Here is a 52909-nt window from a genome sequence, read left to right on the forward strand (position 1 = left end):
CCGCACCCCCTCCGCGCCCCCTCCCCGCCCCCTCCGCCCCCTCTCCGCGCCCCCTCGCGCCCCCTCCGCACCCCCCCTCCCCGCCCCCTCGCGCCCCCTCCGCCCCCTCTGCACCCCCTTCGCCCCCACTGCACCCCCCCTCCGCGCCCCTTCCGCGCCCCCCTCGCGGTCACTCCGGCCCCCTCCGCGCCCTGACGTCACCACCCCCCGTCGCGCCCCGCCCCGCAGTCCTCAAATGAGTCGGGCTCAGATTGGTCCCGGGCCTCCGGAAGTTCCCGCCCCTCCGGGATTCCAGCCAATGGGAGGCGGGGGCGGGGCCGCGGACGGCGCCGGAAGCTGCCTAGCGAAGAGGCGACGTCGCGCCGCTGGGTCTCAAGCAGCTGCCGCCGAGCCGCCGTCAGGACCGGAGCCGCCGCCATGGCCGAGAGCGACTGGGACACGGTGACGGTGCTGCGCAAGAAGGGCCCCACGGCCGCGCAAGGCCAAGTCCAAGCAGGTGCGGCTCCGGCCCGGGCGGCCGACGCGGGGCTGACGGGGGTCGGGGGCCGCGGTCAGGCGCTCGGGGGGCGGCGGGGGCCGGGCCGGGGAGATGGCCGGTCGGGGCCGGGCCGGGCGGACCTGGTTCGCCGGGTGAGGACGGAGGCAGCGGCAGGACTGGAGGACGGTCCGCGACAGCGGGTGGGGCAGGGGCGGGGGGGGACAAGGAGGTGGGGGGGTGGGGGCAGGAACGGGGGGTGGGGGCGGAACGGGGGGTGGGGGTGGAGGAGCGGGATGAGGCGGACGGCGGGTCGGGACGGGCGCGTGAGGCTGGGGTGTCGGGGCCAGCGGTCCGGGCCTGGGGTGGACGCCGGGCAAGGTCCTTGGACGCTGGGTGTGGACGGGACGGCGAGGATGCGGCGGAGGGAGGACCGAGGGCCGGGCCGGGCCGTGGGGGGGGGAGCGGGGGGCGAGGCGAGGGGGCGGGATTGGAGCCTCCCCAGTCCGCTCGGTCCGATGCTGCCCGTGTCCCCCGCCGGCACCCGGGATGGGAGGGGTGTGCGCGGCCCGGCGCCGGGGGGCTCGGCGCCAGTGACCGGCCTCCCGCCCCCCAACCCCCGCCCCCCGGGCCGCCGCGCACAGGAGCCCTGAGGCCGCTGGAGGCAGCCTGTCCCCGCCCCGCCTGGCCAGCTGTCCCCGGGCCGGGCCGGGGCCGGACTCACTGGCCGCCCCGCTGGCTGCCAGTCACCAAATGCGGCTTTTTTCCCCCAAAGGAAACTATGGCCTCGCAGCGGAGGGGAACAGCGCCAAGGCGCCCGCAGCCCCTGCCCCGAGGGTCAGCCCCGGTTCCTCCGTTGGGGGCTCAGGCCCAGGGCTGCCCCCGCGGGTGGTGCTGGGGGTGGGCGCCCGAGGCCGGCGGACGGACAGCCTCTGGGGGGGAGCCTCGGCCCGGACTGGGGTGCAGGGCAGGCTGGTCCCCGGGGCGTGTGGGCGACAGGAGGTCTCACGCGCTCTCACAGCCATGCTGCTGCCCGCCTCTCCCTCTCTCTGAAGGTCAATAAAAAACCTAAACCGGCAAAAAGGCCAGCACCGACTGCAGCCCTTGAGAGCCTGGCAGGTGCCTGGCTGGTGCTGCCAGAGCCGGGGTTCGGTGTTTGGGGTTTGGCGGTCGCCCCGCAGGCGTTTCTCCCGTTGACCGTTAGAGGGGACGGGAGGGAAGAGACAGACATCGACTGGCCGCCTCCCTCGCTGGGGCCAGGGACCGAGCCCGCCACCAAATCGTGCTCTTGACTAGAATCGAACCCACAACCCGTCAGCTCATGGGCCGACGCCGTAACTGAGCGAACCAGCCGGGGTGAAAGCTAATGTTTTAAAAATTGATTTTAGAGGGAGAGAGAGAGAGACATCGATTGGTTCCACCCACCTACGTCTTCATTGGTTGGCCCCTGTATGTGCTCTGACGGGGGATCGAACCCACAACCTTCGAGTGTCAGGACAACCCTGTAACCAACTGACCTGCCCGGCCAGGCCTCCAAAGTTAAATTTTGACCCAAAAACATTCCCTGATTTTCTAGGCCATCTTGGCAGCCCAGAGACGAGGAGAAGATGTGGAGACTTCCAAGAAATGTAGGTGCCGATGTGTCCGCTCTCGGTGAGGGTGTGGTGGCGGGCCATCTCTGCAGATGGGCACAGTGCCCCGGGGGTCAGGATGCCCGCTGGCAGCCGAAGCCTCACCCCAGCAGCTGTGGGGGGCAGAGGTCAGGAGGCTGTGCTGTCCACTCCCACCGCGGGGAGGAGGTTCTGGAATCTGCTCTGACGCCTGTGCAGTTGCCATGATGGGACGGCCTGGCTTCCCATGTCACCTGGGCGCCCGCCGTCCTGCCTGGTTCGTGTCCTGAAACGCCTTTCCCTCGTGTTGGTGCAACACACACACACACCTCTCTCTCTCTCTCTCTCTCTCTCTCTCTCTCTCTCTCTCTCTCTCTCCTCCCGCCACTCAGGGGCTGCTGGCCAGAACAAGCAGCACTCGATCACCAAGAACACGGCCAAGCTGGACCGGGAGACGGAGGAGCTGCACCACGACCGGGTGACCCTGGAGGTGGGCAAGGTCATCCAGCAGGGCCGGCAGAGCAAGGGGCTGACGCAGAAGGACCTGGCGACCGTGAGTGGCGGCCCCTCCGGGCTGTGGTCGGGCGGGGCTCTGCCCGTCTGGGGACGTAGGAGGCTGCACTGGCCCCCTGAGGAGCTAGCTGGCCCTGCCCCGCAGGCCTCTGGGGGAGCCACGTGAGGCCCCGGGGAACTCTCTCGGGTGACCCCGGGCATCGGGGAGCTGCTCCGCCAAGGCTCTCGGCCCCTTGCTGTCGCAGGTGGTGCCCCGGCCCATCCACGCGTGTCCCGGTTCTGCAGCGTTTCCTTATCAAGCTGACGTGTACAAAACACATTTTCTCTTTAGAAAATCAACGAAAAGCCACAGGTCATCGCGGACTACGAGAGCGGACGGGCCATTCCTAACAACCAGGTTCTGGGCAAAATCGAGAGAGCCATCGGTGAGCGTCCTCGGCTCTTGACCAGGCGTCAGGGCTGCCCCGGGGGGGCGGGGGGCTGTCAGGCTGGGGGCAGGAAGCTCCCGAGTGAGCTGTGTGGTTTCCTCCCGGCACATTTCCCCACCGGCCCCACCCCCACCCCCACCCCCCATTCTGGGGTCCTCCTGGCTCCTGCCCTGCCCACGCCCCCTGGGTGTCAGCCTGGAGCCTAGGCACAGAGGGCCCAGGCCGTAGTGGGGCTGCCGTCCGCTCCCTCTCCCTGCTGTGGGGAAGGGGTGAGTGTGCACGGCCAGGGGGTGCCCCCTGTCCTCTGAAGTGCGGGGGGCGGGGGGACGGCGGGTCAGCGTGTCCGATGCCCCTTCAGGCCTCAAGCTCCGGGGGAAGGACATTGGGAAGCCGATCGAGAAGGGACCCAGGGCGAAATGAGCACAAAGCCTCGAGGTCAGTGCGTTCCGGCTGATCGTGTCTGGCGGTTCCCCGGACCCCCAGCGCCAGCGTGGCCTCCTCACGCGCCCCACGGAACACGGGTGTCAGCCTGCCTGGGACCCCACCGCCTGCTGTAAACAAAGCCTTGCAAAGTGTTCGCTTCTCCTGTTGTGTGTCCTCCCTGCCCCGTCCTCGGCGAGGCGCAGACCCACCACCCTCCCCAGGTGTCGGCACATGGGCGTGGCTCCCGGGGGAGCTGAGGGGCCTCACGGAGGTGCGGGGTAGGGGCCAGTCCAGCCGCAGAGGGAAGACGCCCGTCTGGCTGCTAGAGACGCTAATAAACTAATAAACGTTCGCTGCCCTTCCTGCTGGTGTGAGCATCTGTCCCACGGGGCCCCGCCCACTGCACCTCTGCTCCCTCAGGCCCAGGGCGTGGGGGTGCCTGAGGGACTGAATGCTAGTGGGTGTTGGCTGGGACAGTTAGTGGGTGTTGGCTGGCCTGTTGGCACCAGGCTCCGCCCTCCCCTGGCCCGAGTCCCCGGCCACAGCCTTGCCCATCGTCCTGTGGGCCCAGAGGCCAAGGGAGCAGGCCAGAGGGCAGCACCTGGCCGTCACCCTTCCAGGCCCAGGCGGGACAGACGGGGATGGTGTGTGGGCAGTGCCATGGTGTTCCCTTCCTCACGTCCTTGGGGGGCAGCTGTGTTGCCTGGGGACCGCTCAGGAGTGGCATGGGGCGGGGGGCACAGGGACCTCAGAGCAGCATGCACAGGCTGGCCGGCGAGAGGGGCTCCCCTCCGGGCCGAGTGTTTATTGTTGGGGTGAGGACTGCAACCAGACGTGGGTGGCGGGCGGGATGCAGGGTGAGGGATGGGGACTCGGCACGTCTGGGGCCAGGGCCGACACGGTGGGGAGCTCCTGGGAGCAGCGGGTCCTCTGGGCCTAGGGGCCGTTGGTGATGGATGCTGGCAGGGTCACTTGATCCTAGAAAGGGGGAGGAGCCTGGTGAGGGTTGGGTGGCAGGTGGGTGGGTCGAGGGGTTCCTGCCCCACTGCTCTGTTCTGCAGGGCACAGCCCTCCCCCACCCGGCGGCTCCCCACCCGCCTGCCCGCCCCACCCGGGGCCCTACCGCGTTGAAGAGGATGTTGTCAAATCCTCCGGGGGCCGCGGCCACTGTCCTGTCCCTGGAGGGGCAGCCCCCCTTCCACAGCCATTGCCACCCCGTGAGTCCAAGCAGCACCAGGAGCACGAGCAGGAGGGCCCCGCCGACCGCAGCCGGCACTGTGGCCGGCACCGAGTCCCCTGTGGGCCGTGGGGCACAGGATCCCTGGGACTTGCGTCCTCCCTGACACCCCACTCCCAAGCCGAGGACGGTGCCTGGGGACCCCGGCCCTGCTCCCCCTGCGGGTTCCAGGGGTCACTGCTCGAGATGAGGACAGGCAGGCATCGTGGCCCCAGGCTGGACCCACTTGGGGGTGAAGCACCAGCGCCCAGCGAGGAGGCTGCAGTCCCTGGTCTGCCTGGCACCTCCCGGGCCCAGCCTCAGCCTGGGAGCAGGGCACGGTCAGGGGCCCGGGGAGGGGAGGGGACAGAGGCAGATGGGGGACAGGGAAGCGCCAGCCCTGGGGGCTCTCCCGGCCTCTCGGGCAGCCACAGGGGCTGGGAGCTGCTGAGCAGCTGAGCCCAGACCCAGACCAGGGCTGGCCGACCTGGGCAGGGCTTACCCTGGTTGGGCACAGGCCGCTGGCAGCGCTGCCCAGCCAGGTACTCGACGTCGTCCAGGGCAATGGGCCCCAGGGCTGGCTGGCCGCCCAGAGTGGCCTCAAACACGATCTGACCGGGAGGAGGAGAGGCCGTGTGGGCTCCCGGAGGCAGAGCCCCCGCCTGAGCTCCCCAAGCCCCCGCTCGGGGCGCCAGGCCTCACCTGGAACTCCTCTGCACTGGCCACCTCCACCTGGCCTTCCAGCCACTGGTGCCGCAGGCGCCCGCCCGCGCCCCACACAGCCAGCTGGCCCCGGGCACTGCTCAGGAGCACCCTCAGCTCGCCCTTGTCTGAGAGCGGGGCCAGGGTGGTTTAGCCAGCCCCAGGCCCCGCGGCCCCGCCCCCCCGCCCGCTGGCCAGCGACTCACAGAAGTGCTCAGGGAAGCCCATGAGATACCAGAAGCGGAGGCAGGAGGCCGGGGTGGGGGGCAGGGGCTGGCTGCGCAGCCAGGCTGCCCGGCCCCCCGGCCCCAGCACTCCTGTTTCGAAGACGGCAAAGTGGCCTGGGAACGAGAGAGGAAGGGGGGCCCGGTGATAGGATGGGAACTGACCCCTGGCCAGAGGCCTCTGACCCTGAGGGAGCCTGGCTGAGCTGGGCTGCTGGCCCTGGCCGGGGTGTGGCGGGCGCCCTCGTGTGTGTGTAGCTCTGGGGCCCCTCCCCGACCCAGACCCACCTGCGTCAGTTCCCAGAGTGTGGTCCACGGGGGGCTGGGGGTACCGGGAGGGTGTGGATCCACTGCTCCAGTCCCAGCTGTACCCTCCCAGGCTGGGCCAGGACAGGTGGCTCCAGCCACACAGGCCCGTCTCAAAGTCACAGGAAGCTGCAAGGGACCCGGCAGTGAGTGGTGCTGCCCCTCCGCCATCCCTGGGGCTCCACCGCTGCTGGGATGCATCATGGCAGGTCCCAGGGCCAGGCTGCAGGGCGCCCACCTGGCCGAGGGCACCCACCTGGTGGAGGGCACCCACCTGGCCGAGGGCACCCACCTGGCCGAGGGCACCCACCTGGCGGAGGGCACCCACCTGGCGGAGGGCAGGGCCCATCCCGGAGCAGCAGGTCGTCCAGCGCCATGTAGGAGCGCTCCACACCAGCGGCCACGGCCTCAAACACCACCTGGGCAGGCACGGAGTGAGGCAGCTCCACGCCTGGCCTGGACAGCCCTCAGGGTGGGAAGGCCCCGCCCTGGGCACTCACCCTCCAGGCCTGCTGGGCCTGCACGGCCACTCTGCCCAGGCGCCAGGCCAGCCCTCCGCGCTCGCTGATGCTCAGCACCTGGTGCCGCGCTGCCTCCTCCACGCGCACCTGCAACGTTCCTGCCCCCAAGCGCCGGCCCGGTCAGCAGGGGGCAATGCCCTCAGCCCGAAGCAGTGGCTGCCAGGTGGCTTGACACGGGGCTGGTGTGGGCGGACCACCCGCCTCCTGGCAGCCCTCACCTGGGTTTCGGAGGCTCAGGTGGTACCAAAAGGTCAGGCAGGCGGGTTGGGCCAGGGGCTGGTGCTCCTCCGAGGTCAGGGAGGCCGCGTGGCCACGGGGCAGGGCCTGTGGGCTTGTGTCCACGATCATGTAGTGCCCTGGGCGAGGGTGCCAGCTCCAGCCTGCGGCCCGGCCCTCCCTGACCCCACCCGCCCTCGGCCCCGCCCTCAGCCCCTCGCCCAGGCCGCACCATGAGCTGTCTCCGTGGTGTGGTCAGCCCGGGGGCCCCAGGCGGCGTGGCCCGTGGCGTGGGCCTGGCGCACCCAGAGGTCCCCAGTGGAGAAGCCGCAGGCCGAGTCCTCGAAGGAGCAGTGCTTGGGGGCCCAGCAGGGCCCGGGCCGCAGGGCCAGGTCGTCCAGCGCCATGGAGCCACGGAACCCGTCCCGCAGGCCCTCGAACAGCAGCTGGGGGCGGAGGGTGTCAGCGCCGGGCCTTGCCCTGTCCCTCGCCCCAGGAGCAGACCTCACCTGGTACTGGGCGCCTGCGTCTGGCAGGTGGTGGAGGGTGGCCCAGGCCTGGTGCCAGCGGTTGCCCTGGGTGCCGGACCTTGACCACAGGTGCACGTCCTTCCCATCCTGCCTCATCACCAGGCGCAGGGTCCCTGTGGGGCGAGTGGCGCTGAGAGGGGACCAGGCCCTCCCTGCCAGCGCCCCAGCTCCTCCAGAACCTGGGCCACCTGAGCCTCAAGCCCTGCCCGGCGCCGGGCCCTCACCAATCTGGGGCCCGTGGAGGTGGTACCAGAAGGACAGACACTGCTGAGGGGCTGCCGGCGTCTGGGGCTGGGTGAGCAGGTGGGCACCAGGACCCCTAGCCGGCGGGTCCACAGGGTCCAGGAGCATGAAGTAGCCTGCAGGCGGGGGAGTGGACACGGCTGAGCTGCACGGACTCCAAGAGGCTGCCCTCCAGCCCAGGCCTCAAAACGACTCCCAGGCCTGGGCACTGCCCCTAAGTCTGGGTGCTCCCACCTACCTTTGCCTGTGGTGTGGTCGTACCCAGGCCCACGGCTCTCCACCCGGTGCCAGTGGGCGTCAGTGAGGTGGCCCGTGTGCCAGCCACACGTGTGCCGCTCAAAGTTACAGGAGACCTCTGGGGGGGAGGGGGGTCAGCACCCCCCCCCCGGACCCCCCTCCATCCCTCCTGAGACCTGGGAAGCTGGGAGGCGAGCTCTCGGGTGGGTCTCTGGGGTCCCTAAGGTGGTCTGGGTGGAGGAGTGGGGATGGGGTGGGACCTGTGTCTCTCTTGGTGGCCACAGCGGGGCTGCAGTCCTTCAGGGTCACGCTGTCCACCCCGGCGCCCTGCTGGCCAGGGCCCTCCCAGTCCACGAGGCCGACAAACTCCAGCTTCATGGGGGCGCGGGGGAGGGCTGTTAGGTCCAGGCAGCTCCATGGCCCCCCCCACGTGGCTGCCCCCTCACCTGGAAAGGCCGGCGGCGCTGCCCCAGGAGGACTGTGTCCGCCTTCCAGGCACTGCTGCTGCTCCGGGCCTCCCACACCAGCTCCCTGGCACCGCCCTCCACCACCAGCAGCGCCAGGAAGCCTGCCCCAGGGGGCACCAGGTCAGCTGCCCGCCCCCCTCCTGCAGGGCACCCCCCTGCAGGGCCCACCTCCCAGCGCCACCCCTCAGGGCTGGGCAGAGGCCCCAGGGAAGGCAGGTGAGCAGTACCTTGGGGGTGGCTCTGCAGAAAGTAAGCCATGTGGAGCTCACAGTGGGGGCCCGAGGGGCCCAGGGGGGGTGTGAGGGCCCTGGCCGCTGCTGGCCGCTGTCCCCAGGCCCTCTGCAGGGACAGGAAGTGCCCTGGGAGAGCGGGGCCTTAGAGCGAGTCCTTCCAGGGACCCCCGGCTCTGGACACCCCGCCCCCGCCCCCCGCGGAAGAGGCAGAGCAGAGGCTCCAGGCTGCCCGGGGTGGGGGGGAGTGGGGGGGCTCACCAGCTGCAGCCCCGCTGGCATCCGTGCCGGGGCCCCTGCTCTCCTCGGCCGGGAGGCGCCCCCACTGCAGCCGCCCCACGCTGGCGTCCTCCCAGCCCCCGGTGGGGGGGGCCTCGAAGTCTGTGGTGCCTGCAAGGGCAGGGTGTGAGCAGGCCCGGCGCACATGCACCCCCCCTGGCCCCCCGCGGAGGGAGCCCCGCCCCCACGCTCACCGCACTCCTGCTCGTCCTCGCCCCCCTCGCACTGCGGCCTGAAGTCACACAGCTGCTCCGGGGGGACACACAGGTCCCCACAGCGGAGGTGTCCGGGCTCACAGGGACCCTGGGGCTGCAGACCAACCAGCTGGGGCCTGGGGACCGGGGCCCAGGGCCCCGAGGGGGAGCGGGAGGCCTCTGTGGGGGTGGAACAGGATGGGGTCAGGGGCGTGGGGGGCTGTGCCCGTGGGGGGCGGGCTCAGGAGGCTCACCCGGGACTGGTGTGCAGCCGGCAGAAAGGATGAGGTCGTCCAGGCCCACGACACCCCCAGGACCTGTCTGCCCAGCCAGGAGGATCTGCGGGCACAGCAGGCTCAGGGGGCACCCGGCGGCCGTGTGCTGCCCCGGGCCTGCTCCCGGGGCCCTCTCCCCGCCACCCCACTATGTCCACCGCCCCCACCGCCACCCCACGGCCTTCAGGGGCCTCCGGAGAGCCCGCTGTCTCCCCTCCCTGCAGTCCCACACACCCACCCTGCCTGGAGGGCCCCCCGCCTGCCTCACCCGGAAGCGGTGCTCGCTCTGGATGTCGACTCGGTCTCGGACCCAGGCGGCCCCCAGCTCCCCGTGGCGGCTGCGCAGCAGGACGGGGTCCCGGGGGGCGTGGGGGCCCTGAGCCTGCAGGTACAGCCGGAGGCGGCCGGCCTGGGACCCGTGCAGGTAGTGATAGAGGATGAGCTGGAGGGGACGAGGACGGTCAGGCAGACGCTCCAGCCCCGCCCGGTCAGCAGCCCGTGTCCCCCCCGCCCCCCCTTCACCCACCGAGCAGTTGTGGGGACCTGAGGCTTGGAGCTCGGGGCTGTAGAGCAGGGCAGGGGCGCGGGGCTCGGCCACGGACACCAGGAAATAGCCTGGGGAGAGAGCGGTGTGGGCGGGCGGGGTACCTGTGGCCTGGGCGGCCGGGCTGGGCCGGGGTCCCCAGTGGCCTCACCCTGTGCGCTGTTCCGGCTGTGGTCTCGGCGCGGCCAGGCGGGGCGCTCAGGGACACTGGCGCTGTGGTTCCGGGTCCAGCCCTCGGAGCGTTGCCACAGGCCCAGGCCCATCTCGAAGTCGGTGGGGATGTGGCCGTCTAGGGCGAAGGGCTCAGGCCCCTGAGAAGGGCCTCCCCTGCCCTGGGCCTCCCCAGTGGTGCAGCTGCCTCAGGCCACGCGGCTCCATCCCTGTCCACCCCCCCCCGCCCCCCGCACCCTCTGAATGGGAACCCCGCTCACGGCATCTGGGCGTGTCCTCGTCTGAGCTGTCCCCACAGTTGTCCTCCCCATCGCACACCTGGTGGGTCTCCACGCAGGCCTGGTTCCGGCAGCGGTGATGCCCCAGCCGGCAGCTGGCCTGGGGGGCTGGGGTGGGGGACAGTTAGCCATCACCAGGCCCCAAACCCTGGGGCAGGGCAGCTGGGGGAGAGGCCCCAGAGTTTCTGAGCTGGGAGTGACCAGGTGGGGGCCCCACTACCCCTGCCCCCCCCCCGGCGTGGGCCCAGGCAGGGGGTCTTACTGGGCAGCCCACAGCCCCTGAAGGTCACGTCATCCAAGGCCACAGCCCCCCTGTGGGTGGCATTGCGGGTGGCAGAGAAGGTCACCTGAAGAGAAGAGGGTCCTTAGGGCCTAAGTCAGGGCTCAGACCCACCTGCTGCCCCCACCATTCAAACTGCCCCAGCTCACCCAGAAGTCACCCCGGACGCGGCCAGGGGCCACCACCAGCTCCTGCCAGCCCTCGCCCCAGGGCCCCGAGCTCCGCCACAGGGCCAGCGTCTCCGTGCCATGTGTCAGCTCCAACCGCAGCTCAGCCACGTCTGTCACGGGGTACGGGCAGCTGAGCCCCTGTGCCTCCCAGCCCGCGGGCTGTGCCCCTGGACTCCTGCCCCTTCCCTGGGCGCCCTTCCATTTTCCTCTCTCTCTCTTTTTAAAATATATTTTTTATTGATTTCAGAGAGGAAGGGAGAGGGAGACAGATTCAATGATCAGCTGCCTCCTGCACACCCCGCATGGGGGTTCGAGCCTGCAGCCTGGGCATGTGCCCTGACCGAATCGAACTGCGACCTCCTGGTTCATAGGTCGATGCTGAACCCCTGAGCCATGCCCGAGGGGCCGCCCTTCCATTTTCTGCAGCAGCAGCTGTCTTGTCCTGTCTCCCCTCTCTGGGTACCCCGCCGGCCGCAGGGCGGGCACACACCTGCAGAGGCCGCCTGGTACCAGAGCCTCAGCTCACAGGTGGGGGCCGCCTCACGCAGGACGGGGGAGCGCAGGGCAGCCACGGACGGCTCTTTCCCGCGATGAGTGCCCACAGCCACGTACCAGCCTGGACAGCAGAGAGGTTAGAAGACGGGCAGGGACCGAGGAAGGGGAGGCCTGGGCACCCACCTGGGAGGGCTCACCTAGGTCAGTGCCCAGAGTGTGGTCTGTGCGCAGCCCAGGGCCCCCCAGCGCGGCCCCTGCCCGGTCCCGGAGCCAGCGGTAGCCTGAGGTGCTGATGTCTCGCCAGCCACAGGAGTCCTGCTCGAAGCTGCAGGCGAAGGGGGCGCTCCGGGCGGGTGAGGCCCCGTTGTAACCTGGGACAGCAGGGCCGGGGGTCAGGGGAGTGGCCCTCGGGGCCGGCCAGCCCTGCCCCGCCGCCCGCCGCCCTGCTCACCACACTGTGTCTCGTCGGAGCAGTCCCCGCAGTCGCACACGAAGTTGCACACGGTGTCTGGGGGGGCCCGGCAGTGGTTGGGGACCCAGGCCCCGCCTGGGGACCCTGCTGCCAGCAGAGACAGGCAGGAGTCTAGCAGGGTGACCCCATCCTGTCTGCCTGGGGCGGTCCAGGCTGTGGGTTGTCCTGCTCTGGGTTCCGGGCCAGGAGGTCAGAGGGGGGGCTGGGTCTGTGGCTGGGGGCTCCCCGCCAAGGCCGAGCCGAACACAGCTGGCCTGAGAGGCTGGCTGCACGGGACCGAGGGCCCCCCACGTGGAGCAGCCCCTGGGGAGGGAGGACACCCCCAAGGGGGGGTGTCAGTGGTGACCCAGACCCTCCGGTTCCAGGCGTCCAGGGGCACGGGTTTGCCGCCAGGGCCTCTCACCTGGGGCCTGGGCCTGGGAGTGCACAAGTCTCTCGCCCCCTTGCCCAGCGGGGCAATCCCAGGACCCCAGGGCTCCCTCTGGGTCCCACCCAGCTCTGCTACGGAGCCGAGCCCGACAACTCACCCAGGAGCAGGACCAAGGCAGGTAGGAGGCGGCTGGGCAGAGGCATGGCCAGGCCGAGGAGGCGGACCGGGGGCCCTGTGCTCAGTTATCCCCTTGGCCCCGCTGCTGACTCGGCTCTAACTGGAGGGGCCCCTGGGCCAGCCCCGCCCTGGCTGATGGGGGCAAACTTCCAGTCATAAAAGGGTCCAGGAGAGGGGCCCCCGGCCCACGTCAGCTCCCGCTAGTCCAGCAACTCCGGACCCAAGGTCTGGCCCTGCCCGTCACGCCAACCGCCGCTCAGCCCTGCCTGGTGGAGGCCCCACTGGAGGTGGCTCCAGGCAGCACAGGCTGCGACCACTCCTCCTGGGCCTGTCCCCACCCTGGCAGTGAGGTCAGCCGGCCCGGGCGCCAGCAGGCGCCCAGCACCCCTAAACCCTGGGAGGAGGACCAGCAGCCAGGGGCCTTGACCATCTCCATCCCCATCACTCAGCCTATGGTGTCTGTTCCCTTACTCATTCCTAAATAATCACTTATTTTAACGTATTTTTATTGATTTCAGAGAGGAAGGGAGAGGGAGACAGAGGACCATCAATGATGAGAGGGAATCATGGGTGGGCTGCCTCCTGCACGCCCCGCTGGGGGTGGAGCCTGCGACCCGGCACGTGCCCTGACCAGGAATCGAACCCTGACCTCCTGGCTCCTAGGCTGACGCTGACCCACTGAGCCGCGCCAACCGGGCAGTAACCATTTGTTCGTGGACAACTGTCCCGAGCAGTGTGGCTGGGCACCCAGGGGCCCTGATGCTCTTGGCACCGACCGCAGATGCCCTCCGCCCCCCACTTGCCAGCACAGGGTGGGGAGCCGAGCTCTGCCTGCAACGGACGCTGTGACCTGGGAGGCAGCCTGCTCACCCGTGGAAGTGGTGGTACTACACCCACCCGGCGGCTGCCGGGAGCTCACGGACGGCACGCACGACAGGGCCGCAGCCACGGGCACCCCCACACTCAGGGAGCCAAGGGCAGCTGGGCCTCAGTGGGCCTGGCTCTGCCCTCCCTGTGCCTGGTGACCCCCCGCAGCTCTGCACTGGGAAGAGCAGAGGGGTTTGGGGAGAGGGGCTCCCAGCGCCATGTCGGACGCTCTGCCTGTTCAGTTGGCTGGGGGCCGGGGCCGGGCCCTGATCCTGGGAGCAAGGAGTCACACGCCACTTTCACGTGTGACCTGGGTGGGCAGGGCACACAAGGGCTGAAGTCAGCTGCCGGGACGGTGGCCACAGGTGCCCTCCCTGCCCGCATGCTGGCATGGGCACTCCCAAGCCAGGCCCCAACTCCTTTCGCAAGGGCTGGGTGGGCCTCATCCCAGATATCCTTGGGGACAGTCATGAGGAGGAGCAGTTAGGCCATAAAGGGGGGCAGAGCTGGGGGGGGGGGGCTATCAGACTCCAAAGAGCTGAGTGTGCACGGCCACTCCCTGGGGCCCCCATGGGTGGAGCCGGGCGAGGGGCAGCGGGGAGGGGAGCCCCTGCCCCAGGGCTGCCTCTGACTCTCTGCCACCCACCCTCTCTAGTCAGGGCCCAGAGGAGCAGAGAAGTCGAGACACAGCATCTGGGGCCCAGCTGGGTTAGTGCTTTTTATTCCCGTGGGTGAGGTAAGCCCGGAACCGGGGCCAGGCTGGCGTCCATCTCCAAAGCCTGGGCAGGGTGGCACGTGCCAGGGGGGCAGCCCAGCCCCCCAGGAGGGCTTCAAGGGCAGAGTTCTGAGCGGGTGGCCTCAGTAGCCATCGTCTGCCCAGGTCACTTCATAGTCGGGGTACCTGGCTTTGATCTTCTCGGTGGAGATGGAGTGCTGGGCACGGCCGAACCCCTGAAGAAAGAAGGCATCTCTCACAGCCTGTGTCCTGGCTCTGGGGGTCCAGGTAGCAGTGACACCCCGGAGCCAGAGCGGCGCAGGGGCCCCAGGGCGGGGCCAAGTGCCATCATCCCCAACCACCCGGGGAGCCCTGGGTGGGAAGGTGGCCCCACCACGGAGAACAGGTCTCTCGCCTGAAGCCCAGGCTATTCTAGGCGCCAAGAGAATGTCCCCGCGCTTCCACTGGTGGCCTGGTGAGGGGAGAGGGAGGGGCCTCTGGGTGTCACCCCGATACTGAGGCCTCAGTGACAGCCCAACCGGGCCTCTCTTTATATGTATGTATATGTTTTCTTACTGATCTCAGAGAGGAAGGGAGAGGGAGGGACAGAAACATGAATGATGAGAGAGAATCACTGATCGGCTGCTTCCTGCTCACCCCACTCTGGGCACCCGGAATCGAACCGTGACCTCCCGGTTCATAGGTTGATGCCCAACCACTGAACCACACCGGCCGGGCCCAACCAGGTCCCTTGAGGCTGGAACAGGACTCAGCCCGCTGTACTGCGGGGCAGCTGTGGCCTCCCACCGACCCTGGGTCCCGTGTGAGCTCTGCAGCGGGTGCGGTGCGCGCGGGGCCTCACCATGGAGTAGCCGTACACGTGGATCTTCTTGTCCTGGCTCTGGTGCGAGATCCGCCCGCCGCCCAGGCACTCGCAGCCATAGCCTTTCTGCTGCATCTCGCCCGCCACCTTGTCGTAGATGTCAGCTGGGGCGGGAGAGGCGGCACTCAGCCTGCGCCCGTGGGAACCAGGGGTCTGAGCCCCAGTGCTGAGCAGCTGACTCCCCGGGAGAGGGCCCCCCAGGCTGGGCAGGGGCGCGGGGAGGAGGAGCGAGGGGTCGGCCACGGCAGCCTCGGCCCCGGACCCCAGACCCCGCGCAGGATCCCTCCCAGGACGCCCTGGGCCTCGCCCCTCGATGGCCCCGCCCTCCGGCGCCGAGGCCCCGCCCACCTAGCTAGAGGCCCCGCCCCGACGGCCCGCCTACCGAAGCCCCGCCCCTGAGACAGAGGCCCCGCCCCGACGCCCCGCCCGCCCTCACCGTGGTACTCGGCCCACTTGTAGCCGCGTACGATCTCCTTGCTCTCGCCCGCCGGGGCCACGTTGACGCGGATGAGCACGTACTTGAAGACGCCGTCGGGGTCGATGTCCACATCGGGGATCTGGGCGAGGTCCGCCGCCGCCATGTTCCCGGGAACGCGCCCGCCGCTGCGGCCCGCCGCCCTGCCCCTGCGCACGCGGGGCTGCGTCAGTGCGGGAGGCGGGCCCTGGGAGGCCGCGGCCAATCCTGCGGGGCCGCCAGCCCGGCCCTCAGCCTCAGCCAATCGAGCCGCCCGCCCGCAGCGCCGACGGGCCCGTCGCCATCCAGCTCCTTGCAGCCCCGGGACCACGCGGGTCCCGCTTAAAGGGGAACGCGGAGCCCCGGCGGCGGCGGTTAAAACCAGCGGCGGCCCCGCCGGCGGAGCTGAGCGTGGACCCATGAGCCAGAGATCACGGCTCCGTCCCGGTCAGGGCACGTGCCCGGGTTGCGAGCTCCAGCCCCGGTTCCGGGTGTGCAGGAGGCAGCAGATAATGATCCTCGCTGATCGCTGATGCTTCTATCTGTACCTCTCTCTCCCTTCCTCTCTGAAATCAACAAAAATATATTTAAAAATACCAGGGGCGGATAACTGCCTATCTAGCAGGGCCACGGGCTGGGGCCAGGCCCCTCTGGAGGGGGCTAGGCGGCCCTTGCGGCCAGAGGGACGCACGCCAGCTCTGACCGCTTCCCGCCCCGTGTCCAGGGCCTCCCGCCTCCCGCCCACGGAGTCCGAACGCCGCCCGCCCCGCCCGCCCAGGGAGTCCGAGCGCCGCCCGCCCCGGCCCGCCCATCGAGTCCGAACGCCGCCCGCCCCGGCCCGCCCACTCCAACATAACGAGGCAGCAGTGGTGACATTCGAGTGGTTTTACTTCGAAAAGCGCTCGCCCCCTGGAAACAATCCCGGTCCAGGGTTCTTCCTGTCCCGCCGGCCGAAGGCGGAGGCCTGGGAGCGGGTTGCATGGTGGCCCGATTTGGGGGGGCGCGAAGGCGAGTGGGACCAGTAGGGCGCGTGGCCGGTGCAAATGCGCGGGGCGAGGCGGCGCGGGGAGGGGGGAAGGAGGCGGGAGGGGGCGCGAGCAGGGGGCGTTCACATTTCAGTTGATGCCCCCTCGTAGCCCCGGTGCGGCTCTGGGGGCTCCAGGAGGACCCTTGCGGGTGCCCGGCCTCCCCCTCTTCTGGTCACTTGTGGTCCATGGAGCCTGGGTCGCTAGCCTCGCGTTTCCAGCTGCAACGCCAGGAACGGCCACGCGGGAAGGGTGTGTGTATGTGTATGTGTGTGTGTGTGTGTGTGTGTGTATATGTATGTGTGCACGTGTGTGCGCGCGCGCGCGTGTGCGCAGTGACGTCCGCACCCCTCGCGGACCCCTGCCCTGACCTCAGCGGCTCCCACCCAGGCTTTCCCCGCTCTGCTCCCAACTGGAGGCCGGTCCTCCAGGCTCCCTGCGCCCGCAGGTAGGAGCCCTTCTGCGTCCCTCCTGCTCATGCGTCCCCGCACCTGTCTCCGGCCTCCCTGTGCAGTGAGCCTGCTCTCTGCCCTGGCTCCCGCCCCGGGCCCTCCTGTGGGTGTGGGCCGGCAGCCTGACTCGTGCCCAGCCAGGTCTCAGCTCTGGGCCAGCGCCCGCCCCCCCCGCACCCCCGCCCTGCTTCCCCTGCCGGGCCTCCTCCCCTCTAGCCGGCTGCCTGGCACCTGGACGGGAGACCTCCAGCACCCTCCACTGCCGCCTGCCTCGGCCACTCCTGGGGGCCCAGGCCGGGCAGCCTGTGGCGAGGGAGGCAGGCGGGTAGCGCTGAAACACCGTGCGGGCTGGTGGGGGTGGGGTGGGGGTGGGGGGACGGCTGGCTGCGCCCTCTGCACCGGGACTGCGGCCGGTGGAAACGCACCACTAGGGCGGGGCGCACCGCAGACCACAGGAGGCGGGTGGGGGGCGTGTTAAATGGGGCGGGACCAGGCTCTGGTCTACTCGGGCTCCAGGACCCTGGCGAAGGAGATTGGGGAGGTTCCAGGGAGGCCCTGCGGCTGACAGGGACGGTCGGACGGGATCTGCGTGGTGGGGTCTGCAGTAGTGACCCCTCCGCTTGAAGGCAGGGCCGGGCGGTCCTCGAGTCCACCCCGCCTCCCAGCGGGAAGCACCGAGCGGCAAGGACCGGCCTCTGGGGAGGCCCGCTGGGGAGCTGGACCAGGGGGAGCTGGACCAGGGGGAGCTGGACGGGAGGAGGAAAGGCGGGGCTCGTAGAGGACACGTGGGGTAGTCCCTGGGCGGAGCTCAAGGTGAGCAAGGCGGGGACCGGGCGAATCTGCAGCGGGACCTAGAAGCGGGAGCGGGGTCTGAATGGACAGGCTGGTCCTGAGTGGGCTGGGCGGGGCTCGGGGCATCCCTGGAGGGGCGGGGCCTGCGACTGGGCGGGGCTAGAGGGCGGACGGGGCGGGGCCTACGTGGATTGCGTGGGGCCCTGGCGCCCGGCCTCACATGATGTCGTCCAGCAGGTTGGCGCTGGCCACCCAGTCCAGAGCGCGAGGCTCCGAGGCGGCCATGATCATGCACATGAAGGGGCGGCCGGTCCGCCGGTCCGTGGGGTAGATGGTGGTGGGCGTGAAGCGCCGGTTGTCCTCCACGAACTCGCAGAGCTGCTCGTAGACGCGCGGGAACTCGTGGCGCAGGAAGACGCCGCGCAGGCGCAGCTCGCGCTGGATGTGGATGAAGGCCACCTCCCGCGCGCGCCGGCCCGCCTCGCCCTCCTGGTCCAGGCCCGCCGTGCCCGGCGGCGGCGTCAGGATCAGCGTCTCCATGTCGGGCTCCAGCCCCCGCGTCGGGGGTGGCCGAGCAGGGCTGCCGGCCGCCAGCGCCACCTTGGCGAACTTGCGCACCGTGGGCCCCGGGCTCCGTGGCGCGGGCCGGGCAGGGGCGCCGGGGGGAGTGGCGCCGGGGCCCACGGCCACCGACACGCTGAGCAGGAAGCACTCGGCCGGCTCGTAGAGGCGCCCGGCGGCCGCCAGCTCGCGCGCGTAGCTGCCCAGTGGCGCCGCGTGCGTGGCCAGCTCGCGCAGGGACAGGTAGGTGGGCGACAGCAGCAGCCCCTCGAGGCCGAAGCGCAGGAAGTTGTCCGCGGAGCCGGGACTCGGGAAGCCCAGGAAGAGCACGCCGCGGCCGCGCGACAGGAAGCCCACGCGGGCGATGCGCGAGAAGGCGCGGTGCACCGGCCCGCTGTCGCGGCAGAACTGCAGCACGTGGCGGCACACGCTGCCCACGCGGCCGTACACACAGCGCGCCTTGTGCGCGTCCCAGTCCTCGCGGCGGCACAGGCGCGAGCAGTAGTAGGTGTAGCAGCTGTGGCAGGACTTGAAGTAGAGGCAGGCGTGGAACAGGGTCTCGGTGCGCCCGCAGCGCGCGTTGGAGCAGGTCATCAGGTCGTCCTCGTCCGCGCTGGGCTCGGGGGACTCGTCTGCCGCCTGCCCCGCCCCCGAGGGCTCCTCGGCGCTGCCTGCGGACGCGGGGGGCGAGCGCGGCGCCATCGCCGGGGCCCCCGAGCCCGCGGGCCGCAAGTCCAGCAGGCGGCGGAGCTGGCGGCCCAGGCCGTCGGCCGCGGGGTGGGGAGCCTGGCCGGCCAGGGGCCGGGAGTCGATCACCAGGTCCGTGATGAGCTCGTCCAGCTGTTCGAGGCTGCGCTGGCGACCGGAGGTGGGGCCGTCGGGGGCGGCGGGCGGGGGCGGCCGCCGGCGGCCCCCGGGCAGCTCCCAGCCCCTGGTGGTCGGGCGCTCGGCGGCGCGGAGGTCGTTGTCCGTGATGGTGATCTCCGGGGTGACGTACCAGCTCCGGCCGGGGCCATCGCCCGCGCGGCCCCTCTCCGACAGCGACGTCTCCGACAGCGACAGCGCAGCGTAGCGTCGAGGCGAGGTGGACAGGTTGACGACGACCGGCGGGCGCCGGCCTCCCGGGGAGGTGCCCCGCGGCTCCCGGGCCTCCCCTCCCAGCAGGTTCTCGTAGCTGCGCCCGCGGCCCAGGAGGTCCTCGCGGCGCGGCCCGGGCGCCAGGATGTTGTCCCAGGAGCGCGAGTAGTGGCGGCTGTCGGTGGCCAGGCGGGGCGGGCTGGTGCCGGTGCCCCCGTGCCAGGAGGCGAGCAGCGGGCCTGGGGCCGGGGGCGGCGCCACCTGCAGGGTTCGGTAAGGCCGCGGGCCCCAGTCGCCCCAGGCCGGGCTGCCGCGTGGGTATGGGTACGTCCGAGCCAGGGCGTCGCGGTCTCGGTACCGGCCCAAGTCCTCTGTGTAAAAGGGTCGGGCGGCGGGCTGGGCCTGGGTCTCCGTGGGCGGATGGCAGGGACCCCAGGGCTGGATGTGGGCTCGGGGGGCGTCTCCGTAGCAGGAGCCTAAGGGCGGCTCGTGGAACGGGAAGGTGCGCGCTTCCCACGCCAGGTAGCTGCCCCCACGCCGTGGGCTGGGCCTCGCGGGCTCCTCGGGCCGGAAGGGTCTGGGGAAGTAGCTGTCACAGGGGGGGCCCGGGCTGGCCGCAAAGCCGCCGGCGTGGCCGTCGGGCTCCTCGGTGTAGAAGAATTGGGAGGGCCCGGGCGGGGCGGGGAAGGGCAGACTGCGCCGCTCCGCATAGTCCCGCGGCCCGGGCAGGAGCCCATCGCAGTACGGCCCCCGGGGGTCCGCGCAGTAGGAGTCGCTGGGCGTGGGGGTGCGCGACAGCGCCACGTGGTGTGGCCCGGGCACCGTGAGGCCGTGGAGAGGCGGCGCAGCGCGGGCCCAGGGTGCGGTCTGGGCGGGCCCGCAGGGCCGCGACCCCCGGGCGGCGTGCTGCAGCACCGCCTCGTCGGGTTTGATGTCCAGGCGGCAGCGGACGTGGGGGGCAGGCCCGGCTGGAAGCTCCGGCGGCGCATAGCGGTCGGGGACGGCGCACAGGGGCGCGATGCGGCCAGGGCCGCCCCGCTGCGGCTGCAGCTTGATGGGGTGCAGCTCATTGGCGAGCGCGCGCAGCGCGGGGTACGAGGGCTCCCGGCGTGGCGACCCCTCGGCCCGCGCTGCCCGTTGGACCTCTCGGCCTCGGCGCGGCAGCACTGGCGGCGAGGCGGGCGCGGGCGCCAGGCCCGGAGGCTCGCGGGGCGCGCTCTTGGAGCGGGCGCGGCGCCGGGGTTCGCTGTCGCGGGGCCGGGAGCGAGGCGCAGGGAGCTCTGGGGGCGGCGGCTCGGGGCGGCCCTCCATGGCCGGGGCCCCGTCCAGCGCCTCCAGGAAGTCGAAGCTGCGGCAGTGGCGCTTGTTGAAAGGCACGGGCGCAGCGGGCCGGGCCGTGGGGCGCTCACATGGCGGGCGCCTGGGCGAGGGCCCGGGGGCCGCCACCTTGATGTCCTGGTACACCGTCGACACCAGCAGATCCGGCGGGTCCGTGCGGGTCATCTTAAACGAGGTCCCCAGGCTGGCGGCTGCAGCTCATTCGGCCTCGTGGGGCTTTGGCCCTGGGGGGAGACACGGTCAGGGCCGCCCCCCGCAGCCCGGCCCCGGCCCCGCCCCCTACCCCCCGCCCCCCGCGCCGGACGGGCTTACCTGGGGCGCGGGGGGCGGAGCAGCCCTGGTGTGGGGCCTTGGCCGAGGCCGCGGACACTCGCTCCATGCCGCCGCCTGCAGCCCCTGCGGAAGGAGCCCAGCTGTTCAGCCGCTCAGGTTCTAACCCATCGTCCTGGCCACTTTCTAGTGGATGACACGCGTGGGTCGGCTGAAAAGGCGATGCCATTGCTGTGGTTAGATGCAGGCTTGGTCAGACCCCTTCCTGGTCCCCGACCGGCAGGAAGAGCAGGGGTGTTCCCTGGTGCCCATGGCTGGAAGGACGGAGCTCATCTGGGGCCTAATGTACGACCTTATTGCTGCTGGCGCCATAGCCCCTGGTGACCAGTGCTCTCCCCTGGCCCAGCCAGCTCTGCCCAGTCACAGTCCGTCTCCTGCTCCCCTGGAGGAGGCTGCATGGAGCCCCTCCCCCGCGCAGCCAGGGCCGCCTCACTGGGGACAGCTGGATGCTCCAGGCCCCAGTCCCGAGGCGGCCACACCAGGTCCAGGCATGGTCCTTAGGCTGCAACGCTGGCCTGTCCGCCCTTGACACTTGGCATGGCCCCGGCCTGAGTAATGTCCCCCAAGAGCACACCTGGGCCCCCAGCCCGCTCCCCTTTGCAGACACTGCTGACGCAGCCGTCTCAGGGTGGTCGGAACCCCCCAAGCTCCTAGGTTTCAGGACAAGGCGGGGAGAGTGACCCCAGCTTTGCAGCGTGTGCACCGCGACCTGAAAACCAGGCTGGGCCACATGGGGGCGTGTGAGCTGCCCCCCTTCCCCCGCCTGGGGCACCCGGGCAGGAGGCTGCCAGGAGGCAGCGTGGTGGGTGGGTTAGGCTCCACCCCTCCTCCGGCGAGGACGCTCCCCGCCGGCTCAGGAGGCTCCATGGAAACCCGCGGTTCCACCCCCGCAGTGCGGGCAGGGCCGGGGTCCACCCTCCGCACCGGCTCCCGTTCAGACGCGGGCTGCCAGCCCCGCTGTGGCGCCAGGGCCCGGACCGGCTGGGAGGGGCCAGACGGTGCGGAGGGGGCCCCGCCTCCTCACAGCCCGAGGCTGGGCTCCGGGCGAGTGCGGACGGGATGCTGGGCCCTCACCTGTCCGACCCTCTGTCCTGGCTGCAGGGGCCTCGGCCGGCGGGGCTGGTCCTCCGCGTCAGGGTCGGTCCCCAGCCCGGCCGCGCACCCACCGGCTCTGCCCCTGGCTGCAGGGCCCCCCGTCCCCTCCCGACCCTCCCGAGCTCAAAGTCAGGCCGGAACCGGGGCGATGACAGGGCGAGGCTCCGCCCCAGGGAGGTGACAGCCTGGCCTGGCGCTGCGGGGCGAGGACTGCCCCCGCCCCCACCCCACCCCCCGCCTGGGGAAGGGGCGGGGGCCCCGCCTGGGTCTCAGGCCTGATGACTTGGGGGCAGCCCCCCATGGCACGTCCCGGCCCACAGCCCCCACCCCGAGCAGCCGAGAGGGATGGCGGGGTGGCCCCCATCCTTGCGGAACACCCCCTCGCCCCTCCCCCCCCGTGGGCAGCAGCCCCGACCTCTTACCTGAGCGCTGCTTGCCCGCCGAACCGACAGGTCGTGCAGGCCCGAGCCCGCCCACCGCCCCCCACTCCGCGCGTCCCGCACCCGCACCGCGTCCCCGGCACCGGCAGAAGCTTCCAGGCAGCGAGCGGAGGCCGGCGGCTCGGTGCTGCCCCCGCTGGTGGCCGGTGGCGTTGCACTTAAAGGGGCCGCGCCTGGGGCCTGGGACCCACGTGCCTCGGGCTCAGCACTGTGCTGTGCGGGACGAGCCCTCCTGTACCGCCAGGTGCCGGCCTGGGGTCCAACCAGAGGGCCTGCTGGTGCTGCCGGCTCCCGCCCGGCAGGACAAGGGGGCAGAGCCCTGGCCGGGACCGGACACCCCCAGCACCACTCCTGGAATTCACACCCGGGTCGGCCCAGGAGGAGCAGATGGGCTGCTCGGCGCCTGCTGGCCCTGCTGGCGTGTGGAGGCGCCAGACTCTGCAGGTACCTGGGCCATATGGCCCCCAGCTGGACCGGGCCTGACGCCCTTCCTTAGGGTGCCAGCCTCTCCCAGGCCAGGAGGCCCCTGCTGCCCCCCTCCCGCCCCCAGCGTCCAGCAGGCAGGGGCTGTCACTGCCCTGGGCAGGCTGCATGAGGCCCACTGCAGCCTCCCAGCACCCCCTTAACAAGACGCTGAGCCAGGGAACGTTCTAGCTGGGCAGGAGCGGGACCATGAAATGTGGGTCCCTGGGCAAGGTCGTGACACGTTCGCCACAACCCCATTTGTGGGCTCAAGGATGGCCAGCCTGCGTGGCTCAGTGGTTGGGCATTGACCTGTGAACCAGGTCATGGTTCGACTCCCAGTCAGGGCACATGTCCAGGTTGTGGGCTTGACCCCCAGTGTGGGGTGTACAGGAGGTGGCCCACCAATGATTCTCTCTCATCATTGATTTTCTCTCCCCCTCTCTGAAATCAATAAAAATGCATTAAAAAAATGATCTCCCAGGCTGTGGGAGTCCCTGCGTGAATCGGCTTGGTGCTTGCCCAGTGGCTATCCCACTGCCCCCCACCCCCACCCCCACTCCAGGTTCAAAGGGGAAGGAAGGGTTACTGGACTGGGAGGAGGATGCCAGCCTGCCTACCCCTGGAGGGTGGGGCAGTTCCTGCATCAAAGCTGTTCCCATGGTAACTGCTGGGGTGGGCAGAGCCAGTGGAGCAAGGACACAGCCTGCCCTCGAGTGCCCAGCCCTGGCCCAGGTGGACGGGACAGACACGCAGACACTGGCCATGCTGGCCCACCTGGACGGCACGTGGTTCTCGTGGCCTGATGGGAAGTCCTCCAAAGGTCACACCTAGCCAGTGGGGCTGGAAGGCCTCCTACCCTAGAGGGCGGCCACCCTTCTGGGAACCACAGAGCTGTGGCGACCCGGCCAGGCGGCCTGCAGGCCAGGCACAAGGGCGCCCAGGAGCGGAGCAGCAGGAAGCAGCACAGAGACCAGCATTACAACAGGAGAGCTTTATGGTGGGAGCCGAGTGTGGAAGGAGAAAAGGAAATGAATGAGGACATTCTGGCTCCACGGGTGACCGCCCAGCAGGTGTGGCGCTGGACACCAGCCTGGGAGGAGCCCCCAGGGGTGTGCCGGCACTGCCTGGCCTCAGCAGCAGCGGTGCCCAGAGGGCTTGGGATGCGATGCACAGCCCAGGGAGCTGCAGCCAGGGAGCCGCGCTGCCCGCATGCGGTGGCCGGCGAGGAGGAGCTGGGTGTGACGGGCGCTCTGCCTTGTGAACAGCCTTGCCGGCCTCCTGGGCCTTCGTCCCTCCCTGAGAAGCAACAGGGCCGACGCCTGCTGCCCACCCTCCGCAGGGCGGGCCCAGTGCCCCAGCGAGCGTGGAGTGTGCGTGCTCCCCGTGCCAGGTCTAGAGCTCCTCGTAGTCCCCTCCCCCGCGGAGATGGCCACCTGGGGCCCCGCCCCCCAGGAAGGCTTCCAGCTCGTCCGCCGCCCTCTTGCCCCTGCGCTGCTTCCGGTCCTCGCGGCCCTCCTGGCGGTCCTTGCCCTTCTTGTGCTTGCTCTTCTTCTTGGCCGCCTTTTCTTCCTCCTGCGGAGCAACATGGCGTCACCAGGCGCCAGGCCCGACGCGCCCCCCCCCCTGCCCCCGCACGGCACCTGGGAGGGGAGGGCGTACCTCCTTGTCTTTCTTCTTCTTTTTCTTCTTCTCCTTGGAGGGAGGCCTGCCCTCCTTATCTGCAGAGAGACCCAGCGTCAGCCCCCCTCTCGGTCCACCCGCCCCCCGGCCGCCTGCGGGACTGGTCCCTCGGGAACAGCCACACTGCATCCAGGACAAGCCTGGAGGCCCCTTCCTCTCCTTTCTGGGACGGGTCCCTGGTGACACTGCGCCAGGGCCGGGCGCAGGCAGCGCAGGATGGAGGGCGGGGACAGGCCAGGAGACCATGTGTGCTGCCCGGGGGGGCTGCACTGGCATGTGAGGGTGTTGGGCAGCTCCCAGCAGCACCACTAAAGGCCTCCTGTGTGGACACTCAGACGCCCCCAGGCCTGCTCCTGGCCCGGGTCTGGGAGGTCATCAGGACCAGGCAGGACCCACAGGACTGAGGCTTCTCGGAACCCACAGCCCGTTGCCAGCCCGCAGAGCGGAGAACCCCGGGGTAAGGGACGGGCAGGCAGGGGATCAGACACGGCCCGGCTACCTTCGCTGCTGCTCGCCTTGTGGCCGGGCTCCTCCAGCCCCAGGCCAAAGAGATCCAAGTCGTCCTTCACTCGGAAGGCGGGGGCCGGGGGCCTGGGGGGCGGGGGCGCCTGGGCAGGGCCCGTGTCCTCGTCCGTCCCGTCGGAGAGATCCTCCCGCACCGGGAGCTCGTCCTGGAGGAGCAGGCAGGTGGGGCCCCCGTGCCGTTAGGCTCTGCCTTTTCCTGGGCAGGTGACAAGGCTCCTCGAGGGCCCACACCTGACCCAGGGGAAGGGGACAGCAGTGCCTGAGGGTGGCAGCCAGGACGCTGCAGCCCCTCCCCTCTGTGCCCGTGACGGGCACCAGGCCTGGGCTCTGGCATCACGGTGCTGCTGCCCAGCACGCGGGAGCTGTGCCCTCCCTGCCGTTCCGTCCCCAGGTGCCCTCGGCCCTCACCGCTCTCCGTAGTGTGTCCGAGTCGCTCTCGAAGTCGGGGTCATCCATGACAAAGGACAACATCTGCGCGGCGATGGGCCCCTCGGGGTCACTCTCTGACGAGGCTGCCAGTTCGTCCTTCCCGCCGGGCCCCCGCGAGGGCTCCGCGCGCTTGTGCGGCCTCGGGGCCTTTGTGGGGGGCCTTCGGGACAAGGAGGCGGTCAGGGGCCTGTCTGTCCTTTCTCCTGGGGCCGCTCCCCTGGGGATCCCCACATACTGTGTGGTCTCTGGCTCGGAGCACTTCTGGGGGGCCAGGGCAGCGGCCTTGGGGGGTCCTGCAGCCTCTTCATTGGGAAGAGTGTTCTCCCTGGAGACGGGGCCCGTGGGCAGCAGGGGCCTGCTGGGCGGCTTGTCCTCCAGGTCCACGTCGTCCTGGAAACCCGCCACCATCGGGTTCCCTCCGGGGGCCTCCCCGTCGCTGCGAAGGAGGGGCAGGGAGGTCAGAGGTCATGAGAGGGTCCTGGTCCTGGGGAGCCTCTGGCAGCCACAGGGCTGGTCACTGATGGCGGGGCTCAATGGTGGGGGGACCCTACTTCTGGGCAGGCTCGGGCTGCTCTGCAGGGGCCCATGCTGGCAGCAACAGCAGAGGCTGCAGCAGGGAGGGAGGTGGGTCCAAGGGGAGGAAGCCCCCGGAGGGGCTGTTTCCTGCGGGGGGGGGGGGGGGGGGCTCGCAGGGCGCGTCTGTCCTTGCGCATTTCTCAGGGACCTGGTGAGACTGGGGAGCGTGGAGTGGGCCCAGGAGGGAGGCCATGCGGGTGGGGCCGAGGGCAAGGTCGGCTGCTGCCCGAATGGGTGCTGTCTAGGGCCCAGGTCCGTGGCTCACAGGAAGGCCTGGCACCACCCGTACCTGTCGCTGTCCTGAGGGGCCTCGGCCTCAACTGTCCTCTCATCCTTCGGGGGGGCCACGTCATCCAGGAAGCTGTGGTCAAGGCCATCCCCAGGGACAAATTCCTCGACGTCCTGGACTTCCGCCGGGGCCTCTGCAGCCGGGGCCGGATCTGTGCCCGCAGGGCCAGGACGCAAGCCGGGTTGGCCTGTGACTGGGCCGTCACACTGCCCACCCAGGAGGAAGGGGACCCGGTCCCAGGCTGGGGGAGCTCACAGGGCCAGGGCGATGGTGCCATCGATGCTCGGGCTGCCCACACCTTCCGAGGGGCCCCTGGGGCCTACCTGGGGGGGGCGGGGCCACCTCGGCGGCTGGCGAGGTCCCAAACAGGCGGGAGATGATGCTGCGTCTTGGGGCTGGAGCGGGGGCCACGGGGGGCGCGGGGGGCAGCGGGGCCTCTGAGGGGGACGGTGGGGAGGGGCAGGCAGAGGGGGCGGGGAGGGGCAGCTGTGGGGCCGGCTGGGGCGTGCTGGGGCTGGAGCTCCCCGTGGACACGGCGCTCACAGGTACCACAGGTGACTGGGAGCCGGAGGACGGGCTCTGCCCGTTGGCCGCCAGCGGGGACGTGTGGCCTCGGCTTCGCGCCTCCATCATCTCCAGGAAGCTGGGGGCACAGGCGGGAGTGAGGAGGCTGCCTCCCGGCCTCTCCCTCTGATTTTTGGCGACAGGCGTCCCTGTGCTCAGGCCCAGCAGCCTCGAAGCCCTGCCGTCGAGCAGAGCCTCCCTGGGGCAGAGGGCTGGGAGGAGACGGCCGCAGGCCAGCCTGGCCCTCCCACCCACGCCCCCCGCCCTGCGCGCAGATGGCAGGACTGGTGCTGAGACAAGCCCTGCTGCTTGCACCTGGGCCTGTGGGGACCGGAAGGGGGTCTAGGCTGGTCCCCCACCCCCCCTTAGATTGGACTTCGGGGAGGAGTATGGCATGGCTAGGAGTGGAGTCTGGCCTCTGGCCCCACAGCCAGGCCAGCCCCCTCCCCTGCCATCGGCTGACCTGCTGGAGGCACAGGCAGCTCTGGAGCCTCTGCTGTCGATGACCAGGTCAGGTGTCAGCCCCCCCCCCCCCCCCCGGGTCAAGGAGCTGAGGACCCTCCCCCACGCTGGCCCCGACCTGGAAGCCAAGCTCAAAATGGCGCAACCTCAGCCAGAACATGTCCTGCTGAGGCCTCGGGCGGATGCAGCACAGGCCGCGGGGCCAACAGGCCGGGCTGCGCGCCGTGCCCCTGCACCCGGGGCTGTGCGGGCGGCCCCCCAGCAGCCTTCTCTGGTGCCCCCCGTCCTGTTGTGCCCCCGGCCAGAGCCACTGTGGGTCCCGTCAGGACACCTCCAAGGGCTCGGCCCCAAGAGCTTGGTGGGGAGAGGCCAGGAGGCTCCCCCAACCAGGTGGCTTCCACTGGAAATCTAACCCACATGTTCTAGACAAGCGCTGTTTTACCCTATCTCACCCCACGTATCTCACTGACCCAGGGCTGGGCACAGTGCCCCCCGCCCCCCGGGGCCTGTGCTCAGCTCTGAGCACCCCCCCTTCACCTCGAAAGTGACTCGGATGTTCGGACCCACAAGTCCCCCGGCTGACGGGCCTGCTGGGCCGGCGGTGCCGCCCTTGTCGTGCCAGCACTGACTGCCGCAGGCGTGGTCCTGCCGGCCGTCCCTGAGCCCTGCCCGTGCCCAGCCCCGCCCGGCCGCGTACAGGCTGTAGTTCTGGTCCTCGGTCTCCTGCTGCACCGACAACTCCTCCAGCGTGGCGTCGATGTCCAGCTGGTTTGTCTCCAGCTGCCGCAGCAGCGTTTCTCTCTGCGGGAAGGAAGGGACACCTGAGGGTCACACCGCGGCAGTGACCGTCCCCTCCAGCCTCCCGGCCGCCGCTGAAGAACCAACAGCTGCCGAGCACGGGACGCAGAGACCTGGACCTTCACACCACCTCCTCCCCGTGGCCAGGGCGACACCTAAGGCGCTCGGTGTGGCTGTGACGATGATGCCAGTGCCAGGGACAAGCCACCCCGCGAGCCCTGCCTCCCGGTGCTGCCTGTGCTGTGGCCTGTGCGGAGGCCGGTACAGGGTGCACGGGGCCACCAGCCACGGGGTGCTGTGTGCGCGTCACACTTGGACAGAAAGTTGAAGGACAGAGTGACACAGCGGGGGAGGAACAGGTGCAGTGACAGGGCCTTCGCCCCGGCCACGCGGAGCACCAGCCACCCAGCCTGTGGGGCCCGTGAGGCCTCCCAAACCACAGGCGAGAGGAAAGGAAGAGGCTGGTCTCTGCGAGTCCCACTTCCGTTTGGAGAGAACGGAGCCAATGTGGCTTCGGGGCGTTGGGTCAGCACGCGGGGACCAGCCGTGTCGACGTCACGCTTCCTGGCCAGAAGGGGTCACCTCTACTGCCCCAAAGCAAAGTGACAGCTGCGTGTGGGTGGGACCGAGGAGTCCCTGAGTGCGGACAAAGCCGTGTGTTACGTTAAGGGATGGACGGCTCTGTGGTTGACAAAAGCACACGGAGATGTGAGGGGCCAGCACTGGGGAAGTGGAGCGAGGACACAGACCTCGGCACCATCTTGGCAACTCCCCTGTAAACCTAAAAACCACCCCAAAACATAAAAGCTAAAGCTCTATAAGACCCAGCAGGTGCGGCACCGGGCAGTGGACTGTTCCCCGGCACAGCGGGGAGGGGCCGAGCACCCCCAGGCTTGCTGAGGCCTGGTCCAGAGGGTCGCTGTGGGCACCCAGTGAAGAGGGGTGGGCACCAGGGCCAGAGAAGCCTGGCGCAGGGGTCAGCGCCCGTCCACAGGGAGGCGGGCAGGGCTCACCTGCAGCTGCAGGAAGGGGATGTTGAAGAACTTGTGAAGGTACTTGAGGCCAAAGCTGTTCTTCATGGAGGACTCGGCGTAGCGGAAGTAGGAGGAGCCCGGTGGTCTGCGCAGAGGAGCGAGCGCCCGGCCTGGGCAGGACTGCACTGGCCAGGTTGCCCTGTTGCCCCCACCCCTGGGCACCTCCAGCAGGTCACCACCCCCGAGTGGCCCTGGGCCAGGACTAGAGACTCGGCAGCTCCGCTCAGCTGAGTACCTACAGGGCGCGGCCGGCACTGGGCTGGTGCGCTCACCCCTCACCCTTCACCCGCCCGCCAGGTGCCAGGAACCAGCTGCCACGCTGGGTCCTCAGCCCTCCCCCCTTTTCCCACGGAGTCCACATCCCGTCCCACACCATCCCCTCGGCTCCAGGCCCAGGTCTCCGCGAGGCCTCCTGCGGCTCCCCAGCGACACGCACCTGTCCAGGCGGTCCATGAGGTCGCGCACGTCGTCAGGCAAGATGACGCGGTGCTCGCCCATGTCGCGGTAGTTCCCCAGCACGCACACGGGCACGTGGGTCGGCACCTTGGGGAGCTCCCGCAGGATGTAGCTGAAGGTCCTTCGGAGGCACAGGTGAGGAGAGACCCATCTGAGTTTCAGCCCCGAAACCCTGGCCCCGTGCAGCACGTGCCCTGGACCGATGGAACCCCTCCTGTGCGGGCAGTGCCCGTGGCTCACACCGGGCACAGGCATGGGCGGCCCCGCCTGCCCCAGCTCTCCAGCGCTGCTCTTCCCGGACTGAAGGTCACGGCTCAGCGAAGCCCCAGGACGCTTCGGGGACCGTGTCCGTGCCCAAGCCCACAGCAAAGCCACCTGACTCCCGGGCTCAGGGGCCCACCGCAGCGCCCACGGGGAAGCCCCTTCTTCCCTGGCATGTCCCCGAGGAGCGTGCTGCCGCTTTCCGAGCAGGTATGTGCGACACGTGTGCTTGGGGCTCCACCACCCATTCCACATCTCCGACACGCTGCCTGCCCACCCAGCGGTCTGTCACTTGGGTGCTGGTGGTCAGTGCACACCAGACCCCCGGGACCTGCGTCACCGCTGGGCACCATGGGAGACGGATGAGCCCACCCAGCACACCCAGGCGTGCGAGGGCGATGCCGGCACTGCAGGGGCGTGCGATGCTCAGGAGAGCCGGGCTGGGTGCCAGACGCGGGACCCACACACGGCACGCACTCCAGCGCAGCAGCAACAGTAACACTTACAGGCCGGGTGAGCGGCCGAGTGAACGCCCCCGGCCGTCTCTAAGCCGCCATCAGCCCTCCCTCTGCGTCCTGAAGACCTCCATTCGGTGGCACCTCGAAGCCCAGAGGCTGCTGGTGCGGCCCCGTCAGCTCTCCCTGGGGAGCCGCCCTGGACGGGCACCCGGCGCGCTACTCAGACACTTGCTTCCCTGGGTGTTTGCGTCCCAGCGTCAGGCAGGACAGACACCGAGTCCCACGTGGCTCCAGGCAGAGGCCCTGGGAACTGGCGCCCAGCACCCCACCCTCCCCCTGCACCTCCCACACGCTGCTCCTGCTCTGGAGCCCCCTGCTGAGATGGATCGTAGCTGTACGTCCTCCTAGCACCAGTCAAAGAAGGGGGTTCGTGGGAGCCCCAACAAAAGGCCACTTGATTCCACCAGATTCTGGACGGTGTTTGCAGGAAAGGCTGGGGGCTGTGCAGGCTCATGCCTCGCCCCCACGTGAGCTGTCCGCCCCCACGCCAAGGGGAACACCCCCACGCTGGCCCAGCGCACGTGCAGACCCGACATCTGGTCCGGTTCTGTAGCTGGCCTGCCACCGTGCACAGCCCCAGCCTGGCCCTCCAGGAGCATTTGGCACCAGTGGTGACGCCGGCGGAACCGCCACCTGCTGGACCTGGGGAATGTCCCTGGGGGGTGGGTGCGAGGAGCCGGCACCTACCACTGCTTGGTGATGTCGAACATCATGACCACCCCGTTGCAGTTCTTGTACACGTCCAGGAACTCGGCGTCCAGGGCCATCTCAGACTCTGCCTGGGACGGGAGGGGGTCAGGCATGAGCGACGCGGCTGCGGGCAGGGCCCCCAGTGGAGCCCACGGCTCCCGGGAACGCCGAACAGGCCTTCCATTTTGGGAACACACAGATGACGCAGTGAGGGCGGGAAAACTGCCTCAGAGGGTCTGGCGGGAACATTCAGACTCCTGGCCGCCGTGCCTGTGCCTCTGCCGGGCCTGGGGGGGACTCCTCCACTGGCCACCACAGCACCTCCCTCTCAGGCCCCAGGAGAGTGCAGGGTCCAGGCCCCCCAGCAAGGCCCGCGTCCCAGCATGAGGAAGCACACTTGCAGAGAACCTTCTAGAGCAGGGGGCCTCAAACTTTTTAAACGGGGCCAGTTCACTGTCCCTCAGTCCGTTGGAGGGCCGGACTATAGTTTAAAAAAAAACTATGAACAAATTCCTATGCACACAGCACATATCTAACTTTGAAGTAAAAAACAAAACGGGAACAAATACAATATTGGTATTTGCATGTGGCCCGCGGGCCGTAGTTTGAGGACCCCTGTTTTAGAGCATGCAGGCCACGGCGCCTGCCGTGCTGGGGGCAGTGGTCACCCCCACACACAGGGGCCAGGTGGGCACTTCACCTTCCTGCCATGAAGGGGACTGGGGAGGCTGCCCACCCCAAGGCCGGCTGCAGGCGCAGGGGGAGCAGGGCCCCCGGAGGAAGTGGGAAGCCGCCCTGGACGGAGACCGCTGGGGCCCAACTTCTCTGTGTCGGGGGGTGGCCACGTGGCAGCCCACTGGGAGCCACGCTCATGCCCACAGGCGCACAGGCCACGGCAGGAAGGCATGTCCTGCGCTTTCAGGACCAAGGCCTCTGGGGTGGGGAACAAACTGGCCAGTTCCCCTAGCCCTGCTCAGGTTGCTCAAACTCCACACGGTCGTGCGTGCGGCAGGAGCTCTGGGGCCCAGCCACCCCGTGACCACAGGCAGCACAGGGTCCCGTGAGCAGCTGGGACAGGCAGGCAGGGGGTCTGAAGAGTGCTCCCCACCCCCACCCCCCACCAAGGACCCTACGGGCCGGACACCGCTTACCTCCTGGGGGTCATTCTCCATCTTCAAGCCATCACCCCGCTTTTTACATTTTCCTTATAAAAGACAAAAGTTACCAGGTAGACTCTGGGTCTAAGGATGGCCAGAGGTAGGAGCACCCCTTCCCTACACCCTACTCCCCCTACACCCCAGCCCCTCTTCAGTGGGAGCCACACTGACTGGAGACCCCGAGAGCCGACCCCCCACTCAACCGGCACCAGAGCAGCCCCAGAGACAGCAAGACAAGGCCGGGACCCAGTGAGGCCTCTTGGCCACTCCAGCTGCCCCAGCCCAGACCAGCCCAGCCCAGAGACAGGCCCCCAGGCTGCCGACAGCTGGGCCTGGCCTGGAAGGCACGGGCAGGCCCAGGGGCACAGTGGGCTGCCTGTGAGGTGGCCCTGATGCCCCTGCCAGGCTCGGCTTCCAAGGCAGGCACCTCCTCCTGGACTGGCCCGGTCCCAGCCCAGCCTCGAGGCGGCTGAGCCAGTGCTGAGGGGGACCAGCTGGATGCAGGGCCCCAGGCCCACGGAGCTACAGTTGGTGACCCCCGGGGAACACAGCCCCGCTCCCGGCATGGCTGAAGACTGTTCACAGCTGGCAATTCCACAGCCCCCCAGGGTCAGAGTGGCCGGCCAGGCAAACTAACAACCCCCAGAAGAAACAGGATCATTCATTAAAAACCCAAGCTCTGCCTCTCGCCCAGCTTCTCCCTGAGCCCTCGCCGCCTTGGACCCGTCCACCAGGGCAGCCGGTGGGGCCGGGCAGCAAAGGCCCCTCCTTCAGCTCCAGCAGGTTCTCGCCGCCGCCTGGTCCTGGTGACGCAGGTGTTCGGACAGCCCAGACCTGACAGGTGGCCGCTGTGCACGCCCCCGGCCACCAGCACAGGGAGCCGGCCCGGGCCACACACTGGATGACGTTAGCACTAACCAGACCTCCTAGCCGGGCTCTGAGAGGACGCGGACATCAGCCCGCCATGGCGGTGGCAGGGCCGCCCTGAAGGCTGACAGGCCACACAGGACAAGGACACGCCGACCAGCTGGTGCAGGAAGGAGGGGTGCTTCTCTTTACAGGACGACTCAGGATGAGAGGGAGGAGGGCGCGTGAGAAAGACGGGCTTTACCTTTGTCCACTACATCCCAGACCTCCACTTTCACGATGTCATCAGTGGCTAAAACGGGAAGAGAAGAAGATGAGTGCCCAAGTGACTGCTGGGGCCACAAGGATGGGCTTTCAGAGCCGCAGCCTTCTTCCTGGCGCCGCCCAAGGGCACCCAGCTCCGCCCAGGACCTTTGCATGTGCTGCAGCCTGAGACCACCCCTCCCTAGGTGGCAGGGAGGCCTCCACTCTCCACCCCAAGGATTCTGAGGGGAACCGAGGCGCCCCTGCCAGCCTCACCCAGAGGGGGGAAATGCCTCGGGCGGGGGGCAGGGGGAGGTGAGTGAGGCTCCCTGAGCTGCCCCGAGGCTGCAGGTGCCCTGGTTGGTGAGCAGGGGCCACAGCGCCTGGCGGAGTCCCGGGACCAGCCTGGCCTCACGAAGGGGACTCAAGACCCTGTAGAGGCCTGTGTCCTGCTGTGGCCCGTGTGTTCTCAGTGAAAAGCAACGTTTCAGCGCCTCGCGAATCCCCACACCCAGGAGCCCCTCCGCCTCCCTGGAAGCTGCTGGCGGCTCCAGCCACACCTGGGAGGCCGCCAGGTGCCCATCAAGTCCTTAGGGGACAGGGACTGCAAACCCCAAGTAGAGACCGGCTATGGCCAAGGGCCGTCAGCGGATGGAGCCGCACAGGGCCTGGCTCCCAGGCGGGCCGTGTCCCGGGTGAGGCCAGAGCGTTTGCCTTTCCGAGGTCTCCAGGCTCAAGAATGGAGCCCCTGCTGCCCGCCTGCTCCTCTGGGAGGGACTTAGGGTGTCCCAGAGGTGACTTTTTATTTATTTATTTTTTTTCTTTGCTTCTTTTGCTCTTTTTTTTTTCCTTTTCTTTTTTTAAATTTATCTTTCATTTTTTGAAGTGACTTTGATGAGAGTCACGAGAGCCCCTATGAGGTCAGGGCGCTCCCACACATGGACAGTTTCCATGACGACGCCACGCTGAGAATGCCGTCTCCAGGGAACCAAGGCCAAGAAGGGCAATGCAATGAAACCCCCGCCCCCCACTGCCCAGCACTCACTTTTGTAGCTCCAGTGGATGCTGGTGACCTGGATCTCCTGGGTGGGGATGTACTCCTCCACGAACTTCTTGCCCTGCAGCCGGTGCCACAGCGCGGTCTTGCCCGTGTTCCTGTCGCCTCGGATCACTATCTTCACTGGCGGGAGGGAGAGAGGGCAGATCAGGCAAACAAACCAAACCAAAGCAAACGTTCCCTTCACCCAGAGTCTGTGTGCACATGCTTTCCTCGGCGCAGACCCTGCCGGAGTGGCTGGCGAGCAGGGGGAGCAGAGCGCCAGGGTGGGCTGGCGGGGCCATCAGGGCCCTATTCGGCCTCTGCTCGCCCTCCCTGCTCTGCAGCAGAGCCCAGAGGCATTCCCTCCTGGGCTGACAGTGGCGCCTGCTCAGCCTTCGCACCCACAGGACAGCGTCTCTCCTCGGGCTGGACTCCGAGGACGGCCAGGGTCAGGGTCAAGGCGGGGGCTGCAGCTGGGCGGCGGCTTCCTAGACGCTGGTGGTTTGCCCGTAACCTACTTTCCTCCGCTCTGTATCTTTAGTGCACAGTTCTGCAGAGCGCCGGGCCTCCGAAGACACGGGGGGTTACGGCACAAAGCCCGCGTCCTATTTGCCCCCTCGACAACACGTGTTTATGGGGTGGCCTGTGCCAGGCGTGGACGCGGGAGGACAGAGCAGGGTCGGGGAGAGCCTGCCACGTGCCTGTGGGACCAGCGGGGGAAGGGGCCAGGGCAGGGGCTGGGCAGGGGCCAGAGCCCGCACTCTAGGCAGGAGTGTGGACCTCCTGTTGCCTCGAGAGAAGGCAGGGCTCAGCACCAGGTGCCTGGAGCCGGCTGGTTCCGGGAAGGTGCCTGTCCATCTGTCCGCCCGAGCAGGGCAGTCAGGAGTGCCTCGCGGAGCCAGTGGGGCGGACGAGGACCAGGACCAGGTGGGAGTGGAGCTGTCGGGGCTGCCCCCGCCCCCTGCTGACTTCCACTAACTACCTGTGCAGGGTTTATTCCTCGTCTTGCCTGGTATTTGGAAGATTTGCAACACGCTCCTACTCTTTGACTGGTATCTCTTAAGTTTTTAACGTTTACATTTGCTGTAATAAAGTCTAAAGTTAATAAGTTTGTCTTCCTCTTCAAAGACACAAGGACTTCCGAATGCCTTGATTCTGACCTCCTCCGTAATGTGTTGACTCCTGGGATTTCATTTTATTTTATATATTTTTATTGATTTCAGAGGAAGAAAGAGGGAGAGATAGAAACATCCATGATGAGAGAGAACCATTGATCGGCTGCCTCCTGCACGCCCCCACCCTGGGGATCCAGCCTGCAACCTGGGCCTGTGCCCTGACCGGGAATCGAACCCGGGACCCTTCAGTCCGCAGGCTGACGCTCTATCCATTGAGCCAAACCAGCTAGGCCCTAGCCTCTACTTTTAAGTTAAAAAAATACAAATAAAAATCAATCTCAGAACCTTAGGCATTGGCTCAAATGAGCTGAGTGATTGGCCTGGAGGACCTTTAAGACTCGCCCAGAAGGGCTAAGAGCAGCCCTTCCCGGGGCAGCACGGGAACCAGCCGCTGAGCAGCCGAGGGCCACCGCCCTTCCCTCCACTGCCGGCCCAGGGTCTCTCCCACCCACTCACAGCCCCGCACGTCTCCTGAGGGAACAGGGATCGTGTTCTTTTATGAGTCATGAGAGAGAGAGAGAGAGAGAGAGAGAGAGAGGCGCGCATGGGCTACGGCGGCCGCACACCTGCGCTCCTCCCGTGGGGCTGGGTGAAAAGCTCCCGACGCCCTGCCCTGCGGCTGGAAACCAGCCCGGGGCGCGGCCGGCAGCGTGGACTCCGCTCCGCTCCCCGCCCGGAAGCTCCCTCGGCCCGGGGCTCCTCTCCGCCCCTCTGCACAGCGCCCTGGCCGGAGCCTGGGCCCCGACACCTCCCCGCCCTCTGCCCAGCAGCCCGCTCTGACCTCTAACCCCGTCCCCACCCTCACCGCGCCCTCGTTCCCGTGGCTTCAACCTCAGACAGTCCCGCGGCGTCCTCCCCCTGGAAGCGCTGATGCACAATCAATATTTGCTAAGCAAATGCACGCGAGCGGGAAAGCCCGGGAGGGGCCGGGCAGGTCGGGACCGCCAGGGCGGCTGCAAACGGGCGACGGGGCGGCCAAGCCATCTGCCAGATGGAGCGAAGTTTAACGCAAAACCGTGAGCAACGAAATTAAACCCGGGCCCAAGTGCAGATTGAAACGTCTGTGCAGTAAGTATTCGCACTTGTTCTCTTCTCTGAATGCGAGAGCAACACACGCCAAGTGGAGTGGAAATACACCAGCCGCCACCCCTCTCTCCGTTAATCCTCCCCGTGGACACGGCTTCCACTGATGAGAGAGAGGGGAACATCCATCAGCTGCCACCGGGGTTACCCACAACCTGGTCGGTGTCCTGGAGCAGGACTCGAACCCGAGACCCTTCGTGCAGGGGCCACCTCCAACCGGCGGAGCCTCCCTTTCACCCCGCACAGGGGCTCCCCAGGTCCTCGCTCTCACACCTCACCCCCAAATGCCACCAGAGGACAGCGCCCCGCGGAGGAGCCAGGCCCCCTAACCCTGCGGCGCCCGACCTGAAAGCGGAGCGGCCAGCCCTCCCGTCGCCGCGGACGGAAACTCCAAGGAGGTCACGGCCGCACCGTCTGCATAATTGATGGCGGACGGACGGCCTCCCGCAGGGGAGGGAGCCCGTGCCTCCGGAGCTCCTAGCGCACCCCACAAACGCTTCTTTAAAACGGGGGGGGGGCGCGTGTGGCGTCGCTGATATTCCGTCGCCAGACGCCAAGTCAACAAATGAAAACCCCGCGGCTCACTCCTCCGGCGCCTCCCGCCCCCCGCGGCGGCGGCCCACGGACGAGCGCCCGTCCCCCGCGATGGCACAGGCCGGGGGCGCTCCCCGTTATGTAAGACTCCACTCGACCGGACCCGGGGCGCCGCCGCGAGCACCTGGAGCGGACGCCCCCGGCAGATGTCCCCGCGCAAACCGCGCGCAGGGCGCCCGGTGCCGCGTCCCCGGGAAGCGCCGGGTCAGAGGGGCGCGCCCGCTCCCTGCGCCCTCAGCGAAGGCGCCGGGGCCCCCGCACCGCCACGGGCCGGGGCTCAGCGCACCCCGAAACGTGCGGACAGGGCCTGCCGGCATCACCCGGGCCGGTGTGCGCCGCGTCCGGGACCGCGGACCCCGCTTTCGCGTCCGCCCCCGCCCCCGCCCCCGCCCCGCGCCAGCCGCACTCACTGTTGTACTGCACTCCCTTGGCGAAGCGCCTCTGCAGCGCCTGGTTCATGGACTGCAGCCCGGCCGGGATGTTCTTCTCGCGGCCCGCGGCCGGCTCCGACCCCACCAGCTTCTTGAGCGCGGAAAACATCTTCCCACTCCCGCGTCCGAGCGCGGCGTGGCCCGCGAGCTCAGCGGCGGCGGCGGCGCGGCGCGGGTCGCACCATGCCCCGCTCCCCGGAGGCCGGGCACCTGCTTCGGAGGCCGCTCGGGGACTCAGCCGCGGCGACTGTGCTCCGGGCCCCTCGGCCCCGGGCGCGGCCGCCCTCCTCCCGTCTGCCCCGCCATCTCGCCAGCGGCTCTGAGGGACCCGCGGCTACGGGTCGCCGCGAGGGCCTCGGGAATGCGGCGGTGCGCATGCGCACGAGGTGGCGCGCGCGGCTACGGAGCGCCGCGGGAATGCGGCGGTGCGCATGCGCACGAGGCGGTACGCGCGGCTACGGGGCGCCGCGAGGGCCATGGAGTGCGGCGGTGCGCATGCGCACGAGGCGGCGCGGGCGAAAGCGGTGCTGGGGTCAGTTCAATCGCGCTCTGGCCGCGTCCGCGCTCGGAGCCCTTTCTCGCCCTCACCCCGGACTCCGGGGCCCCGGGTCCACAGCGAACACCCCGCTCCCCACATCTTCCCGACGCGATGCGCCTGCCCAGGTTCACTTTCTGAGACTCCTGTCTCCCTTCGGAGCCCCCAGCCGTTCTGGAAAAATGTTTATTTGTGTAACAAAGCGCCCGCCGGGGGTGGGGCGCGGGCGGGGGGCGCGGGGCCCCCGGGTCACTTCTTCTTCTTCTTGGCCGTCTTGAACTTCTCCTCGATCACGCGCTGGGACTGCTTCTTGATCTCGGCCCGCGAGGGCACGTAGCTGTGGTCCACGTCGGCGAAGTGGAAGGTTTCTGGGGGGAGAGGCGGGAGCCGGGTCAGCCCTGGGCTGGCCTCCGCCTTCATTCATCGCCGGGCGGGCGTGGACCACACGACTCCGTCCCGGATGCTCGGGCCTTTGGGCCCTTACGGGCCGGGAGAGACCGCGCCCCCGGGCGCCTGGGTGTGTCTTCCTGCACGACGACCATTGCACAGCCCTCCCTCCCCGATCGAAGTCTCACCCCAACATCCCCGGCGCAGCTCAGCCCCAGTCCCCTGCCCACCGGAGTCACTCGGAGGAGCTGCCCTTCAGCTGCTGACCCCGCCTTTCCCTCAGAAACCCCATAAGGGCTCTCTCTGCCCGGGGCTCCCCCTTGCTCCTTTCTGCCTCACCAAGTCCCGGGCACACCCTCCATCCCTGTCCCCCTGGGCAGGTGGAGCGAGCAGCACACCCAGCCTCTGCCCCTGCACAGCTCAGCCCAGCCATCCGCCCCACCTCCTGGCCCCCCGGCCCCCCAGTCCCCCCGGCCTGTACCTATCATATCGTCCTCCAGCTCCTCAAAGGTGATCCTGGTGTTCTGCTTCTCCTTCAGAGTCGAGGATTCCAGGGCGTCCCTCACCTTCGTGTTGTCCTGCAGGGCCCGGGGGACGGTCAGCTCTGAGGGGACACGGTCCGGGGAGGCGTCTCCGCCCCGCCCCGGCGTTACCTCCTCAGTGGTGGACAGCGCCTGCAGTTTGTCAACCAGGTACAGGAGCTTCCTCTCACAGTACGCCAGCTTGCTGTGCAAGTCCAGGCCGTCCAGGCTGTCGGGGGTGGCCGTCTTCTGCAGACCGCAAGGACGGGCTCAGACCCGCTCCGGCCTCCCCAAGCTCACTGCGCAGCGGCTCCTCCCCGCGCGGGCCGGTACCTGGGCCGCGGGCAGGGCGATGCCGACCAGCCGGAGGTACAGGTTGTCGATGCCCATCTGCAGGGTGAGCAGCAGCCTCTGGCTCTTGGTCATGTTCGTGTGGGCCAGCTTCAGCCGCTCTTGCTCCTCCTTCAGCAGGTCCTGCATTTTATGCTGGACGGACTCAGAGCTGTCGAGTACGATGGGGAGGAAGTTGGCACAGACCTGAGGGCGGAGTTGGGTGCTGTGCTAGACTCAGGGGTTCAAGAGCTGCGATGTGGGCGTGTGGGTCCCCGGCTCAGCTGCAGAGCACGCACGAGCAGGCTGGCTGGCCGTGGACACCCTGGGGGGCGGGCAGCCTGGACAGAGGAAGGGCAGGGCCCCCGGGTACCTGTCGGAGCTGGACGTCTGGTGGAACTTCAGCAGCGCCTCCTCCATCTCCAGCTTCCTCATCAAAGCCACCAGCTGAGTCCGCCTCTCCTCACACTCCATCATCTGCAGCTGCAGGTTGTCCTCCGTGTTCCTCTGAGCCAGGAACTGGCCTGTGATGTCCTGGCCGTCCCAGGAGGGAGAAGCAGGTGTGGGCCGGCCGGGCAGGGCCCATTGAACTGCCCCTCCCTGTGGTCAGGAATGATGTCCTTGGCGGGGGGCCCTGAGGGCTCGTGGGGGGCCATCCGTCCGTCGGGTGAAGTGCTGTGTGTGTGTCATTGCAGGTCACCCCCACAACAAGCAGAGGACAGACCGGAGACCACCACTGAGAGCCTGCACGGCCGCAGGGCGCCTGTGCAAGGGTGGACAAGCTTAGGTCAGGGCCGAGGACGGGAGCTCGAGGCTTGCTATGAATAAACCCAGATCGGATTAAAATAAGGGGGGGCAGGTGGAGAGGCAGCTGCTCATTCTAATGCCGTCAGCTCGGGAAGGGGATGGGGTTGGAGGTGGAGGCCACACCTTAGCCGAGGCCTTTGGGTCCTCGATTCTGTGGTTCTCTCATCCCCTGGAACATGCTGGGATGGGCCAGCTGTGTCCCAGGAGGGGCCTCTACTCTGAATTGTCGAGGCCACAGCATGGTGTATTCATTCATTCCGAAAGGTGCCCGCAGAGCCCGGCCCAGTCGGCGTGGAGCCCCCCACCCCTTCCCTAACACCCCGGAAGTGCCCGGGAGCAGTACCCAGAGGTGGGAGCACCGCACAGCAGTCTTGATTTTCTCCAGCAAAGCAGTCAGATTCGTCTGGTATTCGACATCGGCCTGGGAGGCCTCTTTTTTCCTCACTGAGCAGAGCAGAGGGAAGGATGGCCAGCGTGCAGGGGTGGACTGGGAACAGAGGCCTCTGCGCCTGCCCTCTCATCAGGGCGGGCCCCCCAAGAGCTGGGTCCCTGTCATAGGTGCTTGCACCTTACCCTGCTTCCAGGCAAACCGGCCCTTCAAGGGTGCCCCTGGGCATTGCCTCCAGAGGGGGACCATGGAGCCTGGCTCGGTGGGGCTTAGTGGGGCTTCTCAGAGGCAGCTCAGAGGACCCGAGCTGTCTCTTCTGAGGACTCAGTGGGTGACCAGGCCCTGGGGTGCCTGTGGGGTTTGCAGCTAAGAAGCCAAAGGTTCAGTAATTGGCCATGAGCCCAAAGCAGGTGGCCTTGAAGCTGGTGGCCACAGGCGCCCAGCCTCTGCAGGTACGACCAGGGGGAGGCAGGGGCACGCCCCCTCCCTCCCTCGGGGCCTCACGGTGACCTGCCTGGGCGGCTCCAGCCAGTGCTGGCCTCTCGGGTCCTGGTTGGGGCGGGTGGGGAGCAGGGCCCTCACCTTTCAGGCTCTCCGCACTCATCAGATTGGTGGGGAAGTCCAAGTCCCTCCGGCCCTGATGGACGGGGCAGGGTGAGGTGAGCAGCATCCTCCACAGAGGACCCCCCCACCCCACCCCCCCGGCTGCACCCGCCGTGGGCGCTCACCCGGCGGTACTTCTCGCTGGTCTCCTTGGTGTGGATCTTGTCGATCATCTTCTTCTGCTGGTTCAGCCTGTTCTCCCGGGCCCGGCGCTCCTCGATGAAGGCCGCCTCCTTCTGCCGCAAGTTCATCTAGGGACACAGGCAGGCGGTGGGTCCGTCCCAGGGAGCCTCCCCCGGGCTACCTCCAGTGGTCACTTCCCCCGAATTCCCAGATTTGAGAACAGCCATCGAGGCTGTCGGCCAGGCCTTCTTCCTGCAACAGGGTGCCCAGCGCTCTTACCATTCTGCTCCCCTCCCTGCACTGCGCTCCTCCACCCCCGGTCCCCCCCGGCTGCTACCGCAGGAGTCAGCTGGCCACAGGCATGGCACCGGCCCTCCGCAGCCTTCGGCCCAGCCCCCCTCGGAACTCACTGAAGTGTCTAAAAACCAACTCTTCATCTTCCCCCAAACCTGGCCTCTTCCTGTCCTGCTCCCGTGGCTGTGCATTCTGGGGGCTGCTCCCTTTCACGTCTAACTCAGTGCCCCCTCCTCGGTGACCACTCAAAGGCTTCTCAGCCCTCTGGGTTCGCTGCCCCCCCCCCCCCACTCTGCCATGGGTCTGGCCCCAGTGACCAGCCTCTGGGCCCCTCTGGTCTCTGCAGCCAGAACACACCTGTTTGGAAACACAAATGGGGTCCCGTCTGGCCTGTTTCCTCCCAGGGCTCTAGGTTAGGGGGACAGGCTCCAGGGTAGGGGGGGCGAGCCCTGAGCCCCAGCCCCCCACAGCTGCCACTGCTGTCCGCCCACTCCTCTGCAGCTGCTGTGGGCCCCCAGCAGCCAGCAGCCCACAGCACCCAGGCCTCTGCTGTGCTGGCCAGAGCCTGCGTGACACGGACGACTGCATGAGTGGCCACCTCCTCACGTGCCCCTTCCGGAGGACGGCTTTGAGGGGGCCTCGGCACAGACTGGGCGGGTTGGTGGCCCTGCCCAGCCCAAGCCAGGTCTCTCTCTCCTCTGTCTACCCCACGGCTTCCTGACGAGGGGGCTCCCTCTGTCCAGGACCACAGTGTGAGCTGAGCGGCTGGTGGGGGTGGGCGGTCTGGACTTTGGCGGTCGCAGGTGGTGAGGCACGGAGGTGTCCTGAGGAGGCCTGGGCCAGACGGGTGTGCACAGAGCCCTGCAGGGCCCCAGCCAGGGGCCTGCGCTCACCTTGACCTCATCCGTAATCATCATGGCATCTTGGGACATGACTGTCATGTCCGACAGCTCCGAGCAGTAGTCAGCCATCAGGTTCTGCAGCTTGTCCAGCTCGGTGGGGTATCCTGACAGCTCCTGAGGGCAGGGCAGGTGGGCACAGACCGGACGGCACCTCCCCTGGCCTCCCCGTTCTCTGTGGCCCCACAGGGTGGCCTGTGCCCGCCCCCCACACCTACACCGCAGATTGAGCGCCCCGAGGACTGGGCCAGAGGGGCTCGCTCGACATGGGTTCGGGGTCAGAGACTCAGGGCTCGAGGGACAGGCTGCCCTGACCAGCTCCTCCGGTTCCCGTCCCAACGGAGATCCCAGCCCTGCACACGCGCTGTGCCTGAGGCCCCGGCCCCTGAGCCAGCGGGACTCCCGGGGCTGGGCTCACTTTCTTCAGGTAATCCAGCAGCCCCATGTACAGCAGGTGGATGTTCTGGCTCGTGGTGATCTTGATTGTTGTCTTTTCGATGTTGTTCTCCAACTGGCGGATGACCTGGCGAAGTACCGCGAGCGCCAGAGGCCAGCCCTGGGGGGCGTGTCTCACTCACCTAGCCCCGCCTTCCCCGCGGAGCCCCGCCCCCAGCCCACCTCCCAGAGGCCCCGCCTTCCCCGCGGAGCCCCGCCCCCAGCCCACCTCCCAGAGGCCCCGCCTTCCCCGCGGAGCCCCGCCCCCAGCCCACCTCCCAGAGGCCCCGCCCCGCCTCCTGGCCGAGCCCCGCCCCCACCTGCAGCAGGCGCAGCTCCTCCTTGGTGGCCACGGGCTGGTGCTGCAGGCCCTCCAGCTGCAGCTGCAGGCCCTCCAGCTGCTGCCCCCGCCGCCGCACCAGGTGGATCAGCACGTTGTGCACGTTCACGCGGTCGAAGACGTACTTGCGCAGCTTCTCCCGCGCCACCTGGTCGGGAGGGCAAGGTGTGCCGGGGGCCGCGGATCCCCGCGCCGCGGGCGGGCAGGCGAGCGGGGAGGGGCCCTGGGGCGGGAAACTGCCCCACCGGCTCCACAGCGTCACTTAGCGGGGCGGGGGCGGGGGTCCCTGCTGCAGCCTCACCTCCATGGAGCAGCGGCAGTGCGCCAGCCTCATGGGCACGTCGTCCCCGCAGGCCCGGGAGATGGACCGCTTGTCGTGCTGTGGGGCGGCGGCGGCTGAGCCGGGCGCCCCTCGGCGTCCCCCCGCCGCCGGCCCCTCCAGGCCTCTTCCGCCCGCGCCAGCCCCGCAGCCAGACCCCAGGAGGCAGGGCGCTCAGGGCCCCGTCCGGGCCTCCCAGCTGAGGTGTGACGGGGGTGCGGAGCGGAGGGCCCAGGTCCCCCCGACAAGGCCAGAGGGCCCCGGCTGCAGGTGCAGCCCCGGAGCGCGTGTCCCCGCCCGCCCCTCCCGATGCCCAGCTCCAGCGGTCAGAGCCGGGACAGGGCAGGGCGCTCCCGTCCACCGGAGGGTCCCGCCCGGCACCCGCCCGCCCAGCCCACCCCCGGGCAGCGGGGCGGGGCGCGCTGTTCACATTCTTAGCCAAAGCCCACTCCTGGGTCCCGCGGCGGATGTTGCTGCGCAGGAGAGCCACCGCGGCCTTGTTCTTGACCGTCTTCTCCTTCATGGCCTGGACCTGCAGCGCCCGGCATTGCTCTGTGGGCCGGCAGAGGGAGGGGGCCAGGTGTGGGCCGCGGGCTCCGCCGGATCCGGGGCTGGAGGGCTCGCAGCCGGGGCCCTGCCTCCAGTCGCGGCTCCGTTGGGGCCGGGGGCGCGGAGGGACCCGCCGCTCAACCGCGCTTAGCAGTGGGGAGTCCTGTGACCCCTCCCAGGCTGCTGGCCAGGGGAGCAGCTGGGTCCCTCCTTGTCCCTCCTTGTCCCCTCTAGCTTTGGGGTCCACGATGCTCCAGTCTCTGTGGAGCCCCCCAGCTTCTCTCCCCACCCGGGCCCCCTGCATGGCAGGCCTCTTTGCGGCCTCCTGCCAGCTGTTTGGGAGGTGGGTGGTGGGCTGACCACTAGGCCATTTGCCCTGGGCTGTCCCTGTGTTAAAAGAAGTCCTGCCCGGCCGGCGTGGCTCAGTGACTGAGCATCGACCTATGAGCCAGGAGGTCACAGTTCGACTTCTAGTGGGGGCACAGGCCCGAGTTTCCAGCTGGACCCCAGTTCGGGGGGTGCAGGAGGCTGCCGATCAATGATTCTCTCTCATCACGGATATTTGTAGCTCTCTCTTCCTCTTTGAAATCAATAAAAATATATTAAAAAAAAACCCAAAACACTACCCTGGCCAGTTTGGCTCAGTGGCTAGAGCGTCGGCCTGAGGACCGGAGGGTCCCGGGCTCAATTCCAGTCAAGGGCACGTACCTCGGTTGCAGGATCCCTCCCTGACCAGGGTGCGTGCAGGAGGCGACCAATGGATGTGTTTCTCTCACATGGATGTTTCTCTGTCTTTTCCTCTCTCCCATTGTCTCTAAAAATCAATGGAAAATACCCTCGGGTGAGGACTGAAAACAAAACAAAGCCCTGAGCTCCTGCAGGCAGGCCCCCGGCTGTGGTGGGTGTGAGGGGGTCCCCGGGGTGGCGGCTCACCCTGGAGCTGCGTGATGGTCTTCAGCTCCTGGATCTGCTCCTCCACGTCCCCCCCTTCGCTCCACATCTTCATCGTGGCCGCAGGCCCCCGCCTCCACCTCCCTGTGCTGGGCCTGCTCAGCAGGACAACAGTTCAAATTGTCCCCGGAACCTCGGCCCATTGTGACGGGGGCCAAGGTTCTAAAGCCGCGGGGCCAGCACCACCCTCTGCCGCCAGCTGGCCTGAGGGTGAGCCTCCTGGCTGCTCTCTGTTTGGGGGCGTGGCCGGGGCCAGCACCTTCCCCCACAGGTGGGAGACTTGGTGGTGGTTTGGCAGGGCCGCGCCCCCCTGCCCCCCCCCCTCCCGTCCCCTTCACTGTCTTCCCAACCCTGACCACTCGCCCCCCAAGTTCACACTCCACACCCCAGTGACCATGCGACCCCCAGCCTCGGCCCTCGCTGCCTCCACTTCCCCCAGGAATTCCCCAGTCCAGCTTTATTTTTTTATTTATATATTAAAACCTATTTTATTTTTGTTTGTATCCTCACCTGAGGATATTCTCCCATGGACTTTTAGAGAGAGTGGAAGGGAGGAGGAGAGAAACATCGATTGGTTGCCGCCCATACAGGCCCGAGCAGGGCTGGGCGGGGATCCAGCCTGCGACCGAGTCCTTGACAGGAATTGAACCCGGGTCCCTTCGGTCTGCAGGCCGATGCTCTATCCACTGAGCCACACCGGCTAGGGCCCGAGTCAAGCGTTAGATGCCACTCCAGGGTCAGTCCCCCATCTCTGCACCCCCGGCCCAAGCTTCCCCAGAGCCGCGTGCCCCAAGCACGGGACAGCTGGGACCCCAGGAGGGGCGGCACCCACCGAATTTGTTACTTTTCCCAGCTACCCTGTGTGACTCCGCTAGGACCCCCCTAGCAAAACACCACGGACAGCAGCTTAAACAACAGACATTCATTGTCTCAGGTCCTGGGGGCTGGATGTCCGAGACCCAGGTGTGGGCAGGGCTGCCCCCCCGGCGCCCCCACACGGCCTCTTCTCTGTGCCCATGTGTGTCCACATCTCCTCCTCTTATAAGGGACCCGTCAGGTGGGATCAGGGCCCACCCTCATTTTATTATTTATTTACTAGAGGCCTGGTGCACGGAATTTGTGCACTGTGTGGGGGTGGGGGGGGTCCCTCAGCCCGGCCTGCACCCTCTCGCAGTCCGGGATCCCTCTCGCAGTCTGGGACCCCTCTCGCAGTCCGGGACCCCTCTCGCAGTCCGGGACCCCTCTCATGGTCCAGGACCCCTTGCTCCTTACTGCCCGCCTGCTTGCTGCCTTACCACTCCACACGTTGCTCCTCAGCGCTGCCACCTGGGAGGCAGGAGAGGCTCCCGCTACCACCACTGCCCTCGCCGGCTGTGAGCCTGGCTTCTGGCTGAGTGGCGCTCCCCCTGTGGGAGCTCACTGACCATCAGGGGACAGCTCCTGTATTGAGCACCTGCCCCCAGGTGGTCAGTGCTCATCATAGCGACTGGTTGTTCCACTGTTTGGTTGGTTTGCATATTAGGGTTTTATTATATAGGATTTTTAATCATCACCAGAGGATATTTTTCCATTGACTTTTAGGAAGAGTGGAAGAGGGAAAGACAGAGAGAAATATCGATGTGAGAGAAACACATTGATTGGTTGTCTCTTGCACGTGCCCTTGACCAGGGCCTGGGACGGGGAAGAGCCTGCAACTGAGGTATGTACCCTTAACTGGATTCGCACCCGGGACCCTTTGGTCCACAGGGTGACGCTCTATCCACTGAGCCAAACCAGCTAGGGCCGGCCCAGCCTCATTTTAACTTCCTCCCCTTCTCAGAGGTCCAATCTACAAATGCATTGTGTTCTGAAGTCCTGGGGTTAGGGCTTCAATGTGTGAATTTGGGGGGGACACGATTCAGCCCTAACAATGGTCTCCGCCCATCTTCCTCCAGGACCTCTTACCTTTCTGGCCACTCTCAGTTTTAAAAAAGTGCATCCAGTCAGGTCTAAAAGCCCCTACCCTCTGCCCTCCCTCTCAGCCAGGCGTTACCCTTGGGGAGACGGAAGGCTCCCAACCAGAGTCTCAGGCAGAGCCTGGCTACTGTCCCCCACTATTGGTTCTCCCTTCTCGCTCAGATACAGAATTGTAGTGGGGGCGCACGGCTGCCCAGAGCAAGGCTGCCCTCCTGGGTGCCTCTGCACAAGTGTTCAGGACTGAGTTCTGCCAGTGCAGTGCGAGCAGAACGGTGAGTGAACTGCTCTCTTCCTTCCTGTTGCCTGGGATGAAGCCGCGATGGCCGGAGCTGGCACAGCTGCCTGGGGCCATGAGGCAGGTTTGGAAGAGAGGCCGCTGCAGCAGGGAACGGACTAAAAGGGGCCCCGGCCCCTGACCGTCAGCTCCTGGCCACCCACTGGGACTTTTACAGGAAGGAGACTCTAGGTGGCTTCTGCCATGGTTACCTTGGGCTTCCTTCACTACCTGTCCATCAAGATCATGGCGCATAGTAGGTGCTCAGTAGGTATTCTTTTGAATGACCGGCCAGGCGGAGAGGCACAGGGGCTGACCTGGCTGTGTGCCCTCAGCGAGACTGGGAAGCCAACCGCAAAGGACCATGGACTTGCCCGAGTTGATAGAGTCTCTGCCTCTTCCTGTTGGGGCGGGGAGGTGGCTAGTCTTGCCCACTTGTGAGCTCCCCTTCTGTGGGGACAGAGCTCCGGGAAGCTGGCTCGGGCCCCCTCCGCCCCCGGGGAGAGCGGTGACTTCATCTGACAGGAGTGTTTGGGACGCCCGGCGGGTGGGCACAGCCGGGTCCTGCCCCTCGTCCCTCGCGACCAGGTGCTGTTGGCTGTACACCTGGTGGTCTGCTCCTCCGTGCCAGGTTGTATGGAAACAGACCCCCCCCCCCCATGGAGAGGCCTCACTGCCTTACAGGGCGGGTTTCAGGAACTGCCTGGCACAGCCTCCAGTAGCAGCCGCGTGGGCACGGAGGTGACACCTGTCTCCCAGCTTCTTCCTGCTCCGGCGCCCCAGTCGCTGTAGAACTTGGTAGGAAGAGCAAGGCGTTTATTAGTCCCACAGCCCAGCAGCACCTGTCCCCCTGGCCCTGGGGGATGCGCGCCCAGAAAGGGAGTGTCCGTGCCCCCGAGTGCAGAGTCCTCTCACCACGCGCCCCCAGGGTGCGGGCAGGGCCTCCGGAGTGGGGAGGGCCAGCCTGGGGTGCGAGGTGCTGAGTGCTGTGTTCTAGAACTCTCTGGGCCCAGGTCGTGTGCGCCTGGCTGGAGCTCTCCTAGGTGCGGGGATCTGTAAGAGGCAAACAGAGACAGGTCACACCCTGAAGTTGCTCACGGTCCCTGCACCCATTTTACTGTGGCAAAGACGGAGGCGAGGCCTCGAACCGGGATGCAGGCAGTGGAGGCCAGGACCGAGGCCCGTCCGCTGGCTGTCGGATGCCCAGCCCCTCAATCCAGCCGTCTTCATGGGGTGTCCACACGCCTCTCTCTGCACTCCCCCCACCCAGCCCCTCCTGGGTCCTCCTCCTGCTCACGGGGCTGCAAGTTCCGCCTGCTGCACTCACTCCTTCTCCGGGAAGGGCATGCTGGGGGCACGGCAGGAGGCGAGAGGCCCCGTCCAGCCTCCACTCCAGCCCCAGGTTTGCCTGCCTAAACCTCAGGGCACCAGGGGCACGGCTTCCGCCCCCCACTCCCCGGCCTCTCACCTGTGCCCATGTCCGTGGGGAGCTTCCCCGTCTCCAGGAAGAGCCAGAGGTCGCTGCACTTCTGGGTCTCCACGCGGGTCACCCAGTAACTGGCCACGGAGCCTGCAACTGGGGGGCAGAACGGGCGGGGGGCTGGGGGTGGGCCTCTGCACTTCTCAGAGACGGGAACGTGGGCACAGGATCTTCTGGGCAGGTGGTGGTGGGGGGCGTGGGCAGGGCTCCCCGGGGAACTGGGGCCCCATCCCCGGGGCAGGGATGCCTGGAACACAGCCCCCCCCCACCCCAGCTCTAAGTGGGACCCACTCCTCTGAAGAGCCAGAGTCGCCCCGGCAACCTGGGGGCCCAGGCAGGGAGGACCCACCCACGGCCACCAGGACGGTCCACTGGAAGGGGTACTTCAGCCTCCTCTGCACGGACATCTGCAGGCCCAAGGCCGCCCCGGTGCCTGCAAGAGACAGGCCTGTGGGCAGGCTGGCCAGGCGCCCAGCACCTGCAGGCGCTACCTGCTGGGGAGGCAGGTGGGGACAGGAGGGCGCCCGGCCTACCTGTGACGAAGGTGACGATGCCCTTCACGAAGGCGCGCGACTGGCAGGCGGCGTACTCGCCCAGCCCCTGCGGGGGAGGGGCGGGGTCACGCTCAGGTCCCCCCTCTTCCTCCGCGGTCCCTCCGCCCCTCCTTTCGGCACTCGCCGTGAGGCCCTGCGCTGGGACGCATCCCACCGCCCATGCCGGATGCCCACCAGGGTGCCCAGCAGGGTGCCCCATCCCCAGAGCAGAGGGTCCTGTCTCTCTGCCCCTTGGCCCCGACGAGGGCGCACCCGCCGAGCCCCCGCCCCGCTCAGGTCAGCTCCGAGGTCGGGAGCCCGCGTCCTAGGTCGGCCTTCTCACCGGGTGCTTGGCGGCTACGGCGTCGTCCACCCGGGACAGGCCCAGGTTCACCATGGCTGGTGGGGCCTGGCCGGCCGGTCCACGCAGGCGCGGGCGGAGGGGCCGGGGCGGGGCGGGGCGTGGTGTAAAGGGGCGGGACCTTGAGGGCCTATCTGCGCAGGCGCCGGCAGAAGGGCCGGCCGGGGCGGAGCGTGGTGGAAAGGGGCGGGGCCTTGAGGGCCTATCTGCGCAGGTGCGGGCGGAGGGGCCGGCCGGGGCGGGGCGTGGTGGAAAGGGGCGGGGCCTTGAGGGCCTATCTGCGCAGGTGCGGGCGGAGGGGCCGGCCGGGGCGGGGCGTGGTGGAAAGGGGCGGGGCCTTGAGGGCCTATCTGCGCAGGTGCGGGCGGAGGGGCCGGCCGGGGCGGGGCGCGGTGGAAAGGGGCGGGGCCTGGAGGCCCTATCTGCGCAGGTGCGGGGGGAGGGGCCGGGCGGGACCTGGTAAGGACCAGATGGGCGGGGCGGGGCGGGGCGGAGCGGAGAAGAGGGGGCGGGCCCGGAGAAGGGGGCGGGGCCTGACGCGCCCTGCAGCCCAGGCTCTGTGAGGTTGCGCGGCGGGAGGTGGGGTCGCGCTCCCCATCACGGGCCCAGCTTGGTCCCTGGAGCTGGACTCCTCCACCTGAGTCCTCTGCCGCCCGCCCCCCAGCACACGGGCTCCTGTCTGGGCTGTGAATTCCCGACACTAACAGGCAGAGTGAGCCTGGGCGGGGTTGGGCGGGTGCAGGCCTCCTCAGGGTCTCACCTCTGGGTGCCCCGGGCAGCTCTGCGGAAATGCTGCTGGGCTCCCCACCACACGGGCCAGGGGGGTTCAGAGGCCGCCTCCCTTCTCTGTCCCAGAGGAGCGAGCTCCTTGCTCTCCCGCGGGTTTCTTCCTGGGCAAACCCTGCGGGGCCGGAGTGCCTGGCTCCAGGAGGGGCCGCGACCCTGCAGCCTGTGTGGGTGTGCTTGTGTGCACACTGTGAGATGCACAGGCGCGTGGGGGTGTTAGGGTGGTGGGAGGGACCCTCGCGCACCTTGCCAGCAGATTACTGAAGGATATCAGGCTCCAGATTAGCAGGAGAATGGAGTCCTCTGTCCCTAGGTCCTTGCTAACTCAAGGAAGGACTGAAGCTTTGAGCTGTTTTTTTAAAAAAATTTACTTCAGAGAGGAAGGGAGCGGAGGAGAGGGAGAAAAACATCAGTGATGAGAGAGAATCATTGATTGGCTGCCTCCTGCACGTCCCCCACTGGGGATCGAGCCCACAACCTGGGCATGTGCCCTTGACTGGAATTGAACCCGGGGCCCTTCAGTCTGCAGGCCGACGCTCTATCCACTGAGCCAAACCGACTAGAGCAAGCTTTGTGCTGTTGCCAGAGGTCTGTCCTGCTCCATCCCCACCCCACGGCGCTCTGGACTTCTAGCGGGAGCTTATACTCCTTCAGGCAGCCCTGCCCTTACCCCAAGAGGTGGCATTGGGGAAGATTTTATAAACACATTAGAGGCCTGATGCACGAAATTTGTGCAAGGGTCTCTGCTCTCGCAGCCCCGGCTTTGTCCGAAGGTCGTCCGGACGGTCATTCTGCCGTTCAGTTCATTTGCATATTATGCTTTTATTATTATAGATGTAGCTTGTATATATGCTTAAAAAATTAAGGCCTGCCCTGGCCGGTTTGGCTCAGTGGATAGAGCGTCCATTGGCCTGCAGACTGAAAGGTCCCAGGTTCGATTCTGGTCAAGGGTATGTACCTGGGTTGCGGGCACATCCCCAGTAGGAGGTGTGCAGGAGGCAGCTGATCGATGTTTCTCTCTCATCGATGTTTCTAACTCTCGTCCCTCTCCTTTCCTCTCTGTAAAAAAATCAATAAAATATATTTTTTTAAAAAATTAAGGCCTGATTTAAGTACAGTGGAATTCGCCCTTTTTGGTGTGCAGCTCTAAGTTTAGACCCATGCAGTCGGTCATGTGACCACCGCAGCCCACCCAACCCAAAGTCTCTGAAGGCCACTTGTCATCAGTGGCTTTCCCACCGTGTCCCTGGCAACCATGGCACAGCTTTCTGTGCCTCTGGGTTTGCCTTTTCTAGAACATCCTGGAAAAGGGGCCCGGGCTGTGCTTCCTGGCGTCTCTCACCACATCACGGGAGTGGGATTTACCCAGGTTGCTGTGCTAACGCACGACGTGTTCCTTCTGTGCCTGAAAAGTGCCCACCGCCAGGGGCTGCAGCTCCGCCACCCATTCCCGAGACACCGTTGTTTCCACTCCTCGGTGCCGGTGAATAAAGTCCCCCCACACCCACGCTGGGTTTTGCGTGTTTTATTTCTCTGGGGTAGACCCCTGGGGGTGCGGTTGTCGGGTGGCAAATGAGTGTTGAGCTTTAGGAACCTGCCTGGCGGTTCCCAGTGCGCCGCCCACCTCCCCACCCAGCAGTGACGTGTTTGTGTAAAAACACGCTGCATTCCCACAGGTGAGCAGGTGTGTCCCAGGGGGCTCCACTTGCCTCTCCCCAGGACGAAGGATGCTGAACTCTTTTTCATGTTTATTTTCCACCCGAATGTCTTCTTTTTTTAAAAAAAAAATATTTTTATTGATTTCAGAGAGGACAGGAGAGGGAGAGAGAGACAGAAACATCAACGATAAGAGAGAATCATTGATCAGCTGCCTCCTGCACGCCCCCTACTGGGGATGGAGCCCATAACCCGAACCCGGGCTCATGTGCCCTGACCAGGAATTGAACCGTGACCTCCTGGTTCATAGGGTGACGCTCAACCCCTGAGCCACGCCGGCTGGACGGATGTCTTTGTTGAAATGTCTTTCTAAACCATGTTTCCCGTTTTTTTGTGTGTTTTTTTTTTTTTCACATTGGGTGGTTTGTTTTTATTCTCGAGTCTTGAGAGTCCTTTGTAGCTTCTGGGTCCAAGTCCTTTATCAGATGTATGTTGTGTAAATATTTTCCTGGGAGACTTTGCCTGCCTTCTATCCTGTGACTCTGGGACGAGCTGGCGCCTCCTGAACCCGGTGGAGGCGCCAGCAGAAGCCTCGGCTGCACCCCTCCCTCACGCTGGCGACCGGGGTCTTTCTCCCACCCCAGGTTCTTTCTACTCTGGAGCATTGCTAGTTCCAGCCCTCCCCGGGGACCCGGGGCATCTGGGTGGGGTACCCCAGGCCACATGCTGCTCCTGGCACGGTGTCCCTGGGTGCTCAGTGTGCATGGACATGAGAGGTCACCTGCAGAGGCCTTGGCACCCCAAGCCCCCACCAGCCGGCAGTGCCTCCCTGGCGACACTCCCGCCCAAATACTTATGCAACCGGTGATAAGGCGACTCAGAGACCATAATCCAACCTGAGTGACAGCTCACCCCCACCCTCCCGCGTGCTTGCTGGAGGCCTAGTTGGTGGCTGTGTGGGCGTAGGGGTG

The 52909-nt window shown here is 67.8% G+C and overlaps 7 protein-coding genes across 13 annotated transcripts; 1 reads left to right on the forward strand and 6 right to left on the reverse strand.

The window, feature by feature from the left end:
• Positions 1 to 326: 326 nt before the first annotated feature.
• On the forward strand, positions 327 to 3811 carry EDF1 (endothelial differentiation related factor 1). The gene is given in 6 exon segments (XM_059658646.1): positions 327 to 480; positions 482 to 496; positions 2052 to 2103; positions 2478 to 2638; positions 2930 to 3023; positions 3385 to 3811. Coding segments are annotated over 6 exon segments (447 nt in total). The 5' UTR covers positions 327 to 417; the 3' UTR covers positions 3447 to 3811.
• A 397-nt stretch (positions 3812 to 4208) lies between these two features.
• On the reverse strand, positions 4209 to 12072 carry MAMDC4 (MAM domain containing 4). The gene is made up of 29 exons (XM_059656249.1): positions 12027 to 12072; positions 11479 to 11637; positions 11225 to 11398; positions 11023 to 11148; positions 10512 to 10642; positions 10345 to 10429; positions 10065 to 10190; positions 9785 to 9922; positions 9616 to 9704; positions 9358 to 9531; positions 9069 to 9153; positions 8815 to 8994; positions 8603 to 8731; positions 8339 to 8470; positions 8091 to 8212; positions 7905 to 8016; positions 7646 to 7762; positions 7389 to 7523; positions 7144 to 7277; positions 6867 to 7080; positions 6637 to 6774; positions 6398 to 6516; positions 6226 to 6316; positions 5880 to 6026; positions 5574 to 5708; positions 5368 to 5495; positions 5168 to 5276; positions 4573 to 4745; positions 4209 to 4427 (listed from the first exon to the last, which is right to left on the reverse strand). Exons 1-29 carry the CDS (start codon positions 12070 to 12072, stop codon positions 4386 to 4388), a joined length of 3690 nt encoding a protein of 1229 aa, XP_059512232.1. The 3' UTR covers positions 4209 to 4385.
• A 1533-nt stretch (positions 12073 to 13605) lies between these two features.
• Positions 13606 to 15517, reverse strand: PHPT1 (phosphohistidine phosphatase 1). Its single transcript, XM_059658645.1, has 3 exons — positions 14948 to 15517; positions 14491 to 14615; positions 13606 to 13864 (listed from the first exon to the last, which is right to left on the reverse strand). The coding sequence occupies exons 1-3, from the start codon at positions 15384 to 15386 to the stop codon at positions 13772 to 13774; spliced, it is 657 nt and encodes a 218-aa protein (XP_059514628.1). The 5' UTR covers positions 15387 to 15517; the 3' UTR covers positions 13606 to 13771.
• Positions 15518 to 17350: 1833 nt separating this feature from the next.
• AJM1 (apical junction component 1 homolog) lies at positions 17351 to 22179 on the reverse strand. Of its 3 annotated transcripts, none has more exons than XM_059658650.1 (3): positions 22058 to 22179; positions 20523 to 20691; positions 17351 to 20434 (listed from the first exon to the last, which is right to left on the reverse strand). In XM_059658650.1, the coding sequence occupies exon 3, from the start codon at positions 20373 to 20375 to the stop codon at positions 17451 to 17453; it is 2925 nt and encodes a 974-aa protein (XP_059514633.1). In that variant the 5' UTR covers positions 20376 to 20434; positions 20523 to 20691; positions 22058 to 22179; the 3' UTR covers positions 17351 to 17450. The 3 variants fall into 3 exon arrangements, with proteins under 3 accessions (XP_059514633.1, XP_059514634.1, XP_059514632.1); XM_059658651.1 differs by having other exon boundaries at positions 20523 to 20711; positions 22058 to 22136; XM_059658649.1 differs by lacking the exon at positions 22058 to 22179 and having other exon boundaries at positions 20523 to 21685.
• Positions 22180 to 23516: 1337 nt separating this feature from the next.
• RABL6 (RAB, member RAS oncogene family like 6) lies at positions 23517 to 37525 on the reverse strand. Of its 4 annotated transcripts, none has more exons than XM_059658653.1 (15): positions 37391 to 37525; positions 34135 to 34269; positions 33091 to 33138; positions 31974 to 32026; positions 30820 to 30911; positions 29334 to 29474; positions 28877 to 28982; positions 27763 to 27866; positions 26363 to 26682; positions 26040 to 26190; positions 25410 to 25610; positions 25154 to 25334; positions 24720 to 24891; positions 24200 to 24258; positions 23517 to 24112 (listed from the first exon to the last, which is right to left on the reverse strand). In XM_059658653.1, exons 1-15 carry the CDS (start codon positions 37518 to 37520, stop codon positions 23933 to 23935), a joined length of 2073 nt encoding a protein of 690 aa, XP_059514636.1. In that variant the 5' UTR covers positions 37521 to 37525; the 3' UTR covers positions 23517 to 23932. The 4 variants fall into 4 exon arrangements, 3 of the variants coding, with proteins under 3 accessions (XP_059514636.1, XP_059514635.1, XP_059514637.1); XR_009447773.1 differs by having other exon boundaries at positions 24087 to 24112; positions 24720 to 24976; XM_059658652.1 differs by having other exon boundaries at positions 25154 to 25610.
• Positions 37526 to 38067: 542 nt separating this feature from the next.
• CCDC183 (coiled-coil domain containing 183) lies at positions 38068 to 45180 on the reverse strand. 2 transcript variants are annotated; one of them, XM_059658657.1, is made up of 14 exons: positions 44875 to 45178; positions 43823 to 43944; positions 43375 to 43452; positions 43054 to 43221; positions 42717 to 42821; positions 42293 to 42415; positions 41108 to 41233; positions 40962 to 41016; positions 40335 to 40435; positions 39558 to 39718; positions 39188 to 39356; positions 38987 to 39103; positions 38815 to 38911; positions 38068 to 38314 (listed from the first exon to the last, which is right to left on the reverse strand). In XM_059658657.1, the coding sequence occupies exons 1-14, from the start codon at positions 44945 to 44947 to the stop codon at positions 38196 to 38198; spliced, it is 1614 nt and encodes a 537-aa protein (XP_059514640.1). In that variant the 5' UTR covers positions 44948 to 45178; the 3' UTR covers positions 38068 to 38195. The 2 variants fall into 2 exon arrangements, with proteins under 2 accessions (XP_059514640.1, XP_059514638.1); XM_059658655.1 differs by having other exon boundaries at positions 38815 to 39103; positions 44875 to 45180.
• A 2741-nt stretch (positions 45181 to 47921) lies between these two features.
• TMEM141 (transmembrane protein 141) lies at positions 47922 to 49625 on the reverse strand. Its single transcript, XM_059658658.1, has 5 exons — positions 49479 to 49625; positions 49136 to 49202; positions 48952 to 49035; positions 48591 to 48698; positions 47922 to 48175 (listed from the first exon to the last, which is right to left on the reverse strand). The coding sequence occupies exons 1-5, from the start codon at positions 49530 to 49532 to the stop codon at positions 48162 to 48164; spliced, it is 327 nt and encodes a 108-aa protein (XP_059514641.1). The 5' UTR covers positions 49533 to 49625; the 3' UTR covers positions 47922 to 48161.
• Positions 49626 to 52909: the final 3284 nt, after the last annotated feature.

Source organism: Myotis daubentonii, chromosome 11 (assembly GCF_963259705.1).
Source record: "Myotis daubentonii chromosome 11, mMyoDau2.1, whole genome shotgun sequence".
NCBI lineage: Eukaryota > Metazoa > Chordata > Mammalia > Chiroptera > Vespertilionidae > Myotis > Myotis daubentonii.

Coding starts and splice junctions, on each gene's coding strand:
- MAMDC4 (XM_059656249.1), bottom strand. CDS start 12,072: ATGCCTCTGCCCAGCCGCCTCCTACCTGCCTTGGTCCTGCTCCTGG. Junction 11,399..11,478: donor CTCCGACGAGACACAGTGTG/GTGAGCAGGGCG, acceptor CTGCTGTCCCAG/GTTACAACGGGGCCTCACCC. Junction 10,430..10,511: donor GCGTCCGGGGTGACTTCTGG/GTGAGCTGGGGC, acceptor TCTTCTCTTCAG/GTGACCTTCTCTGCCACCCG.
- PHPT1 (XM_059658645.1), bottom strand. CDS start 15,386: ATGGGTCCACGCTCAGCTCCGCCGGCGGGGCCGCCGCTGGTTTTAACC. Junction 14,616..14,947: donor CAAGTGGGCCGAGTACCACG/GTGAGGGCGGGC, acceptor CTCCCGCCCCAG/CTGACATCTACGACAAGGTG. Junction 13,865..14,490: donor ACGTGTACGGCTACTCCATG/GTGAGGCCCCGC, acceptor TTCTTTCTTCAG/GGGTTCGGCCGTGCCCAGCA.
- AJM1 (XM_059658650.1), bottom strand. CDS start 20,375: ATGACCCGCACGGACCCGCCGGATCTGCTGGTGTCGACGGTGTACCAG.
- RABL6 (XM_059658652.1), bottom strand. CDS start 37,520: ATGTTTTCCGCGCTCAAGAAGCTGGTGGGGTCGGAGCCGGCCGCGGGC. Junction 26,683..27,762: donor GAGGACCAGAACTACAGCCT/GTACGCGGCCGG, acceptor CTGTGCCCCCAG/CTTCCTGGAGATGATGGAGG. Junction 25,611..26,039: donor GCCCCTCAGGACAGCGACAG/GTACGGGTGGTG, acceptor CCTCCTTCGCAG/CGACGGGGAGGCCCCCGGAG.
- CCDC183 (XM_059658655.1), bottom strand. CDS start 44,947: ATGAAGATGTGGAGCGAAGGGGGGGACGTGGAGGAGCAGATCCAGGAG. Junction 43,222..43,374: donor ACTGCCGCTGCTCCATGGAG/GTGAGGCTGCAG, acceptor CCTCCCGACCAG/GTGGCGCGGGAGAAGCTGCG. Junction 41,234..42,292: donor TGATTACGGATGAGGTCAAG/GTGAGCGCAGGC, acceptor CTGTGTCCCTAG/ATGAACTTGCGGCAGAAGGA.
- TMEM141 (XM_059658658.1), bottom strand. CDS start 49,532: ATGGTGAACCTGGGCCTGTCCCGGGTGGACGACGCCGTAGCCGCCAAG. Junction 49,203..49,478: donor CCGTAGCCGCCAAGCACCCG/GTGAGAAGGCCG, acceptor CCTCCCCCGCAG/GGGCTGGGCGAGTACGCCGC. Junction 48,699..48,951: donor GACCGTCCTGGTGGCCGTGG/GTGGGTCCTCCC, acceptor TCTGCCCCCCAG/TTGCAGGCTCCGTGGCCAGT.